Here is a 72089-nt window from a genome sequence, read left to right on the forward strand (position 1 = left end):
TCGAGAGACTCGTATGCTATGATTTTGGGTGTAATGAATTGAATCTTTAATCCAATTGCTTTTTAAAATGGAGAATTGTGGCTGGTGGTACCCCCATATTCCTGTAACCTGCACAAAGACTCACCTGCCAATTAGCTTCCCCTATATAGAAGTATAGCATATTAGGCTATGGTCCTATGGCTCTGTCTGAAAGAATTGGTCAAACATAGGTTGCTGCCAACAATTGGCTGCCAGATTTCGTCTCGCAACTATGGGGGATCACTGCGGCGTGACTGAATGTAGTGCAGTCCGCTCTTACAGCCATAACTATACGATGGATGGTATCCTATGCCGAAATATAGTTGGCTTTTCCTGATATATTTCCCCCCCCCCCCCCCTGATTGGTCATTCTTCTACTTCAATTTAGTTGAGCAAGTGTCTGTAATATACGTATTGCTTATCTTTTCTGTTAAAAATTGTGTGCTTTACTTTTTACTAGCTAGTATAAACATGCTATTTCCAGCAGAATCTTATGTTTCTGATAATATGAGCCTCTGATCTTACAACATAGAGTTTATAGGGGTGGCTTCTCATATTGCTCTGAGTTCTGACTATTGAGGTTTTAAATTTTGTCATCCAGGTTATAGAATGGCTTCTGAATGTGCTCATAATGCATTGCTTAAGAGGGTGATTGACAACAAACAAGATACAGGTACTGATAGTAGCTGTCCTCTTCTAAACTTGCTCTCACAATAGCATTTTGTAATTTCTCATGGATGTATGACCTCCTATACAATGCAGATAAATTCAGGTCAGACTTGATGAACATCGCAATGACTACACTTAGTTCCAAAATATTGTCCCAAGACAAGGAACACTTTGCCAATATGGCAGTGGATGCAGTTATGAGGCTGAAGGTGATAAATTAAAGCCTTATGGCTTCTAATGTACACATTGATGTTAATTATGAAATTTATGATGCTTCTGCTTAACTCAACCGTACTGCTGTGTTCATGCAGTATTTTTGCTTGGGTGTGATGACAGTAGAGTTTTTTTCTTTGATCCTGTATTTATGAGGTGTTCTTGACAATTTGCAGGGCAGCACAAACCTGGAGGCCATCCAGATCATCAAGAAACCTGGAGGATCCCTGAGAGATTCGTTTTTAGATGAAGGGTACGCATATTCTCCTAAGCTGTAAATTCACTAGTTGTAGATTTGCAGTAGTTTTGTTTCCTTTTCTTGTTTCTCTAGATACGTGTTAGATTTTCATTAGTTTATATGAATTGCAAACTGTTGTACTTTAATAGTTATTTTTATTTTTTTCAAGTTACTGAACTGACTTGCATGAATGAGACCTGCTATAGCACCTAGGAAGGGTCAGTAGCCTTCTTGTTTTCTTGATTAAAAAAAGAATGAGACCTGTGTTTTTGTAAATTTGTTACCAGTAAAAGTAAATAGAAAATGTTTTCAGTTGTTGAATATAACCTATATCAGTATTTTTTATAATTTTTATATCATTATTATTAATATTTTATTTTGAAATAGTTTTCATTTCCATGGCTTGTGATCTTATGTGAATTTTTTACTACTGCAGATTTATTTTGGACAAGAAGATTGGTGTTGGACAACCGAAGCGTATAGAAAATGCTAATATTTTAGTGGCAAACACAGCAATGGACACTGACAAAGTTAAGATCTATGGGGCGCGTGTACGTGTTGATTCAATGGCTAAGGTGGCTGAGATTGAGGGAGCAGAAAAGGACAAGATGAGGGAGAAAGTGAAGAAGATTATTGGTCATGGAATCAATTGTTTTGTTAATCGGCAGTTAATCTACAATTTTCCAGAGGAACTCTTTGCTGATGCTGGAGTGCTTGCCATCGAGCATGCTGATTTTGATGGTATTGAACGCCTTGCTCTGGTGACTGGTGGGGAGATTGCATCAACCTTTGATAATCCTGAATCTGTTAAACTTGGACATTGCAAGCTGATCGAGGAAATTATGATTGGGGAAGACAAGCTAATTCATTTCTCTGGAGTTGAGATGGGACAGGCGTGCACAATTGTACTGAGAGGTGCTAGGTATTTATATCTCCATTTGTATTCCTCTCATATAGCTTCATTTTTTTGATGCAATACTTTTCTTTTTTTGCTGTTTTTAATAGTTGTTACCATTCTGATTGTGGTAAATTCTAAGTTCAGAATTACCCAAAATGCGTTTGTCCATTTATATAACTTGTTGAATTACCCAAATCCATTCAGTTAACCCTACCATCTCTCATTAACTCTTCACATATCGAATTCCCTTAACCTCTAATCATCAAAACATCACCACCATAGATCATCCTCTCCAACCTATAAATACTTCATTATTACATCATCTACAACTCAGTACCACCTTTTTAATCTTATTCAATCTCCATCATTTTTTATCTTCTACCCGCAAGCTCTCAACTAATTTCATTCTTCATCAAAGCCACCTCCCTCACTGGCATATCTTCGCTGATCATCAAAGCCACCACCCATCTTTGCGGCAAAAAATTACTAACAAACACTGCCCCACATCAACCATCAGATGATCTCTCTTTTCTGTTTCTCGATTTTGTCTTTCTTTATCCTCTCCATCTCCTCTCTCATTTTCTCAAGCTTTCAGTGTGGGTGACTTGATTTGTTAGTGGTGGCAATGGTTACTTCTATAAACAACGGAGGGAGTGGTATCTTCCTTCATCTTCTCAACTATTTTTATTGAAATGAATTAAGATGTGATCTTATGCATGCTAGTCATTTACTTTAGAATTCCTTCCCTAATTTTCTTTTCCAGCTGGAATAAGTTTGGTTTACTGCTTGTTATATGAAAAGGGTGGTGTACTGATCTGCTAGACTTTTTATTGGAACATCGCTGTGGTGGTGTTGGATTAAGTTGCTATTGCCTTTTAAAAGAAGTGACTTCTGTCCAGTGTCTAGTAATCAGCCGAAGGAGCTTTGTTAGTAAAGGAAATGATAGTGCCCATAAACAAAGCCTTGAGATAATATTGTCATATGTAATTGGCTATGTGTGACTGTTTACTCCCTCCGTCCCAATATATAGTTCCTGTTGTGTTTTTTCACAGTCTTTAAGAAATAGGAGGAGAAAGTGAATGAAGCACATTAATAAAAGTGAAAAGTACAATTATAGTTAAAAGTTAGAGAGAGAAAATGGAAAAAAGTACAAGGCACGTGCAAATTTCAAGGGTAATGTATGAAGTATAATGAATAAAGTAAAAAAAACCGAGGGTATAATGGTCTTTACATACTATCCAAAAATAGAAACAGGAACAACATTTTGGGTCTCCAAAATAAGAAAAAAGGAACTATATAATGGGACGGAGGGATTATTACATATTGAGGATGTTCCTCTGATGTTAGCTATTGAAAATTTTATGCGCACTGCTGCTCAATTTATTCTGTTTTGAATGTTCCTTATTGGTTTGAGAGCTGAGTGGTTTTGTACAGATTAGATGACCAATATTCTTTTTTTTTGCCTTCACAAATCTATATAGAAATTGGTAGTCTATATTATCTGAATCTGAACTGAGGAAGTCAATATTTGCATTATTTCGACGCTTTGCTACTGAGATTGCCCTTGTTATGAGCCTTATTGAAGGCATTGGCATTGGCCTTACAATATTTGGAAATCCTTACATTTACTGTTAACTGGCTAATTCATCTTTACCTACATGTGTGCGTGAATTATTCTTTTGGTAGATTTATAAATTTGTTGACAGGCACTATCCATGACTACCTGTTTTATTGCCTGTGTATCTCTCGAGTTAAACATATGTTGCTATCTGTATGCAGTGAGCATGTGCTTGATGAGGCTGAAAGGTCTTTACACGATGCCCTGTGTGTGCTGTCGCAGACGGTGAATGATAGCAGAGTTTTGCTTGGGGGTGGTTGGCCTGAAATGGTCATGGCAAAAGAGATAGATGATCTGGCTAGAAAAACTCCTGGAAAGAAGTCTCATGCCATTGAAGCTTTCTCTCGGGCACTCCAGGCGATACCGACGATTATTGCTGACAATGCTGGATTAGACAGTGCAGAGTTGATTTCAAAGCTTCGTGCTGAGCACCACAAGGAAGACAGTACTGCAGGAATAGATGTGATCACTGGAGCTGTAAGTAGACTTCCATTTTTTATTCTATAACATGCTAATATGGGCTGTGTTGGCTGCTTTAACTATGGGTGTGACCTGAACTTATCTAAATTTATTAGACTTTATTAAACTTATTAAACTTATTAGACCTTATCGAACTTATTGGAATTTATTGGACCTTATTGAAACTTATTGGACCTTATTAGACCTTATTATTAGACTTGATTAGAACTTATTGGAACTTATTAGACCTTATTTAACTTATTGGAACTTATTAGATCTTATTAAACTTATTATACCTTATTAAACTTATTAGACCTTATTTAACTTATTGGACCTTGTTGTAACTTATTTGAATTGATCTGAACTTATTAGACCTGAAACTTATTTTTATAAGGTGATGAGAACAAGCCCTATATGCATTTCATTACTGATGCTAAAATGGCTATATTTCTCTAGTCTCTTGCTTCTTATCTATTGCAGTGTCGTCTACCTATATTATTTACAGGTAGATTGTTGTCAGTTAGGCAGTGCATGTTAGAACTTTGGACTTGAAATAGAGAAGTCATGCCCTATGTTCCTTGGCCATCTTTGGACTGCTAGCATACTAGGCTACAGTGAAGTTTGCCTATTTACTGGATAGATGGGGACATGATTCTCTATTATATTCACATGGATCAATGGTTAAATTGTTGATAAATCGGTCGTAACTACTTGTTGTGATTTTGAATTCTGTAATCCTCCTCCCCTTGTGTGATTTTGGGCTTTGCCTAGTTTTTCTCTTATAATCATGTAATTAATGTTTAAGGTATTGGATTCCTGCAGGTTGGAGATATGTCTGTTCTGGGAATCTCAGAGTCATTTAAGGTAAAGCAGGCTGTTTTATTATCTGCTATTGAAGCAGCTGAAGGACTCCTTAGGGTTGACGAGATCATCAGATGTGCCCCAAGGAGGAGAGAAGATAGAATGTAAAGCTGAGATTTGGTTTTGTATCATCGGACCTTAGATTTTGTACTAGTGTTTTATTTTTAACTTGATTTAGAAGGCAGTCTGGGATTTTGCTTTTCTTCCCTGTGCAATATGCTGTTCCGTGGCATATTATGAATTTCTTGCTGTGATGGTGTTGAATGTTCAAGCTGATATTTTGTACATTGAATATTGCAACATTAAAGTTTTGTGGAAGAACAGCAAGTGTGAATTGGTGTAAGAATAGGATAGTGCTGAATTTCTTTAACGTGATATATACCACTTTTTGTGACTTTTACTTGTGTTTTTTGTGATAGGCAAAGGCTTCTTGGTGGTAGTGGTGACTAAAGCTCATTTTTTGTTAGCTTTTGACGTCTTTTCAAAAGAAGTAATATCGTTGACTGCTGTAATACAAGTAATATCTTGTATTATTAAGAAACCAAACATTAGATTTACCAAAATAAAAAGTACTGTAAAATTGTGATTGTATATATTTCTTCAAATATCTTGTATTATTAAGAAACCAAATCCATTAATACACGATACCTCCACGATACTACATGAATCACCATATATTTTCATTACTTTTGAGTGCAAGGTTCAGGTTTTAAGATCATAATTGCTCAACTGATACAGGTTGAGAAATTGTCATACTAAAAAAAAAAAAAAAGTTTTAACGCACAAATTACTAAATACGAGTAGAAAATTCATATACTATAATGAACTATTTTAGCAATTTATGGCACCAACTCTTTGCATTAACTACTCAACATAGAAATTACAAGGAATTCTAGGACTCTAGCAATTAGACTCATCCATGACTAAGGGCATAACCGTCCTTTAATTGTTATCCCACTTGCCTAGGAAAACCAAAAAACCAAGGCCGGGAAAAAAGAAAAAAACAAAAAGTAAGGCTGGGGAAATGGATTGAAAAGGACTGGTCTTTCTTCTCCATTTCCTTTCTTAGTAAGAATTTTGCAAATTTGAGGTTTTTCTTCTCCATTTCCTCAAATGGATTAGAAAACATGTGTGGGTAATTGGCGCTAAAACAACATATTTGTTATGCTTGTTCTATCTTTTGCCTTCTTTTCCCTCCAACGTTTTCTCACCGGAACCGTAGTTGTATATCTTCGAAAATGAACCGGGCAATTCAAAACCACAACAAAATACCAATTTCATCATTTCAGCAAATACTATCGAAATTAACTGTTAATGGCGGCGTTGTTGGATATGAAAATCCCGATTCCGGACTGCGATGATGATCAATCCCCAATTTCGGATTGCGATGACGGTGAAACATTACAGGTAATTCAAATTTATCTTTTCAATTGTATTTGTTTGTGGGTGTGTATTCTTCAATTTGGATCTTCTGAATGCTATTAAAAATTGTCCAAAATTCTGTTCAATTAATGTTGTATGTATGGTATAAAGGAAATAGTGTATTTTTTAGGTCTACGAAAATTGTGTCAAGCGAAATTTGGATAATTGTGGATGACAAATTTAATTGGTGCAATTATTTTTTGTCTGTCAGCAATTAACAGTAATTTAATTGTCATAATTGTTGATTTTATTGAATTAGGATTAGATAATGGGAGAAAATCGACAAAGTTCATTGATTTTATTGAATTTGGATTCGAAAATGTCTTATGGCTAGCCACCATTTGAGGCAAAATCAATAGTTGGATTGAAATTATGAGATGAGATTGGTAAAAAGGTGTGACGAAGCAACTGGGTTTCTAGATACCATCAAATGCGTTTGTTGATACCATCAAATGGGGTTTCTTGATACCAGCAATGGGGTTGTTGATACCATCAAATGGGGTTTTTGGATACCAGCAAAAGGGGTTGTTGATACAATCAAATAGGGTTATGGATACCATCAACTGGTGTAACACCCTAGAAATTCCTTTCCGTTAAAATACCTATTTTGCCTCTTTCAAAATACGAAATAGGAAAAATCTAAGACATTAACGCCACCGTGAAAACGGCTAAAGCAAATATAAAAGACTCACACAGTGGAAGACTATCTTTAAAAACCATTTAAAACAAGTCTACTTTAAAAGTCAAACCAAACGAAAGTAAAAGTCAAACTAAGTCAAACAAAGTCAACCTCCAACTTGGAACCATTGTAGGTCCTTAAAACCCAATCAATATTTAAAACCTTTGCGTTAGTCTCATGATCATAATAAAACAAATAATATTCAAAGCAAATAAAACACATCACATTCTTATGAGAACTAAGCATGATTCTCTCTTCACTCATGCCCTTCATGAATATGCTTCATCACCTGAAAAACATCTCTCTACTTGTCCGCACTACTCGCCATTAGAAATGGGTCGTCGTAGGGCCAAGGTAAAGACAAGGTCAAACAAACATACACACACACAATCAGCAAAGCTGAGTACATAAGCGTAATAAAACACACTAACATGCTTTCATCCTAACAACACACAACTTATTGTGTTGCCCTTGTTTACAAGCACACAAAACATTCAACACCTAACTAGACCAATATCAATGTTCATTTAATTTTGATTACACATCGAACAAGTTTCCAACCAAATCCCTGCCTCAAATAAATTGAGGTAAACTACACCGGGAGCTAACCGAGTAGGCAAATGTTACATAAAGTGACTTGACGTCCTGCGCATAAGATAAATAAAAAGAAAAATACAGCGTCCTATACTCCCAGTAGAAGTCATGGTTAAATATAAAACCCCATAACTCCACCCATATGTTCACACTCAACGTATATACGTTCCAAGAGTTTTGGTGTGTAATCTCTTTCATTTTACGTTGTTTACATATTATTATACTTGGTGATGACTCTCAAACCATAGCACAAATCAAACATTATAAATCATTTAAGCAATCAAACATACCAACTTAATTCTTGAATAATTAGTGACCACATAAATTTAATAGTTGAACCCTTTTTAATCTACCTCAGTGTCAAAGACACCTTAAACACATAATGCGTCGCAAATCCTATCCCTCGGTGTTAGAAACACCTTAAGTGCACATGAGCACCGCATTATAATTCATCCCTGTGTACTAAGACACTTAATAGCACAATTCACATGCTTAAAGCATCAATAAAAAATTATATGAACCATAATACATACTTGTCTCTCAAAGAGAGTTTAAGCAAACCATTATCCAAATGAGAACGACCAACAAATGTTACCCCCCTAGTAATTATGCATCTATTAGCTTCAAAAACAAGCTTATCGCCAAGACTATTCAGGGAAGGCCCGGATACAAGATTCCTACTAATTTCTGGAGCATACAAAACATTCTTAAGAATAATTGCAGTCCCCGAACTAAACACAAGCTCAACTTGTCCTCTTCCAAGAACCTTGATGGTAGAATTGTTCCCCATGTAGAAGTCTTCTCCATCAACAACCTTTTGAAAGGTTTTAAACCAGTGTTTACTCTTGCACACATGCCTTGAAGCCCCCGAATCAATCCACCATGAGTCATCATCCTGCACCATAAAAATGTTAGGATCCGTTGCATTTAAATCCAAACCGGAATTAAATTCACCTCATGAATTAGATTACCTTTGGTGGGTGGGTCCTTGCTTTCATTAGCACGGCCCTCCTTGGCTTTCTCCATCCTTTTCTTGAAAGAAAAGCAATCCTTCTTGCGGTGACCAACCTTACCGCATTCCCAACAAGCAAATTTGTTATTGTTTGCTTGCTTTTTGGACTTTCCTTTGGAAGAATTACTATTCTTCCTCTTTCCACTAGTAGATACACTAGCTCTCCCTTCATCTACCATGTTCACGGTAGATGTGTTAGGATTTCCATCCTTAGCTCCTTCCATGGCACGAATCCCTTCTTCAATTTGAAGATGGGTGGCCAAACCGGACAATGTCATGTCCTCTTTCTTATGCTTTAAATCATGTTTAACATTTTTCCAACTAGGGGGTAATTTGCCAATAATGCTAGAAACAACAAACAACTCATTCATGGATATTCCATGTTGTTCCAAACTACCATAAATACGTTGCAATTCATGAAATTGGTCCATTAAGGACCGACCATCAACAATTTAAAATTATTAAAATTGCTAACTAAAAATTTCTTACTTGATGCATTTTCCGCCATGTACTTGCTTTCTAAGGACTTGCTAAGCTTCTTAGCCGACTCAATATTTTGATAGACATCAAATAAATCATCCTCCATACTATTCAAGATATGACCACGACAAATAAAATCATCGTTGTCCCATTTCGACCTCTCCCGAACGGATTCCAAGGTCTCATTCTCATGTTCATCCGGCCTTGGAGTACTTATCACATAGGCAACATTTAGAGATGTAAGAAGAAAATACATTTTCTTCTTCCACCTTCTGAATTCAACACCATCAAACTTCTTGAGTTTGACAAAATTTGTTGTTAATTCCTTCACACTAGACATACTTGATAAATTCTAAGGGTAAACCTCTTTAGATTGTTAGGATTACAGTGGTTTCAATCAAGAAAACACTTAAAACAATGTGTGGGAACAAATCCTAAAATGATTATAATATAATTGTAAATGTCAAATACAATTCAATGTATCACAATCAAGTATTAAATATATCTAAGAAATTACTGAAAATTACAAAGATTACTCTAGTGTGAAGATGATCAAACTTGCCTTTCCTCCAAGCCGTTAATTCCAAGCATGAACATGAGAAAACCGATGTCCCGTAAGACTAGTACCTTGATACACTGTCAAAGGCGTGTAAACACTTTCCTAAAGAGGTTTATTTCCCCCACACGGTACTTGGGTTAAACCGGAAATCCTCTTTGAGATACAATTGACAGCAAATTTCGTTCTTAGTACTAGAATCGAAATAAAGATGACAAATTCACAAATTTGGCTTAATTATTAGAGTTTTTCTCACAAAAGTTTGCAAGAAATTTGAGAGAAAATGTGGAAAATCTATTTGGAGAGATGAAGAATAAAATTCTCTATCTTTCTTTCACGAAAAATATGTCATTTAATAAAAGACTCAACCGTCAGGAAAAACCGCAAAACAGGGAGGTGCGGGCGCGCCTCCCAAAATCTGCGAGATTCCACAAAAAGGCAGTGAGGGGCGCGGTTTATGTGCGACTAGTAGCACGGGCGCTCCACCAAGATGCGCGGGCGCGCTACCAGCCGCGCGGGCGCGCCAACCACACCCTTCCAATTTGCTGATTTCCAGAGAGGTGCGCGGTTTAGGCGCGCTCTCTGTGCGGCCGCGCCTACATTGCGCAGGCGCTCTTCATGGTCGCGAGCGCGCAACCATCAGCACTCTAAATATCCAACATTTATAAAATAATATGCCCCAATATTCTTAAATCATAAAATAAAATATTTTCAAGATTATTAAATAATTAAAAATAAACTTTTTAAATAAAATAATTCTTTTTAAATTAATAAAAACCATAAATAATTCATTTTGAATTATTTAAATACTTTAAGAAATACTTATTTAAATTAAAATACGTATAAAAATACGGGGTATTACAATTGAGGTTGTTGATACCATCAACTTGGTCTGTTTGATATCATCAACTGTTAAGTCCTCTTGTTAAACTTAGTTTTGTGCTCGTGGCGTACTGGTTTTGCTTCTCCCTTCACACGAACTAGGTGGTACCTTCGAACTCTTGTGTCGGTTCTAACTTTCCTATAGTAAACGTTGAATTCAATTTCTTTAACTTCAGTGCAAACTTCCATCACATGCATTGCATCAGTGTACGAACCAATCCCGATGGTACTGATTTTTGATAGTATGCTATACACTGGCAAATCATTTAAATGGTACACTGGCTCTGGGTAGACAAGAGGTAATAGATGCTTAGGTAACAAGCCAAGTATACCTTCTTCCACCATTTTCAGAATTTCCCATTCCAAGTAGGATAAGAAACCCTTGTGCAATCCGGTTGTTTCGTCGAGGACTGGCAAGTGGACAGGAAGAATTTTGTTATCCGGGGTTAACATATACTTGGATGGGAATTTGCTATGCAGCCAGTAGGTTTTGAACAACGAGCTCTGCATTATTACATCCTGTATGTATAAAGCACGCCTCTCGTACGTCACCTTTTTCCTCGTAATAAGTCGTCCCATTCACATTTAACTCACTAACATGATTGTAAAGAGGCTCGAAATACATGGCATGTTGAGGGTGGTAACGGACATGTTCTTTAGAAGATAATTGTCGAGTTTGGATTTGATTGCGTATGTGGGAGGTTTTTTGCATGGTTGCTATGAATCAAGATGGTTTTAATGTTTTTATTGATTGTGCGAATTCAGAAGTGTATATGATACATATATAAAAGATGGGATGTAATTTAATTTGTCGTATCTCAAGGAAGACAAAATGAAACATAGTTGGTTGCTTTTACGTAATTAATTACATTTTTACTATTTAGATGTTAAAAGCATTTAATGATTACCATCTAAAAGTTACATAATTCTCTACGTCTGGTAACTCCTTTACTTCTGTTTGTCTAGTAAATTTTCGAATTCATTAGGGTTGCAAATATCAATATTTCTTCTGCCATGAAAAAACTAATACCATCATGTGTGTAGATACACACCATCGTGACAGTGTTGCATTATTGTTACATCTAAAGTATTTGCTTTTGGTTACATGCAATTACTATTTTCGTTGATCCAAACCTGATTCACATATTTTCTTTGGTTAAATGCATTTAATGCTTTTGGTAAAATTTCATATATATCGCTATACATTGTCCTCTTTTTAAGCTATTGTAAGAAAGAGACCTTGTAAAATGAAACTGCAATTAATTATACTATTCCACTGTTACCAACTTACTATCGGGCCTTATTTTAAGGAGGAACCTAAACCAATGTCACATTAATTTAATAACCATAATATGTTTGCATACATATGGATAGTTTTCCGACTATTTACACTTTGGCAGTGTAAAATAAAAACTTGTTGGATACGTGAAAAAACACATTAATTGATACCTTCTCACTGTAAACACCTTCACTTATACCTTCAAATGCATGCAGATGTACCATCTACATACATAGACATAGTGTATACGTAAAACACATGCATTTATTGCGTATATTTCGTTCATTAAACATTCCCGAATTATCAGTGTTTTCATTTATATGGAAGGCAACTCACTTGTTTAAACGAAACATATCTAAATGTTAGATTTATTTTCTACTTATGCGTAAAACAATTAAATACATGCCTTCTTGTTCAAACATACCTACTAAACAGCATGAATAAGCGTATTCATTTAATACAAGCAGACCAAAATTGTATGACTTGTTTAAGGTAAGTTTTGAATAAATGCAACATATGTGTAATTTTAGATATGACCTATTAACATAAATATATTTTCTATTTTCTATAAAAAATAAACATTAAAAGATAAAACATATAGGCAAGTAGGTTTTTCATAGCAAAAAACTTCGTCTAGCATTATTCATAAATTTCACATATTTTGCCAAAGGATCATGGTTCTCGAATATTAATATTAATATGTACATAATTTGTAAAGTATGGTTCTCGAATAATTTATACAAAGTTCTAAGCTACATAAAACTTAAATCCATGATACGGTTTATTACTAAGTAGTATACACGATGATGAGTATAATTATAACCAAGTATTTATCAAATAATATGTGACGTTAAGGACAAAATCAATGTAGTAGTATACACACATTGTACAGGATTGGTTTACTACATAATGTTTAATTTCCGAATGTAATATGATTACAGTTAATGATATTCAATCGTTATGAGGATAGTATACTATGTACTTTGGGATAATTTACCATCGGCTAATATATACGTTCCAAGATTGGTTATCTAAGCCAAATAGGGATAATATATCTTGCGTTTGTATACCTGGGATAGTATATTATCTGACAATATATACGATATTAGTAATAGTAAAATAGGGTATCTAAGCCATACACTGATACACACGATACTAGTAATACTAAAATAGGATAGTATACCATATGATAAATTTTTTAATATATGTAACGTTTACTATCTGCCTCAAATGTAAATACTATTGGATTGATGATCCGTCACTTAAGTAATCGATATTCAACCATGGCTAATTAGCTCTTTAACTTCATCAACTAATTGTAAAGTTTATGTTGGTGTTTTGGAATTTGATAAAAAGTCGGGAAGCATATGGTGTTGCATTGGTACAAGCATATAGTCTTTCATAGTAGATTGTATTCTTACAAAACTTAAATAAGTAAGAAATTACTTCAAAACCTTAATAATCATACGAATTTAGGAATAATACAACTTTAAGACACACCTGCTTCCATGGAAAAAGATAGATCAAACAAAATGACTGAAGTATTCGATTCATCATGATGAATCCACTACTAAAATTAAACAATCGAAAATAAAACAAGGAAACTTTTAAACCACAATACACGCCGTGCAAATTATCCAACGTAGAATGACACATGAAGCAGATGTTCTTCCTTTGTGAGGTTATTCCAGATTGGTCGTGCTTCTTCAATTAGCCAAAACGATACCATGCCACCACCGGTGCCTTCTGATCCATAGAAATTGTAGACATACCCATGGGGGATATGTTTAGTAGCAAACCGCAGGTCTCATCTGCGAAGCCTAGCTTCGGTCACAACTAATATAGTGGGCCTGAATTTGTTATAGATGTCGTTGAAGTGTTGTGCAAAAGATAGCCGATTTAGCCCATGAGCGTTCTAGCAAAGAGCTTTGCATCCCCTGTTAAACATTGCTAGGTCTTAATGCCCTAATGGCTTTGCATCTCCCTTGACTCGAACTAAGTGGTACCGACGTACTCTTTTCTCAATCGTATAGTAGTAGACGTAGAACTGAATTTCCTTGACAACATTGGTTACTTCCATGACGTGAATAACGTCGGTGAAGGACTCAATGCCTATTGTACTGAACTTGCATGGGATGGTATAGATTGGAAGATCATCAAGATGGTATATAGGCTCGATAGGTACCAAGTCCTTAGGACACATCCCAACTATACAATTTTCATATATGTTGTCCATTTCCCATTGTAAGTATGTTAAGAACCCGATGTGGATCCCTGTCGTGTCGTTCAGCAATGGGAAGTACGCCGATTGAATATTGCCATGTGGATCCATCATGACCTTTGCCTTGAATTTGTGGTACCACTAGATAACACTACATTCCCTATTCAAAATTATAACACTAAATAGCACAATCCAAAAAAAATCAAACTTAACTCTATTTTCGAGTTTATCTACCCAGTACTATCATGTTTTACATTGGTATACCATTCATTTTTACATTGATTTACATTGGTATACCATTCAAGTCGTACAATTCACATCTCTTGTGTATGTTTGATCAATTTATCTCATGAGCTTTATTTGCGTCCCTAAAAAGTTAAGCAAATTGTTGAGTATATCGACACAATACTGTGATGTTTTTTTTTGTTTTTTTTTTTTTTAATACCAAAATATTAGGGATTTTCCACATAGTTGCTTGTTATCCACACACAAAACTAAGTACACATAAATTACAAGATTCAAACTTAAATCCGTAAAATTTCACAAATTTCAGTAGTGGGAATGACAATGGCAAATAACATCAAGTTCAATGGTAACAACAACAAAACCCTACATACATTCGAACAGAGGACCAAACATAGATTATGAAAATCTCTAAAAATTTCGACAATTTATAAGGAATTTTGCATTATGTAGAAACAGAACATGAAGAAAGAACATAAACCCTAATTTTTGCCCCCTCCTTTTTAAAAATAAATTTGATATTAACCTAAGTCGCAAAATTAATTCGAATACATGGTTAAAAAATTATTAGTTCGACTTCAGACAAGGTTTTAACAACAGAGTACTTGATTTTTAGCAGAAATCTTAACGTAAACCCTAATTTTGCAAGGTTTTGATTAATTCTGAAAATTTTCAATCAACATATGTAATAGAAAGTAAAATGCGAGAAAATGTGTTACCTTTGGCCGCCGCACGTGGACGACAAATTTCACTGGAGAAACCAAAAATTGAGATGCTACACCTCGCCGCTTTTAGAGAGAGAACCGTTTTAGAGAGAGAAGACTAGAAAAAACTTTGTGAGGAGTGAGGAATAGAGAAAGCTTTTTGAGAAGATCAGAAATGAACTAGAGAAAACTTTTTGAAAAAATAATATTAATTAAATGAAAAGTCAGATGACTTTTGACTTGTCCTTTTCAAGCCCAGCTATACTTTTTGGTTTTCCCCCGGCCTTGGTTTTGGGTTTTCCTTTTCAATTCCCCCCCCCCCCCTTTTTTTTTTTGCAAGTGGGGTAACAGTTAAAGGATGGTTATGCCCTTATTAGAGTCATGGATGACTTTAATTGCTAGAGTCCTAGTATTCCTCAGAAATTATTACAAATGTAGCTTTACTTTTTGGTTTTCCCCCAGCCTTGGTTTTGGGTTTCCCTTTTCAATTCCCTTTTTTTTTTGTTTGCAAGTGGGGGTAATAGTTAAAGGACGGTTATGCCCTTATTAGAGTCATGGATGACTCTAATTGCTAGAGTCCTAGTATTCCTCAGAAATTATTACAAATGTAGAATGATAAGGTTTAAAATATACCGTCAGTCCTTCAGTGTTATTTGCACTGAGACTATCTAGGCGTATAGCTCCTTTTTATTTTTTTTTTATTTTTGGTAAATAGGAGGGCAAAGGGGTAAATTTGCAATGGAAAGGTAAGCTGACTTTTCAATGACCCCATTTTATTTTTGAAACAAATAGGATGACTAATTTGTAAATATTAACATGAGTATAAAGTACCAACAAATAGGTAAATAGTACCATTAGTTGTTGTAGTGGTATAAATATTTTTCTAACAGTACAAATAAGTAGTAATTGTACATCAAATACTATACCACTGTGAGATATAATAGTTTTACTAAGACAACCTATAATCTAATGGTATAATATATATATATATAACAATAATAATAATAATAATAATAATAATACACAAAAAATACCATTGTAAGTCTGTAACCATAAAAAATTCCTTTATAAATGTCAAGTAACTATTGTTTCCCGCTTTCAAGCTACAAGCCCATTACTTTTTTTCCCGCAGCGTAATGCTTTTTACCCAACTACACTGCTAGGTGTACATGGCCCTATCAATTACTTCAACTTAATAACAACTTTTGCCCTCCTATGCATTACAAGATAATAGGCGCTATGCGCTAATAGTTCTCCATTTACACTAAAAAAATAGTTAAAGAGACTCTTTCGATTAGACTGGGGTAAGGATTGAACATCATTGTAAACAACACAAGACAAAACGTTGATTATCACTTTTAATTGAGCGAGACGAATATTTGGCAGATGATATTTGAATATTTTGATTTTTTTTTCTTCTGGTATGTATTTGCTCCCTCCACCCCTCCTAGGTATAGAATTTGAGGGATAAGAGTTTTTGATTTTGATTTTTTTATCCTTGCCCTATCCAGCTATCCCCCTCGAATCCCATTCCTAAAAAAAACATATGAATTCAATATACCTTTCCATAATTCCTACCCCTCTTTTTTTTATCTCTATACATAAAAAAATGTAAAGTTTTCTTTTTTTCCTTTTACAACTGTTACTAAAAGATTGTCCTATCATAAATGTACACAAAAACAAAATCATATCTTTAAGTCCCATCGCTTTTCTCACTTTTTAGTTCCCCCCAATCATATACTTCGTATCACATTAAATGATGACTATAAGACCACTCTCAATGGTGAGCAAAAAAAATGCTCACCCACTCTCTCTCTACCCACTTTCTCTCTCAAGAAATAAGTTTTGCTCATGGGCAAATTTTTTCACATATTCTCTCCCAATGGTGAGCAAAAAAATTGCCCACCCACCACTCTCTCTCTTACTTTTTCAATACCCCACCATTACTTTCTCTCTCCTACACAACACTTCTTTATTTATTTATTTCATTTATATTTTAACAATGTTACTCCAAATAAATAAAAACTAGTTAAAATTTGTGTAACTTATTTTTTTTATTTTTGTCCTTTTTATCGTTAAAATTTGTCGTAAAATTAAGTACGTTATATAAAATTTTTTTTTAAAAAAGCTCAAAATTTCTTAAATGTTTTTATTTATTTTAAAAGCGGTACAATACTAGAAACCAATTACATTTGCAACGTCATGCGTAATTAAACTTAGAAATAAAATAAACACAACAAGTAAAAGTAGCTACGCCATAGTACTTGGCTTTATTTAAGTCGTGCTAATTTCTCCCTAATTACGTGGCCCGTAGTGTTGCCAAATATGTTCGACTAAATCACGTTTCAGAGATAGATGAATTTCTCTGTCACGGAGGGAAGCTTTTCGCTGTAGAAATGCGTTGAAATCAAAGTTGGTAGGTCGGCCTACGTTGAATTCAAACGGTGGCGTTGTAGATGTTGATTCTTGTTGATCTTCTTCGTAGAAGGCTCTTAGAACTTCGGCTCGAGTGTAGTTGTGGCGCTCATCTTCAACAATCATGTTGTGCATAATGATACATGTTTTCATTATGTCCCGCAGTATGTCCTCATCGTACGCCAGCGACGGTTTTCGTATTATTGCAAATCGAGCTTGCAACACACCGAAAGCTCTTTCAACGTCCTTTCGAGCGGCAGCCTGGTGGTCAGCGAACATTTTATCTTTGGCCAGTTGAGGGAATGTGATACCCTGAACAAAAGTTGCCCACTTCGGATAAATGCCGTCGGCTAAATAATAAGCCATGTTGTATTCATGGCCGTTAACCGTAAAATTTACCGGAGGAGCTCGACCATGCAGAACCTCATCGAACACTGGTGAACGGTACAACACATTAAGATCATTACAAGATCCGGGAATACCAAAGAAGGAATGCCATATCCATAAATCCTGATCCGCAACGGCTTCCAGTATTAGCGTTGCTTTCTTGTTCCTACCGGCGTACTGCGCTTTCCAAGCCGTTGGACAGTTCTTCCATTCCCAATGCATGCAATCAATGCCAGCACTACCTTGCTCCTCAACATCACGAACAACTTTTCTTTCCTCCTTTGACAAGGACCATCTCAGCTTTGGCCTCCACTTTGGATCTCTATTAAGCATTTCAACAGCGTGAGGAAAAGCGAAATTACGACCTTGGGCGAGATGGAAAAGCTTCGACGCACTTTTTATACGGTCAGCTTCGTTGTAACCACTCCCTCCCTCCGGAAGTCTACCTGCTTCATCATAGCAAGATATCCACTGTAGTGTGTCTGCTGCCAACCTTCTCCAGTGCGACGTCAGACTCTTCATAGGTCTTGGTGGAAGTATATGCGGCTTCTCCGCATGAGCAAGTTGATATGCTGCGTGTACATCGCGCCAAAGGGAAGTTGCTTTCTGGCTCGTGCCTTTAATAGCATTCTCACTGATCTCCAAGTACAACCCAATCAGAGTTTCATCTTCCGCAACTGACCAAATTCGAGTCGCTCGTGCAACAACCTGGTTGGATTTCAGTTCGGGAACTGGTGGAGGATATTGCGGCGTCTCTGGTACGCTGTCCTCTTCGCTCTCATTGAATTGTAACCAATAAATGCAACACTTTTGCAACTACAAATTTAGTAATGTATGGAGAAAATATCAACAACTTTCTTCAATTACATAATGCAATTAAACAACATGGTTTTATATTTTTTTTTTTTCAAAAAAACACACATATAATAATTTTAATACATAACTAAATTTATATATTAGAAAAAAAGCAAATATATCAAATAAATGCAACACTTTTTTTACTACAAATTTAGTAATGTATGGAGAAAATATCAACAAATTTCTTCAATTGGGTTTTTCAATTAAGTAAACATGGCATATAATATTTTTTTTTTCAAAAAAACACACATATACTAATTTTAATACATAACTTAATATTACAAAAAAAAAAAAAAAGTAACCAATAAATGCAACACTTTTTTTACTACAAATTTAGTAATGTATGGAGAACATATCAACAACTTTCTTCAATTACATAATGCAATTAAACAACATATATTTTTTTTTCAATTACATAATGCAATTACATAATATTTTTTTTTTTCAAAAAATCACATATATATTAATTTTATTACATAACTTTATTTAAATAATAAAAAAAAAAATTTACCTCAATATGGGTGTGTTGCAACAAAAATGCTCTTCAACAAATTTAAAATGCTTAAGAAAATAAAAAAGTGGAGGATTTTAAGTGATTTCGAAAATATATCAAAATATATCAAAATGCATGTCTATTTATAGAGAATTTAATTTTATGACCGTTGGTAATTTTTTTTTTTTTACTGAAAATATTTTTCAGAAAATGCAATGGGAAGATTATAACCGTTGTAAAACGGCTAATTTTGTCATTGGCCAACACCCTGAACATGCCACGTGTCGCGCTCCTACTCGCTGGCAGCCTGGCATGAACAGTACCCGTATTTTTTTTTTCCAGCTTTCCTCCAGCTTGTGGGCCCCACCGAGATCACTGTTCATCAGAAGAAATGCCCATGCTATGGACATTTTCATTTTTGCCCATGGGCTTTTTCTTGCATTTTTGGTTTAGCTCACCATTGTGGGTGATGAGCAAAATATTTGCTCACAAGAAATGCCCATGAGCATATATTTTGCTCATGGTTGTGAGTGCTCTAAGGAAAACTATCGGAAAACGAGTGATTTTCAATTTCAATTAAAAAAATACAGTCCCTCTTATTTACTACAGAGTAACAAATCATCTCACTCTAAATTTGTTGAATTTCTTTTGTAAGAGAAAACGGGCAGAAGTTACTTGTATTTGAAAAACAAGTTTTGTAAAAAAAAGAAAAAAAAAAAAACTTGTAAACCAAATGTCATTAATTAGTCCCCTTTTGCCTTTTTTTTTTTTTTTTTTTTTTGTTTTTTTTTTTTTTTTTGAAAGAAGTCCAATTTACTTCATTTCAATATAATCTACTTTATTCAAAAAAAAAAAAAAAAATCTACTCGTGGTTTCAAAAAAATATATATAATCTGCTCGTAATAAACTAATAACCATCAATAGTCAATATTGGCAGTAATTCACTAATTCTGCATCTTACACAAAAAAAAAAAAAAATAAAAAAAAAATGACATTCTAACACAATCCCTAAAATACAGCTTAATTCTCTCTCCTAATTAATCAAATCTTGAGTTCTTGATCTCCGCAAATGTTCTGTTTCTTAACCTGATAATTTCAGGTGAAAATAACGGCAATTTAGCAACAATTCGCACTTACCCATTGCGATTCGGATGAAAATTTAGCAATCCCAGGTACAATTTTCCTTTATTTTATTTGTATTTTTTTTAATTTATTTCATGATTTAAATTAAAGGTTTGCCCTATCAAATCAAAGAAATGTGCGATCAAATTTGTGGGTGTGTCAAATTTAGATGGTTTTTCTGCAAATTTATCTTCATTTCCCAGAAATGAGATTTTGGGGTTAACTTTTGATCAGTTAAATTTATAAATTTTAGTGATTAATTGACCGAATTTTTCAGATTGGGAAGGTCAAAGTTAATTTCAGATTTGGGGGTGGAAGAGCCACTGCGAGTGAGCCATGGCATCATCAGGTCAGCATTTTGCAGAACTTTGGCTTTCTCTCTCCTCTCTATTCATTGAATTTGTTAGGTTTTTTTTTGTATTAATTGGTATTAATTTTCAATTATGAACTTCTGAATTGGGGACTAATGTTTTCTTGCTTGGACAATGATAGTAAATTAATAATCTTATAACATGGGTTATTGGAAATTTGAGTACTTCTGCAATTTTGCAACCGCCATTGCCGTGATGGTTATTGTTGCTGGTGATGCTTCGGTTATGGGGGCAGGTTGCATGAGTATATAAATGTCAGTTTGTATTTGACATGGACTAAAATCACCTCATAAGCTTAGAAATTTGAAACGCGTAGTTGCATACATCAGTTGCTGGTGGTGGTAGATGGTTGATCCCTAGAAATTCGAGGTTCTGTTGACGAAAGGGATCTTGCCACAAAAAATCTAGGAGAGGGGAGGGGGTTTTTCCAGAATGAAAAGGGGGAAGTGATTCCTTTAGAAAGAATAAGGGAAGGAATTAGTTGCTGGAAAAAAGCCAGGGAGGGTGCAACAAGCTAAGTGAGAAAGAAAAAGGGAAAATACTTCCTCCTTTGTTTTGCTAGAAAACTTTCCCCAAACTTAAGATATATCTTTTCAATTATCATACGAGTTGGTGATTTTAGGCATCACGAAGACTGTCATGTTTTGCGTCATAGTGAGAGCACCGTTGCTACACATCAAGCTAGTGAGTATCATAATAAAACTAGATGAGTATCCTAAATTAGTTAAGACTGTCAGTGTCTTCATAATAATATTGCCCTCATTGAAATGTACACTCTTGTGTTAACAAGTGTTAAGTAAATTTTCCTCCCTCTATGTATTCTATGCTATTGCGCAGTAGTTGCCTGCTGGCCTTATCTGTTTTGTCCCTACAAGAACCTGTTGCTTTGCTTTTACATGCATTGAAATACATTATACTACGTATATTTTTATACCTTATATTTGCCTCATCGAGAAGCTGGAATTTGTTTTATTCATCTGTTTATTTGTGATTCTATGTTTGATGTGTGACATTTCTCTCACCTTTTGTTTTGGTAGGCGGTGGTTTGAGGAATACATCTGTAGTCGTCCTTACTTTGGAATCTGGTGAAGTATATATTGTTGTGAGCTTGTCCTTGAGGCGTGACACCCAAGTAATTTATGTTGATCCAACAACTGGAGTACTTTGTTATTTTGGAAAGCCTGGGGTTGATATCTTTAAGTCAGAACGCGAAGCTGTAGATTTTGTCACAAATGGTTCTAAATGGCTCTGCAAAAGTACCACATATGCCAGAGCAATTTTAGGTTATGCAGCCCTTGGAAATGTTGGCTTGCTTCTTGTTGCTACAAAGTTGGCTGCCAGCATTCCTGATTTACCTGGAGGAGGTTGTGTTTATACAGTGATGGAGGCTCAATGGATCAAAATTTCATTGCAAAATCCTCAAGTTATTGGGAAAGGAGAAGCAAAGAACATACAAGAATTGACGACTCTCGACATTGATGAAAAGCATTTCTTTTGTGAGACAAGGGACATGAGCCGGCCTTTCCCCAGTCAGATGCCCTTGGACCAGCATGATGATGAATTTGTTTGGAATGGATGGTTGTCCTCCCCTTTCAAGATCATAGGCCTTCCTCAACATTGTGTTGTACTTCTGCAGGTTTGAAATAATTTATTTTTGTCATCATCTCTGTTTTACTCTTCCTCTAAACTGTACAACGGTTTTGTTACAACGTGGCTAATGAGTGAACACTTTATGTTCTATGCGGCTATGGCTTATGTTGCTTATTGCATCTCTTAGGCTCTTAGTTCTAGTGGTCTTACATGTGTATCAGTGGTCCTTGGTGATAGATTGGGAAAATAATATCCTATGCCTAGATTAAGTGTTTTTTAAGTTAAGGATTTGTTCTCTTCAACTGATAAAAGGTGTTTTGATCGAAGAGAAGGATTTGAAGATTTGGTGTGGTTTAGTTTGGTTTTAACAGGAAAATAGTTATAAGTTCTTGAAACAAGGTAGAGAGAACATAGACTAAATTGCAATTAGGGAAAACCATTTTATACTAGTAGGAAATTCTGCTGTTGAACAAAATATGTCAATCTTCCCTTTTTGATACACTCCAACAAAACGCCTACTTACTAAAGTTGTTTCAATTGAGCTTTATTTTTTTAAGAAATAAGATTTTGGATTTCATGTTAACCTTACCTTTTCCTCAAAACTTTATTAATTTTGACTCGTGATATCTTGTAGCCATGCAATCCAAATTAAAGTGGTGGTATTTTTGGCGTGACTCTTAAACATCAAATGAAAACTCTGCCATTTTGTAATGTTTTTTTGGAGTTTCCTTTCTGTGATAACTTTCATGTCCATCTTGCTGTATCTTCTGTTGCATAATGGTGGCTGGCGACGTTAAGATTTTTTTTTCTTTAATCTCCATTACTTCCGTTCTTGTGTCAAAAATGGTCAAATGTATTTTACCAATTAATTACTTCCTCTGTTCTACAAATATTGCAACAAGGATGAAATTACGCATCCCAAAGCACATTTTATATGCTAAATATTTATAATTATATAAGAGGAAAAATTATAAAAAGTTGATATTGTGAAAGTATGTTACGAGACGAATCTAACAAGACCCCACATGACTATATTTTACTTTACGTATAAATCATAATATGTGGTCAAACAAGCGTGATAAATAGTGTAAAAGTCCAATTGTTGCAATATTACTAGAACGAAGGAAGTATGTAGGTACTGAATCCTGTTATGTTAAAAGTTTATTTTTTTCACCACATATATAACCACTCATTATGATATGTTTTGTTAAATGTTGTAGAAATTATACATTTTGAACTTAGATGTTTTTGAAAGGAAAATAGTATTTACACCGCATTGGAGGAATGTGCTCCAGTTATCAATAACAGTTCAACTGCGATTGTGTCTGCAAATTTTTTTTTATATGCTTGTTAGTAGAAATAAGTCAAAGTAATATTTTTCAAATTTTTGAAAAGTCTAAGTGGACATTCTTAACTAAAAAATGGAAATTGGGAGCTTTTTGAAACATCCTAAAATGGAATGGTATTCTATATAGCTGTCCCAAAAACAAGTTCCACTTTCTGTTTCAAGGTAATAAAATTACATGTTTTTCTCAAATACGCCCTTACAATGGAAAGCCTGTGGGGGGGGGGGGGAGAGAAAAATATGTAGTGTGCGAAACTTAATTTTAACTAAAAAACAGAAGTAGGGAGCTTTTTGGGACATTCTAAAATGGAAAGCAGGGAGTTACATATGGGAATGGATTGGAAGAGGCAGTTTGTGTATGCTGTTTCTTGATATGGTCTTTCTATGGATTTTCTCTCAACATTTTATAGGTTCTCTCTGTAATACTGTTTATGGTTCTCTTTGTTTATGCTCTTGGTGTTATCCTTTGCCTTCTTTTGTGGTTGACTTCTATATCTCTGTTTATTCATCTCTTGTACCCAAAATAATTTTACAATATGTATTCTGTTATTTCATTTTATTCTTTTGCTTCATGTGAACTCATAGGGATTTGCAGAATGTCGAAGCTTTGGGAGCTTAGGTCAGCAAGAAGGTATCATTGCTCTGATTGCTCGACGCAGCAGACTGCATCCTGGTACCCGATACTTAGCCAGGGGAATAAATTCTTGTTCTGGCACAGGTAGGATAATGACTATACACTTTTTAGTATCTTTTAATTGTGATACTTAACTGTGCAAAAACTCCTTCCTTACTCATGTCTGATATGAGTGAGAATGGAGGAAGTATAAAATTTTAATCATGCATCGCGTGCACAGAAACACTATAAGTGAACCCATGTGGTGGGTGGTCTTTGAGGAATGGAGGGAGGGAGTATTCCGTTTTATTTTTATTTTTCATGTGTTCAAAGTTTATAAGTTTAACAGCATTTTATTTTTTTTATATTTTTTTTATTATGTATTGGGAAGATATCATGTGTAATCATCTTGGATTTAATTTTAATTTTTATAAAAAAATTAATTTCTGAATTTTCATTTTTTTTACCTATATGTAAAAACCCAACATGATCTATTTTTTAGTGCAATGTCATAGAATGGTGTAAAGGAGTTGGAGGATTTTCAACAATGCGCCACTCCCTTGGTGTTTAAATGATGGGGATAGGGTGTCAGTGATTTATAATCAGAAATTTCTTTGTGGTCATCATTCCTTACCATTTGCTTTTGATTCTTTCTTTTTTGTATACTGAGTCATTAAGTTGTGTAGGAAATGAAGTTGAATGTGAACAGCTTGTTTGGGTACCCAAAAGGGCTGGCCAGAGTGTTCCTTTCAATACATACATCTGGCGAAGGGGCTCTATTCCTATCTGGTGGGGTGCTGATTTAAAGATGAGTGCTGCAGAAGCAGAAATAAAAGTTGCTGAACATGATCCTTACAAGGGAAGTGCAGAATACTACCAAAGATTGAGCAATCGATATGACACTCGAAACTTCAATTTTTCTGGTGGGAACCAGAAGAAAATTCCTTTTGTCCCAATAGGGTGCGTTAATTTACTTCGGAGTGCTGAGGGGAAATCTGAATCTATATTGGTTCATCATTTTGAGGAATCTTTAAATTTTATTAGATCATCAGGGAAGCTTCCTTCTACAAAAATTGTTTTAATGAATTATGACTGGCATGCAAGGGTTAAGTTGTATGGTGAGCAGCAAACAATTGAAGGGCTATGGAGACTCCTTAAAGGGCCTACGATAACCATTGGCATCACTGAAGGGGATTACTTACCTTCACGTCAGCGCATAGGCAATTGCAGAGGTGAAGTGATCTGCACTGATGAGATTGAGGGTGCATATGTCTTAAGATCTCGCCAAAATGGTGTGTTACGATTCAATTGTGCTGATTCTTTGGATCGGACAAATGCTGCTAGTTATTTTGGAGCCCTGCAAGTTTTTGTAGAGCAATGTAGAAGACTGGGTATATCTCTTGACAGTGATGTTGGCTATCAATCAGTGGATAACTATAGTGGATATACTGCCCCACTTCCGCCTGGCTGGGAAAAGCGCTCTGATGCAGTGACAGGCAAATCATATTTTATTGATCATAACACAAGGACGACTACATGGAGCCATCCTTGCCCAGATAAACCTTGGAAAAGATTTGATATGACATTTGAGGGGTTTAAGAGGTCAACCATATTATCACCAGTATCTCAACTTGCTGAGTTATTTTTGAATGCTGGGGATATACATGCTACACTTTACACTGGCTCTAAGGCTATGCACAGCCAGATACTCACCATATTCACTGAGCAAGGTGGCAAATTTAAACAGTTAGCTGCAGCACAAAACTTGAAAATCACTATAGAAAGAAGAATTAAAAATACTTTTGTAGATGGTTCTCGCCAGAAGCAGCTGGAGATGTTTCTTGGAATGAGGCTGTTTAAGCATCTTCCTTCAATCCCACTTTTTCCTTTGCATGTATGTCATTTTTTATGGAATTAGTTGCGCTTTTATTATTTGCTTGTGTATCAGATTGATGCATTTGCATGGTTTCATATGAAGAGACTTTATAACATATTTACGAACTCTGCTGTCTGTTGAATGTTTAACACTTTGCAATTGGCTTTATTTTTGTTTTTAGATTTTGCAGTGTTTCCAATTCTTGGAAAAATAATTTTATTTCAACAATCAAAGGTCTTCTAACCAGATCTGCAATTTATATAGTTTTAGGCCTTTTAGCCCTCATTTGTTATCACTTGTTGTGAAAAGAAAAGTGTGAATCAGATATATGGATCTTGTAGAAAAGGTAAGGTAACATATGTAGTGTCCTGGAACTATTAGTAGACTTTGTTGCTGAGAGGCAAGTAAATAAAGTGGCTCAAAATTTTGTACACTTCATTTTGTCACCAGTGTGTGCTGCTTAAATCATTATTCAAAATGGAAACAGACAGTTGACACTTCATTTAAAGCCATTTGAGTTTTCTGTAGAATGGTAAAGTCTGACACCTGACATATACCAGTGACCAACACTAGCAGCTGGGTAACATACTAACATGTGTAGCAGGTAATGAGTTGTCTAGGAATTTACATCATGATGTATTATTTGTTGGCATTGTTGATAGCGAAGTCTTTGAATAAAGGTTAATTTTCTGTGCTTCAATTTGTGATCATTTGAATGTAGATTATAGTTGTTTTCTGGGTCAGTCAATGACCATTCAGCATGATCTGGTTCAGATGAATGCCTTGAATGCGCATTACCCCACCGCTTGCATCTAGTTTATGTCTGGGTTGCCAAGACAACAGTTGTCCGATTCTTGTAGTATGTTTTCTTGTGCTATTGATTTTGTTCTTGAAGGGGTGACTTTTCTGTTGTCTGCACAGGCATATATCTGAAATGGTGGATGTTTCTTTGTTTGAATGTGATTTTGATGCACAAAACTGAAATGTGAAATGGTGGATGTTTCTTTGTCAGGTATTGTCTCGACCACCTGGCTTCTTTCTAAAGCCTGTTCCAAGCATTTTCCCAAATTCTGGTGATGGCTCTGGTCTTCTGAGTTTCAAGAGAAAAGATCTGGTCTGGGTATGTTGAGCTTCCTGCATTTAGGACATTGTTTTCTGATTTTTTGGATTAGAAGCTATCTTCCGATTTCGATATTTATATTTGAGCTGTATAATCTGTAGATTTTACTTTAACTTAACATTGATGTTACAGGTTTGCTCCCAGGCTGCAGATGTAGTTGAACTTTTCATTTACCTTACTGAGCCATGCCATGTTTGTCAGCTTCTTCTCACTGTCTCACATGGTGCAGATGATTTGACTTTTCCTTCAACAGTTGATGTGAGAACAGGCCGAGACCTGGATGGACTTAAACTGGTTTTGGAGGTTAGTATTATCTCATATGATAAGTATTCTAAACTATCTGTGCATGACAACTATTCTGTCTTGCACGAGAAACATGAATCCATAATGTAATTGCACTCTTCTGCAATTTTTTTTTTTTTTTTTTTTTTTTTTTTTTAACTGCCTTTTGGTGATAGATATATCTGCTGCCTTTTTCCTAGAATGGAATATAATAACTTAATATTTATTGTATGATGCAATGTGAGTAGTTATGTGTAAACCAGTGAATATAAGGAGATTACAAGTATAGTGTCATTTTGCTTCTTATCAATGTCATGTCTGTTTTCAAAAGAAAAGGAATGGAAAGTTTTCTGAATTTTCCGGATTAAGGGTACTGTATATGTGTATATGAAAGATGAAAAATTCTCCGAGAAGAAATCAGGTCACCAACGGTGGGTTGTTTCAACTTCTCACTTATCAGGAGTAAGCTGCATACTTCATATATCTTAGACCTTGTTTGGTTGACATTAGGAAAAAAAAAAAAAAAGGGAAGTACAATGTTTCTACGAAGTAGAAGAATGTGAAGTTGTTTGGCTGGCATAAACTTGGTGCATTTCCTAGGAACTACTTTCTACAAAATGGAGGTAGCTTCTTACCTAACTCCCCCTAGATAAGTCGAACGTTCCATGACCAATCAAACAAAATTTTGCACTTCCTAGTTCATGCGAAATGAAATTATATATGAAAAAATAGAAAGTTAAAAACTGCCAAGCAAATACTTCTTCCTATGTTCAACCAAAAGACCACTTACTTAGATCTTGCTATTGGCTCTGGCAACACTGTCTCTGACTTCTTGTTTTGTTTCTGATGGGTTATTCTGTAATGTCATGATATTTGGCCTTTTCAGAAGTGAATAGCAAATATATAAGATTTCCCAGCTGCTGTATTGTTTATTTGACATGCATGTCCCTTTGTTTTCTGATGTCTTATAGCAATGTTACGGTTACTAATCAAATATTTGAATTTAGCCTGTACTTCTGTTCATGGGAATAGTGTTAGTGATGTAAATAGTCATGAGATACAGTAGGTAAAAAAAGGCTGCTCTATATTTTATTTTCCAAGGTGAATATCCAAGTTTCTATTGCCTCTCAATTTTTATGTTGCAATGTTGCGCTTTATATTTCCAAGGTAACTGTACTTCTACTGTAGATATGTTGTAAAAATAAAGTCATTTCTCATAATCTTTTAAATTCTTCTCAGGGAGCTTCAATACCTCAATGTGGAAATGGGACAAATATTTTAATTCCCTTACCTGGACCTGTCAGTTCTGAAGATATGGCTGTGACTGGAGCTGGTGCACGCCTTAATGGTGCAGATGCTTCTACCTTGTCATTGTTGTATGATTTTGAGGAATTGGAGGGAGAATTAGACTTTCTCACTCGTGTGGTCTCTCTTACTTTCTATCCTGCTGCTTCTGGGAGAACTCCATTAACTCTCGGTGAGGTACAAGGCTGATCTGCTGGGAATTGTGTTGTAGCATCTGCTTCCATTACTCGATTGTGAAATGTCAAGATATAGTTATGATTTTCTTACATGTTTGTGATTAATTAAACTTCTTCTTTTAGACCTAAAGCCAAAAAGGAAAACCTCTGCTCAAAAGATTATACAGAAAAGAACTTTTGGTCATGCACAAATACTTGCTATCTGACTTGCTTCTCACGTTGAGATTATTCTGTGTTAGATGTGAGGGACATTGTAGAAGGATGAATCCTTAATCTGAGTACTAATCATATATGAATTATGGTATATTGATATGTCTAACTATGAAAATTTGGACAATGCTCCTCATAGATCTTGTAGAGAATGATGTGGAAATATGCAGCGCCCCTTTTTCCTGAACTTAGAAGACATTTCTCAGTTGAAAGTTTTGGCACCTTCCACTAAACATCATTTTTTTCCATTATAGGGCTTAGTTATCAAAGAAGACTTTTAGAGGACTTCACTTAGAAACACTCATCTTTGTATTTGCAAATGCCAAGCAAATCTCCTTGCAGTCTCAGTTAGACACGACTACCAAGGACTCCTGGTTTGCATTTGGTCTATAAATACTATCAAATTTCATTTTAGTATGGGATGAGTGAGTTAATGTTTGTAGTCATCTGGTTCTAGACTGCAATATATAAAATCAAATGTCACTGGATTGCTTTGGAGTGTGAATTAGTCAAATATATTCTCAATCAACTGTCCAAAGTCTTACTGGAATTTCCGGAGTAAGACTTAGGATTCCCAATACTTGATTAACGTTGAAGGCTTTGTGATAAATGGTGATGGTAGCCATGGTGCATGGTCAGTAGTTTTTAACATTTTGGAACTTATGTTGCTACTTTTGGAGATGTCGTAACAAAAGTGCTTTATTGTGGACTGCCATCAGCTGAGGGAGAAAACTATCATCTGTTCTTGTTTAGCGCTATAATTTGTGCAGTGTAGAATCTGAAAGTTCAGCTTTTCTTGTTCAATTTATGTAGGATCTTATCTTAAAAGGTTCGTTACCGTTGGGGATTGACTTTGATAAAATTTGCTTTGGGCTTCTGAGGTTTTCTGTTGTCTGGTAGTATGAAAGAAATTCAAAGTTTTTTCATATCAATTTCACTTGCAATTTTTATTAATGTGGTTTGAAGATCTTTTGCCTCTCTCCCCTTTCTTCCTCTCGCTATTTTTGGGTTGATATACTTCCCTTGACCCATTATTGTTTCCTGATTTTCTATTCAAAATTTTAAGTTTGCCATTTTACTGCATCTTGATTTATGTGCTGAGATGCAATTCCAGTTAGATTATAGCTAGGCTTAAACTTACTTGCATCTTTAATTTTGTTGTAACCTTGTCATTAGCCACTTTACTGCAGTGTATATTGTTCTATTTTTTTTTTTGGTATCATCTATGTATCTCTTTAATTTTGCCTTAATTTTATTGGATTTTAAAAAGGACTTACTACATTACTTGGCTGTGGCATGGTAATATCTTTGTAGGTAGAGGTTCTTGGAGTGTCTCTTCCTTGGAAAGAGATTTTCACTAATGAAGGTCATGGTGCAAGATTGCGTGAGCAGGCAAAAAAATTCCAGAAACAAACAAATACCCTCTTGCCTGGTCCTCATTCCAGTACTCTTGGTGGTGCCTCATTATCCAGAGAAATTGTTCAACCCAAAACTCTGCCAAATTCTTCATCCAGCGAGTGGTTTGACCTTTTGACTGGTGATGGAACTGATTTAAATCCATTCGCCAACTCTGTGAATGAGCATTGTGATGATCGGACTGGTTCTGAGTCCCCTCCTCTGGTTGAGAAACCATCTGATAATGGTGCTAAGCAGTATATTAACTGCTTTAAGTCTCTTGCTGGTCCACAAATGGTATGTGTTGATTATTCTATAAGTAGTTTAGTAATACAAACATGAAATGTGGTTGATGATTGATCTATGACTCTGCTTTTAATGGGTTCTGATCTAGAGTTTTAAATATTGCTGAAGGGCATAGCTAATACATCTCTAAAGGTGTCAATCCCATTTGTAATAATCTGAATTGATCATATAACTATAATTAGGACAGAGGTAGTTTATGTGTGTTTTTTCCATGATAGGGTAACAGTTTGGGATTGTTTTGTTGATCACTCTTATACTATTTATTTGGTCACTTAGTGATGCAGGGCCATTTCAGAGAAAATTAAATTCAAAGATTTGTGAATTACAAGTCCAAATCAAGTTCATTAATAATGCTACAGTAAGTAAAGTTAACCAGATTTCAGTGGTTGGATTCGTGGTCTAAATTGACCAAGTTTTAAATTCAGGGATCTAGACAATTGGCAGTTTTTAAGTGTTTAGCATTGATGTTCTCATAATTTTAACTATAAATAAACCACCAGCATTCAGCTAAAGGTATCATTAACCATTATGTAATTGGTTTGAAAGGGTAGTAATTTTCATTCATTTTTTTAATGTTTCTAGGGATGAACTCAAGCTTTTATTTACCTATTGCAGAGACAGAAGCAGAATTTCATGGAAGCTATGAAGCTGGAAATTGAACGTTTGCACTTAAATCTTTCTGCTGCTGAGCGAGATAGGGCTCTATTGGCAGTTGGCACAGATCCTGCTTCTATAAATCCTAATTTGTTGCTTGACGATGTATACATGGTAAAATTGTGCAGAGTTGCTAATAGTCTTGCAATGGTGGGACAAGCAGCTCTTGAAGACAAAATTACCAAATCAATTGGTCTTGAGAAAAGTGATGATGATGCCATTGATTTCTGGAATGTTTCTGGTTTTGGGGAGAGCTGTGTTGGTGGTGTTTGTGAGGTAAATGCTGAAAATGGGGAGGCAGTTCAAATATCTAATGTGAAATTATCAGCAGATTCCTCAAAGTCTTTTTTGTGTTCTCATTGTGGAAGACACGTTTGTAAAATATGCTGTGCTGGAAGGGGAGCATCTCTGCTTGCAAGCTATAGTACAAGGGGTTCTTTAAGCTGTAATGGTGGACAAGGCCGCATTGGCTCAGATGGGGCCATTTGTAAACAATGCTGCAGCGATGTTGTGCTGAATGCATTAGTACTGGACTATGTCAGGGCCTTGTTGAGCTCCCGGAGAACCACTCGTGTTGGTGCTGCTGCATTTACAGCTTTAGCCAACATCCTTGGATTTTCCTTGAATGATGGAACTGATGAAAAGTACAAATCTTCTGATGCTCTAGAATCTAGTAAAGTTTTGGGAAAGTTACTTAAGGGGGAAGAATCGTTAGCTGAATTCCCTTTAGCCAGCCTTTTGTATTCGGTAAGCTCTCTTTTCTATCTAGGTTTAACATGTTAGATTTAGGAGACTTTAAGGTCTTTAAGTAATTTGCATTAGATGATACTCTTTATGTGGTACACTTGAGTAATTGACAACTTAAATATTTACTCAGTTCATTTTTTGACATGTGATTATGTGAAACCCCCCCACCACCCCCCCCCCCCCAGCTCAAATGTGATTCAGTGTTTGTAGATTTTTTTTCATTAGACTATTTAGTGTAGTAAGTTGATTATACATTTGTTCTTACCTGTAGTTCTTTTTTCCTGTCTATGCTCGAGGACATTCTGTTCTCGTGATGTATTACTATTGTTACTTGTGCTGTTCTAATATTATTTTTAAGAGATAACTTAGTTGCATGGGTCAATTGAAGCGATTTATTCTAGAAGTGTGTAAATATGAATGCACTATATTTTATCTTTTTACCAAACCAAGGTGCCTCCACTTGTTTAAAGAACCTTGTGCAGAGAAGAAGAAGAAGAAAAAAATAAAAAATAAATAAAATCCAAATGTCTTTTTCAAGTTTGGAGTAATGATTTGATAAACAATTGAGAAGCTGAAAAACAGTATGTTAATTACTTTTTTCCTTTGCTTTTTCATGATCTTAGATTTATTTTCAAGAAATACTGTATTTTATGGAGATGAACTCTATTAAAGTGGCGTTAGGTATAATAGTTATCAATTGAGAAGCTGAAAAAGAGTATGAATTAATTACTTTTTTTTCTCCTATTTTGTGTGTGTGTTGTTTGGTACTTTCATTTTGAGTGTACATGAACTATTATAATTCTGTCTTTTTTTTTTCCCTTTGTATTGGAAGATTGAGACAGCTGTAGGAGCAGCTCCCTCCTTGTCATTATTCGCACCTCTGGATTCAGGGCCCCAACATTCATATTGGAGAGCTCCTCCAAACAACAATTGCATAGAGTTCGCCATTGTTCTTGGTTCTCTTTCTGATGTCAGTGGAGTAACTCTAGTGGTTAGCCCATGTGGCTACTCAGAAGCCGACGCTCCTACTGTAAGTGTTGGCTCTATAATTTACATGGTGCCTGGCCAGTGAAGTGTACTGGTTGAGTTATATACAATTTATGGTCTTTTGTTTGTTATTCTATATCACGCATATAGATAGTGAAATAAATAGCAATAGTCATGACTCAGGACATTATGGTTAGATGGAAAATAAATTCAGTACTTATGTTCTATTTTTAGGTTTCCAAATGGATATAAGCATATAAATTGAAAAGAAAAGTGGAGACAACTGGCCATAGTAAAGCAGAACGTTAGTGGAGACTATATTTGTTTAGAAATACAGCCAATCTGTCCATAAAAATAATCTCATACTTTATTATAGGTTTTTGTAAAAACTTGTCGCCTATTGTTTAAAATTTTATTGGTTTATGATTGGATTTCTAAAAGTGTCACTACATAAATTAATTGATGGGGGAGAGGATAGAGATGGCACAAGTATTATAAAGTTTCTTGTACAATGTCATATTCTTATTGTTGATTGGTTTGAAGCTTTGAGCAGTATGGGAACTATCGTTGAAGCTAGTGTAATTATTGATGACTACCCTTTTTGTATTAATTTTTCGACTAACAAGCTTCATCAGACCTGTCCCTGGATCATTCCTTTTGTTTTTTCTCAATTCACACCTGACACACGATCCCCAAACTCTCTTTCATCCTTGTGCTTGAATCATAAATATATTAAAGATTTTCCCAAAATGGAGTTGTAAACTCTAACCCTATCCTGCTAATGGTATCTTGTGAGTCCAGATTATCCTTTCAGCACTTGGTGGGATAAATAGACCTAGTTAAATTCCAATTTCCTAATGTGTAACTTAATAGCTTCAGCGTAGACAGGTATAGTCGGGGTGAAACTGCTAAGCTTCTCTTCTCACAAACCACCCCTGTATTAACATCACAAAGGGGTACGACTAACTTTGCCAATACTTCTATTAACTAGACCAGTTGCTAGTTCTTTCCTGTAAGAAGATGGTAAACCTTGTCTATTTTTCAGCCCCTCTTTCTTTTGCACTGACTACTGATTACATATTTATGCCCATTAGCTTATTGGGGTTGTGCATAACTAGAATTTTCATTTTTATTCTACTATAGGTGCAAATATGGGCCAGCAATAAAATAAGCAAGGAGGAAAGGTCATGTGTGGGAAAGTGGGAAGTGCAATCTTTCTTGCAATCTTCGCCAGAGTACTACGGACCTGAAAATTTGGATGCCGTTGGGACTGCTCCCCGGCACATCAACTTTTCCTTCAGGAATCCTGTTCGGTGTCGCATCATTTGGATCATGCTAAGCCTTCAACGAGCTGGTTCAGCTTCTGTGAATTTTGGGAGTGATTTCAATCTTTTGTCACTGGATGAGAATCCTTTTGTTCAACCAACTAGGCGTGCATCTTTCGGTAGCCTAGATGAAAGAGATCCGTGTCTTCATGCAAAAAGAATTCTTGTGCTTGGAACTTCATTGAAAAAGGACATGGAGCTCACAGCACCAGAAGGTTCAGAACAGTTAAAATTGCAAAATTGGCTGCAGAAGCCACCTCAGCTAAATAGATTTAAGGTTCATGTGATGCTTATATTTGCCTGGTGCTACTAAGACTCCGCATTATTCTGCTTGTATCATTTTCCACCTGTCAAATTTCATATGTACTGACACAGCAAGTTTGCCTTTGCATTTCAGGTTCCAATTGAGACTGAAAGGTTAATCGAGAATGATTTTGTCTTAGAGCAGTATCTATCACCTGCTTCGCCATTGGTAGCTGGTTTTCGTCTTGATGCGTTTAGTGCTATTAGACCTCGGACAACTCATTCACCAACATCTGATGTGAATGCTTGGGATCCCTCTGCAGTATTACTTGTAGAAGAAAGACATATCACACCTGCCGTGTTATTTATTCAAGTATCTGTACTCCAGGTAATCATGGTCACCAATTGTGAACACCAGCTTGTTTCTTGCTTCATATATAATATGTTGTGGAAGTATATTGTTTGTTTCACTTGTAGTTGCAAACTTTGACCGGATACTATAATACTCAGTATCCAGCTCTGTAGTTTACTCATCCGGTGAACAATTTTAAGCCTTATATGGAAGGAAATCATATAGAAGAAATCTGGATCAAGTTCACTAGCCAAATTAACTAACAGCATAGACTCTGCATTAACAAGAAATAAATTCTGCAATAAGCTTGAAGAGTTAGATCATGTACAGGGTAAAGCTTTCCACATGATAAAATAAGACTATGTATATGTGTGCCGGATGAGAATTCTCGTAAAAATGCTATTTTCCTTGGTTGCCAATTGTGACTGGTTGTCAGAGCTTCAATTTGGAATGACAAAAAACATGCTTCTTTCTTTTTCTTAGAAATAACTTTCTTTCATGTGAAACAAACTTAGTTTTGTAACTGCTAGATGGTGTGGGTCAGTATAGTCTGTTCAGCAGGTGAGCCGCTCCATATTTTTTTAAGGATGGCAAATTTATAGCACTTACATTCTCTGAGAAGCTCTATCAAGGACAACTCTTCATTTAGTTTTTCAAGGGGGAAAATTGTCTTTGTTTCCTTTTGTTTTCCCAGTCTGGGGCTTCTTCAGTAAGACAGTAAGGATGGGTTCTTTTTACATTAGGTCTGGACGTCTGGTGTGAGTTTGTGAGATGCCTTTCCTGATGTGTGTCTGTAATTGGGTTGTTTGTTTTATTTTTGGGTGTTGTGGTTTGATAGAGATGCCATATACTGAATCGTGCAATTTAATCAAATCCGAAATTTAGAGTTGAGTAATTTTGTTTGTTATTTTGCAGGATACTAACATGGTAACAGTTGCGGAATATCGATTGCCAGAAACCAGGCCTGGAACTCCAATGTATTTTGATTTGCCAAGACAATTGCAGACTCGTAGAATCACGTTTAGGCTTCTCGGGTATGTCGCTGCATATATTGATGACCCTGCAGAGCAAGATGATGCCGAGTACAGAAGTTCACCCTTGGCTGCAGGGCTTTCCCTGGCCAATAGAGTAAAGTTATACTATTATGCTGACCCATATGAACTTGGAAAATGGGCTGGCCTTTCTGCTGTCTAAATACAAGTCATCTATTCAACAAACCGCTTGTTTTCTCTCTTTTTTGTGCAATAGTGTGTATAGCACAATGATTATATTAGTTTCTTTGCAGCCATTTTTTTTCCTGCTTATATTCATTGCTGTAATGTTCTGTATCAATTTTGATTCATTGATTAAATATATCAGGTTTCGGGTAATAAAACTCGTGTTATTAAAATTGAAAAGCGTTTATTTTTATCCTTTTCTTGTTGGTGATTAGTTCAGTTCATAGCAGTAGTCATCCAAAATATGGTGTTACAACTACTTGTGTATAATGCCTACCCCGATACACTCAAGAATAAGAATAAGTTCTGCTAAAAATTGTTCGTTAAGTAAACAATTGAGGCTAAACAAAACTTTTAAACTCGATTAATGAGCAAGCATAGCTTGAACAACTTGGCATTTCGTCATGTCTAAAAACAAAACGTCAACATTTGACTCATTCTGGCTTATTCTCTACGTTCTTTTTGTTTGTCTCATTTAATTTTACGCATAGTTTTTTCAATGCGCACATTTGACTTTATCTTCAATTATTATACAGGTGTAATAAAAATATATATATATTAACTACACATCAACATACATCCAGCAAAACGTCACAAAAAAATGTGTTTTTTTATATGTATAAATATACTAATAATAATGCCTAAAAATTGAAGAAAAAAACAGTAAATTTACTATAATCCAAAAAAAAAAAGAAAAAAAAAAAACCGAAGAACAAATTAAGACACATAGATTCTAAAAAGGGTCCACGCAATATGAAAACCTTATCAAAAATCAACCAATAGATAACACTTTCTATGTACATAACATATCCATAAATTTCATTTATATTTTTAACATATGCTTTAAATTTCCTATGAACAAAAAAATACATGGACCGAAACACAACACAAAGGGAGAAAAATGTCATCATCCACTTGATTTGAGACCTGAAATTTCAAACCAAACAAAAATAAATAATTATATTCTAGTAGAGTTGGAAAAATGAGCCAAACATTAAGCACAGTTTCCAGCTTAATTACAAGATCATCAACAATTGCATTTTCTAAGCCTAACAAAGTTCATACACAATGTCTTAATGTTCGTATGATTTCTGTATCTCCTCCTCAAAATGTCTCAGTTGATGCACCATTATCTCTAACTCCTACCCCACGCAGGTATTTTTTTTTTTACTTATCGTAATCTTCGATTTATTTTAATTAATTTATATATGTGTGATACGGAGTATAATGTTATACGTGCTATACGTATAATTTTTTTTAAAAGCTTAATTGGGTTCATACTGAATTAAAGATGATGGCAAATCAAAATTTAGCTTAATGAATGTTATTGAACTGACATAATAATAATTATTGCATGTAGTATAGATAGATTATCACACATTAATTAATGCTGAACAAAGCTTAACTTTGTCATATATTGTAAATTTGTAGCTTATCATTTCAAGCCATATTTTGTATAATAATTATAAGTCAATAAATAGCTACATCTCTCGTCAAACTGTTTCAAATTCTCATAATTTACAATTGAAGCATTATTTCATTAAAAAAAAAAAAATAATCTAGGTAACATTGAATAACAAAATTTTAAAATGTTGTGTCTTATGATAATCCATCCGTAATGTGATGCTTTGACATTTACACTATTTAGACACTAACTTATCAAATGAATCACTGAATTAATATTTTTAAAAATGTTTTTATTTTACTACTTATTGAACAAACTGTTGATTTAATATTTTTGGAAATGCTTGTACATTACCACTTATCAAACGGACCGTTGAACTAGTACTTTTGGGTATCCAGAGATGCTATTATATTGGGAGTTGCTTTGGGGGTAGCTGTTGCAGCATTGGGGCTAAATATCAGTGACAAAGCATGGGCAGCAGCAAGAAGACCACCCCCAAAAACAGAAGATCAAGAGAAAAAGGACCCAAATGTAAGTGGGGTCCTAGCCAAAGTTCTAGCTAGTAAAAAGAGGAAGGAAGCCATGAAACAAGCCATGGCTAAGCAAAGAGAGAGGGGAAAGAAAGTTGAGGAACCACCCTCTAATTCATCCCCTCCTTCCCAAGAGTCCCCACCTTCTTAATTTTTGTATCTAAAGTGATTATATATGTGTAAACATACATAATTAATTATTTAACTATATACTCTAATTTCAATAATCTTTCATTTATTCTTTCTACAAGTTCATAGATATTTAAAGTTTAATTCATTCACGTGGAATATAGTTGTGTTAATTAGCATGAAGTCTTTATATTTTGAAGAGATCCTAAAGTATATCTGTCTTGAGTTGTATATGCTAATGCATTTAGCAATGTGATATATGATATACGTTGCGTTTTATCTAACATAGCATTTGTTTGTGAAATACTTGAGGTGTGGTATTTTACAAATTTATAAGTGAACTATTAAATGCATTTAGCCTTGCATCATCTTTTTAAAGAATCTTGCTAGGTAAGAAGATTGTGAAATACACTAGCTTTCGGGAAAGGTTGTTTTGAAATTTTTCTAAAAGCAAGTGTTGATGATTGGTGATTGATGAAGTTAGTTCAGTCATGTGGCTATGCTATTTACAAGGATTGTACTTGATTGCGTAAAACTTTCATATCTCAAGTTGTGAAGATGTCTCGTTGATTCATTCATCTAAAAGTAAACGTGACATAATTTCCTAATCATTTGTGCATACAAGTCAATGTTGGTTTTAATAACATGCATGCTAGCTTTTCTTATTGAAAAAATATTCTGGCAAAGAGATTTATGCACTATGATAAGGAAATAAATAAGGACATCCTAAATAGCTTGAGGAAATGTCAAGAGGGATAGGTTTTAAGCCCAATTGAAAATATAAAAGCATTACTTTCCTATCCCTAAGACATGTGTTGTAATGCTTGAATGAGAATGAGTTCTTTTGAACTTTAATGAACCAATAAACCATTTAGGTTGGTGTTATTTGAGACGCACTTGATTGATCCACCGTTTGAGGTTGAGTCTTTAAAATCTTAATGAATCCAAATGTTTGAGTGGACGCACTAAAACTTTAGAATCGCCATTGTTTATGATTGTGGTGAGGTTGAGCATTAAGCTCTTAATGAATCCATGGTCTTGTGGGGGTTAATAGCTACAATGTAGCATTTGTTGAGCTCTTATGAACATGTTTTAACCCCATCGACTAAGTACTATTAGAAGTGCTTGTGATTCACTTGTGTGATTGTAAAGACTAGCCATCTTCTATGGAAAAACTTGGGCGGTTTTCCTATAACTTCCACTAGACCTATGGTAAATGTACTTGGCTATAAATAAATGCATCTCTTCATAGAGTTCAAGTAAATTTTTGGAGAAAGGTATGTGATGTGAGGGTCATAATCAAATCTTGGAGTTTCAAGGTTAGTAGTATTCCACTATACTTAAGGTGAATGTACTTGGCTATAAATAAATGCATCTCTTCACAGAGTTCAAGTAAATTTTTGGAGAAAGGTATGTGATGTGAGGGTCATAATCAAATCTTGGAGTTTCAAGGTTAGTAGTATTCCACTAGACTTAAGGTGAATGTACTTGGCTATAAATAAATGCATCTCTTCACAGAGTTCAAGTAAATTTTTGGACAAAGGTATGTGATGTGAGGGTCAGAATTAAATCATGGAGTTTCAAGGTTAGTAGTCCACTCCTTCATCAAGAGCCTAAGGGTTTCAAGGTCTGCCCACCATCACGATTCGGACGATCTTCGTAACGGATTTCGTTTTATCGAACCGAGTTTTAGCATCTTGGTGCGGATCTTTGAAATACAACGCATTTTTGGACTGAATGGTCCGATTCGATCGATATACTCATGAATCGCCCGTAATAACGCGCGAATCAGGGCTTTTTCAGAAATATTGCGAGATTCTTAAGTAGTGTTCTGGCGAGCTTCCGAGTTCTCCATTAAAGTCGATTGTTTTGCAGCATAAAGATATTTTTATTGAAAAAATAACATGTGGTTGGGAGGGGATTGCATGACAACTGGAAAGGTTACCCTTTTATTTTTTCTTTGAAATTTGACCTGACCCCACCAGCTAATTACTAAGTAACATATCTTCTTCTTTTCTTTTTTATTTTTCCTACATGACCCCCACCCTTTTTCCCCTTTTCAATTACTACTAGTCTACCACACACAATAGGGGGTTTAATTTTTAAAATGTACTCCATTTACAATAGAAGTAGTATTTATAAGAATATAAAATTTCCAAATATTATGAGAAAAATCATAATGCTTTTATTCATAATAAACATAAAAAAAATTGTGTGAAAACCGCGACGCAATACGCAACTAACGCATCAATTCCGTTACCGAATAACGCAACCGTTTTTGCGATCGCGACCGAAACCGCATTTTCGAACCATGTTGTCCACCCTTGTACTTGTAATTCATTGCCTCATTTCACTAAGCACTAGATTTCAATCTACATATGTAATATCTTAGTGTTATGTACTAATCTCCTCTTAAGCCTAATATGTTGCTTCTTATTATTTTTGTTGTTCTCTTCCATCTCTTTAGTGGGGGATTGTTGTAGTAAAGAGAGGAAGATGTGATTTGTTAGAATAAAGAAATAACTGCCTTGGTTTTAGAGTTTAATCAGTTTACTCCACAAGTAGGTCGTGGCCTACCATGTTTGTCTACGGGTGGGTTGTGGATTAGAATTTTTCTTTCTAAATTCATTATCTTGGTATTCTTCTTCTTTATCTTGGTATTCTTCTTATTTATCTTGGATTCCCTTGTAGGCTTTTTCTTAAAGTGAATGATTATGGTGATTTAATCAATCTCATTATTCTTATTTAATCACCCTTTTGATGACTAGATTCATTCTTTTCATCTTATATTCTTGCTTATAAATAGCTTGTTCATTTTTTTTATTATTATAATACACGAGAGATTAAAAACTCATAAGCTAAACAAATTCTCTTCTTTATTGGACATTAGTTACTTGGCTCTAACCTTCCACCTAAAAAGGCCTTTGTGTGGAAGTTGTGTGTTAATCTTAGGGAACGTGCCGACAAATACAATTGTGCACCCCGGTTGCGCCGAAATTTCGTTTTCAAGTCAGTGGATTTAATTTGCTTCACGACACACCAATTTTATTCCATTGATTATAAGATCAAACTTTTGATCTTATTGTTCACTTCTTTTTCGTAGCCGAAACTAATACCGTGGCATCTCTATAGAGAAAACAGGTCCTCTAAACTTTAATGATTCCTTATAGAAAACCTCTTATTTTACAACAACTATTACTAGATAATTAGATTGTTGGGATTTGGAACATCTAGTGATCGCCTCTATGTGATGGCTCCAACCAAATTATGTTTGTCTGGCAAATCGACAAGACCAAGGATGTTGGTGAAGGCGTCAATCAAATTTTAAAGAGTGATACATAGTTTCATATATTTGTGGTCAAACTTGGGTATTGGCACACATGTCAATCAAATTGTTGCAAGTATATATTTATGAACATAAAGTTTAACTCTTATTTGAACTTATTTTTCAAGGTGAATAGAACATGGCCTTAGTTGGAGCTAAAACTTTCAACACAAGTTTTTATTGGTGTACATATCCTTTTTACACAATACTTATTGGTTCGGATGCCCTTTCTATTCTGCCTTATCAAGGAGTTTCACTCGTTGGTGGGAAAGAGGAATCACAACATCCCAGCTTTTGTCTCTTAACTCTCCCTCTAACTTTAAGCTTGGTTTGCATCTTCCAAAGTCAAACTCAGAAGTTGATCTCATAAGTATATAGGAATAAAAGGATCGATAAATTCAAATAAGGTGTAGTGAACGACACCTAAGGCCTTGTTTAGTTCAACTTATTTTTACTTATTTCAGAAAAAATAAGTTCAGATCAGATCACATCAGAAAAAACAAGTTCAGATCAGAACATCGTTTTATGTGCGGTTTTTTATTGCTAAATATTCTTAATTTCGTAATGAAAAAAATTGTGAAAATTACATATTAATAAACTACACATTATTACGAATCTAACAAGATCCCACTTGATATATTTTTTCCTTATAGATTATCGTACACTTAAGGTCAAAGTTTGGTCAAATTAGACAATCAGATCAGATCAGACCAGACCAGATCACATCAGTAAAAATAAGGTGAACCAAACAAGGCCTAAGTATATAGGAATGAAAAGATCGATAAATTCAAGAGCTCTTTCCCAAATTAAAGTCAAGAAGAACCGCAATTCCCAAATTGCAGCCAAATCTTTTTATTTTCCCATTCTACCGTCCACGTAAGCACTGGTTAAAAAACCGGTTTTTTTTTTTTTCCGGTCCAGGGTAAACCGCTACTTGAAGTAGCGGTTTCTTTGCAATAAACCGCCACTTCAAGTAGCGGTTTCTTAGTTTAAAACCGCTACTTGAAGTAGCGGTTTGTTTACAAAAAACCGCTATTTTATGTAGCGGTTTATTTTGGAAAACCGCTACTTCAAGTAGCGGTTTACTTTGAACGGGTATCCCTGGACGACTAATGCCTCTTGTCGACTCCACTCGTGTACATGGTCCGAATGCCGAATCTCCCAATTACGCTGTCCCCTTCGATCCTTCATGTGTAGAGCAACGTCCGTGTCTACATCCTGTGGGATCGGCTGGTCTAACCCGAACTGACGAAGGACTCGGTCTAGGAGGTGGAACTCAACGACGTCAAAGCATATCAGAGGTGCCCGTGAACGCCAAATGTGCATGTCTGAGCGACAAATCTCCGGAAGTCGATCCATCACCGCCTCAGTATATGGCTGCCAAATCATCTAATTCCCAAAACAAGTATGTCAACATGTATATGACTAACATAATGGAAGAAATACAATGCACAAAAAAAAAGAAACACCGATTGTACCTGGTCCTCGCGCTGATGGTCAAACGCATCTCTGTAGTATGGTAGTCCAGAAGCAGTATGCGCACATGATAGATGGACACGTAACCACCTATAAAGACATGTTAATAATAATTCTTGAAAGATAGAATTGTAAGAACATGAACTTGAAGCAAACATTGTACCTGCACGCCAAAGGGTCAACACCTCGCTGATGCTGAGTCCCCAAAATGTCATCCTCATCCTCAGCCTCAGGGTCCTCCTGTGGCGGATCTCGAGGCCTCCTAATGTATGGTCGGCCAATAGTAATATGCTCCCACGACCACAACTGTAGTAGGATGAGCGAGCCTCCAATCTGTCTTGAATCTCGCTGACATGCTCGACATAGCTGCCGATACAAAAAACCAAGAGTCGCACTCCCCCAGCTGTAGGTCGAAGCTGTCTCCCAGTCTCGAAGGAACGACAAGTAGTAGAGTGACACAGCATCGCCACTCTCCCCCATTGTTATATGTCTCATTTCCTAACCAAGACATCCATGAGTTATTCAAACGAGGATCAACTTGCGCCACTTCATTGAAGTCTGAAGTGGGGGCGCTTCCTTTAATTGCCTTATCACGAGCTTCAATTACCTCTTCATCATCATCTTCATCAGTGTCATTCATCTCTGCATCGCCAAATACATCAACATTGTTTGGGTCAAGAGAATCACGAATGCCTTGTGGTTGTGTGCTTGTCGAGGTTCCAACATTAGGCGATGAGGCCGGAGACCTAAACTGTGAGAGATGGTCATTGACATAATGTGGATCAACAAGCATTCTTGTGAATGACCCTATGCCCACACTTTGAACACCAGTGGAAAACGGTTGATCCACACTACCAAAAAAATCCATCCCCGGAAAGGAACCAGTGTTAGTTTGCACAACTGGCTCCTTTGGAACTTGTTCAATGAACAATTGCATTGCAACAGAAGAACTCTGAGTCACAGCAATCCACATAGCTCTAACAGCGTTGTCGTCATTTAACGGAATTGCAACATATGCCCCAGCCATAGGATAACGCATAAACACCTTCAACTCCACACCTCCAGGATCAACACTCAATTCTTCATATAGCTTGTTCAGAACTTGTGAATATGTCATCGCAGAATGTACAAACACAAATTTTTGATTCCCACCCCTATACGTTATATCGCTATCTTTGTGGACAATTTCTCCACCCCAATAGCAATATAGAGGGTAGTTCGGAACCTCCATGTTTCATTCTAGAAAAGACCATTATTAATCAAAGATATTAGATTGCAAAAATTCATTAACAGTGTGGCAATGTCCTAACATCAAGCAAGCAAACTACACAATTATAGCAACCTAAACTGAGCTATGAAGGTCTTAATACCTCTTGAAGCTCAACATGGGCATAAGTCATGACTACATGTACTTTGAGCTCATGTACTTTGTGTATAGAAGCTCTATTTTCACTTTCAAAATCAGCAATTATAGCAACCTAAACTGAGTAATGTGATCGAAACCATTAATAATTCTACAAGGGTTATATGTAAGGTAAGTAAATCAACAACAACAACCAAAACCAACCACAAACATACATACAATTCTGAAACTCAATAACAACAACAATAAACAAGAACACTAACAACAACAACACAACCAAAACCGAAACTCAATAACAACAACAATAAACAAGAACACTAACAACAACAACACAACCAAAACCAACAACAACAACACATACATACAATTCTGAAACTCAATAACAACAACAAACTCAATAAAAACAACAAACCCAATAACTGAATACAAAAAATAATTAGGGCACTTACCACAAACAAGAAGATCAGCACGTTTCTTCTGAAATTAGCGAAGCCGACCACTAAAGTCGAACCCTCGGCGTCAACAGCGGCGGCCTTCGTTGCTGAGGAATGCTCCGGCGGCGTCGGTGGATTCCTTGGTTGCGCCGGCTTCCGTTGAAGGAGGTGTGATTTTGGTGGACGGCGTGGATGGGATTTTGGTGAGAAGACGAAAATGAAAGAGGAAAGTGAAATCAGGAAATTATACCTGCTAGAAAACCGCTACTTGAAGTAGCGGTTTATTAAACAAAAACCGCTACTTGAAGTAGCGGTTTATTAAAAAGAAACCGCTACCTGAAGTAGCGGTTTATTAGTAAAAACCGCTACTTCAGGTAGCGGTTTTGCTGTAGACCGGATTTAAAATTTCTTCCTCCTGAACCGGTGACGTGGACGGTACTTTGAGAATTCTTAAAACTTTGGCTGCAATTTGGGAATTGCGGTTCTTCTTGACTTTAATTTGGGAAAGAGCTCTAAATTCAAATAAGTATGGTTAAAATTAGTAATATCAAGTAAATCAAACGCACTCAAAAATCAAAAACTCAAAAATTGTCAAATTCCAACACTACCCCTCTTTGATATATTCACTGCAAAGCATCATTTCAGGTGGTGGCTTGAATTGGAGAAGATGGTAAGCGTTTCAGCAAACGATCTTCAGTTCTTCTCTGGTATTCAACACCTTGCTGAAACTCGTCGTTTCAAGGTACTTACTTCATCATTATTCACTCTAATTATTTTGCTAATCTCTAAGCTAATTACTTATTTCACTGCGTTTTTTCACTGCCAATTTGCCCAGAACTTAATTAAATTGTACTTCGTTATACCCTTTGATTTGAATATGTGAATTTAAATTAATTTGGATTTCTGTATTATGCAAATTTGGTTCTTTTGATCATCCTATTTTTATAATTATGTGGGTAATTTAAATTTTATCTCTGATAATTAAATATAGATTATTGGGTTGATTTTGATAATATGCACATTTTCTTTTAAGGGTAATTTACATTTTGTTTCTACAATTAAGATATGGGAAATTTTGATTAATATATATGGATATATTGAGAATTCTGCTGAAATACAAGTGAATTTTTTGCATCAATATGTAGAAGTTTTGAGCACTATTAGTTTGTTAATTGATGAGATGATTAATTTAAATCAAGGAGTTAAAATGTAGTGTAAGAATTGCATACTAGTGCATCCATTGGTTCCTATGAACTATTAGCTTGGAACTTCTTTGTACATTTCATGTTGAACACCATCCTACACAATTCTATTATTTTTATACCCGATTATACGAAGTCATTTCCAGTTGCAAGCCAATCATTAATGGAGAAGTTCTTGTTAGGTGAAGAAAATAACTCCTTTTCCCACTACTTTTCGAAAAATGTTTGTGGATCTTACACCACTCTTTTACAATGTCACAACATGACAATCATTTGCAATAGAGGATGTAGAATAGAACCAGTTTAGGCTTGTTAGAATCGAGGTATTAATGATTTCGATTATGGAACTGAATTGAAAGTGATGGAAATTGCTGAAACTGACCGATTCATGTAACATTACGTTTTCTTAAGTGTCTTTGAAGTCTGAGTGCATGGATAGCTGACAGAAACTATTAAAGTTGAAAAAAATTGATTTTGTTGATGTGCTTGCAGGCGTGGTTTCTAGATCAATTTGGAGTTCTTCATGATGGAAAAAAGCCATACCCAGGTGCTATATCAACATGTATGTTATGAGTGGTTACTTTTTTAAGTATTTGGTAAGCAAGTTTATTGATCTGTGCGCTCAATTTTAGTGAAGTTGGTATGGATTGAAGCTTAAAATTACTTGTTTGGAAACAGTGGAAAAGCTAGCCAAAACTGGGGCTAAGATGGTGGTTATAAGTAACTCGTCAAGACGAGCATCTGTGACAACTGAGAAATTGAGAAATTTGGGATTTGATCCTAACCTTTTTTTAGGTTCCATCACCAGTGGAGAATTGACGCATCAATACCTTGAAAGGTTGAGTATTTTAATTGTTTTGGTAGATCCTTTATCTTACTGCTCTAATCATACACCAGTAGAACAAATAAAAGATTGATGTCCCTTAAGAATTTGCAAGTAGAAGATGATGGGCTCATTGACTTATGCCATTCATTACACTTTTTCATCCATTAGCATCAAAGAGTGTTTTCATTATGCACTGTACCTTGCAGTCTAGTCTGTAGAACTTCTTTGAAGCTATCATATAGATGCATCCTCAAAAACTACTTAACCAGCTCATTGTAACATAGAAAACATGCACATGAAAGTTCATGTAGTTACAAGATTTACTTATGGGTTTTTTGTAATTAAATTTTGAGGCATAAAATGTTATTATTGTACATGTGTAGCATGGAGACACATGGATAATATGGTGTCTTGGGCATGGAAACTATCACTATTGCTCTGTCAACTTTACCAAAATCATCCTACGTAAAATAAATGAGAAGAGTTTTATGCTGTGACACTGATTTTTGTAAATATATACCATCTGGATAAAGAAAATTGTTTGTGCTCCTTTACGCCTGGTGTTGTGCAGCTTGTGCTTCTTATGTAGGTGCGTGCTTTGAATTGATATAGCTGGACAGGGTTTAATAACAGAAATTAAAGTAAGAAGATGAATTAGATTGATATTCTGGAAAATAAACAAGAGACTGGTACACAAACTTTCCAGAGGCTTATTCTCTCCCAAAGTGTAAAGTAAACACTCAATAATATTCATCCCACTTTCTCTCTCACTGATCTGTATATAGCATCTCTAAGTCTAACTGACTCCCTTCCTCTACAAGCTTATTGTAACAACTAAGTAAGCGTTGCCTACACTGCACCTCCCCATTAGGCCTGTTCATTGCAGTGTCTTCAACAGCTAAGAAGAAAGATTTTATTCTTACATGAATAAGGTAAAAGAGGCGAAATAGATCAAACAATAGGTTACATTCATCGATATTCTTCACAAATAGAAGATATCTTAGCCTTATCCTGTGGAATACCATGGGGTTTGGATAGGACTACCAATACCAGAGGATCTACTTCTATTAATATAGATCAAACTTATCCTATTAACATAGAGGATTACCTTACATTTTATATTAATTGCATGCGCTTCTTCTATTTCTTGGCTAAGGTGTTTTCTAATCATGTTTCCATTTTGGTGTTTCCTTTTTTACTGGTGATCAGGATTACATTGATTTTGCTAATGGCTGCTTTATTGTTGTACTTTCAATCATTATGATCATCCTCTGAAGTGTAAACTCTTGTTTGAAATATCCCTTCTTTGTCACTGTGGACAGACGAGATGATCCTTGGTTTGCAGCGCTTGGAAAGTCATGCATCCACTTGACCTGGAGTGACCGGGGTGCCATATCTCTTGATGTATGTTGCATATTTGATCTTCTATTCCTGTTTCCCCCACCCACCCTTAAAATTAAAAGACCAGCTCTTAATTTCATACAATTAGAGAGAATTTGGAGTGGAGCATTTAGTCTTTTCTTTCTGTTCACCGAAATCTATTTTCCTTTTCCTATCTTCTTGCTGAAATGTTTCTTTTAGGATGAATTGATTTTTATTTCCAACTATAGCTGAGAAAGAATAGAGTGTCAAATTCCTTATGTCAATTTTCTATCTTGGCATCACCTCAGCTTCCTACTTATTGAATGGATAGGTATTTATTCGTATTTATGCAGAATTGTAGTATCTTTTTTCTACTCAGCTAGGTAAAAAATCAAAGATGGTTACCTAAAATTCTGATCACTTTCCTGTCTGCAACTTTTTCAGGGTCTAGACCTGAAAGTTGTGGATAATGTTGAAGAGGCTGAATTCATTTTGGTCCATGGCACTGAAGCACTGGGGCTTTCTTCTGGATCTGCTGTTCCAAAGCAACTGGAAGAACTTGAAAAAATATTGGAACAATGTGCTTTAAGAAAAATCCCTATGGTGGTGGCCAATCCAGACTATGTAACTGTTGAGGCCAGAGCACTTCGAGTTATGCCTGGTAGGTTGTTATTTCAAATGTAACAAATTTGCACTGTGAACTGCTTTATGCAACAATTTCTAGCTAAAAAAACCAATGTTTTGACCTGAGTGTAATGTGTTAAACTGTTAGCATTCCCAATACAATATCTGATTTGTTAGCTGTCTGCTTGCTCCTTTCCTAAATTCTTATGTATTGATTCCCTGTTATGATTTCATTTATAGGAACGCTTGCAGCAAAATATGAGCAACTTGGCGGAGAAGTCAAGTGGATGGGAAAGCCTGGAAAGGTAAAATCATGCCATTCTATCCTCTTGGTCATCTTGGTAGATTGAATATTGTCGTTTTTAAGAGGCTAACTATAATGTGTCATTCATCTACTAGTACTAGTATCCTCTGAAATGAGGTAATCATCTATGTCACCCAGTTGATGTCTTGAGATGTTTGCACTGAATTCTGATGTAATTGTCCTGTAATTCTGTATATGGGGATTGGTGTTTGTTCTTGTGTCCCTCCTATTTAGATTTCACAACTTTAAGATTAGGTAGTTTAAATTAATGATGAATGTTGATGGTGTGGCGGGTTCAGGGAGAGCAGAACATAAATACTGTATGAGACACGATAGGGACAAAACATCCCTATTGATGATACAAAGTACAAACCTTGTCAATTACAATGCTTATTTTTTCCTATGGACAAATAAAATTGGGATGTTTGTCACAGTTGATCACCCTTGTTCATTGCCTTCAAAACTAAAATCTGAGGTTGAACATACTTGGACAGATTATCTATGAATCAGCCATGGCCATGGCAGGTGTGGATGCACCAGAATGCATTGCTGTAGGAGACTCACTGCACCATGACATAATGGGTGCAAATGTCGCTGGAATGCAGTCTGTGTTCATCACAGGAGGCATCCATGCAGATGAACTTGGACTTCACCATTTTGGTGAAGTAGCTGAAGCTTCAAAAGTACAAGAGCTGGCATCCAAATGTGGCACTTATCCCACCTATGTTGTACCTGCTTTCTCCTGGTGAGAGTATAACTTAGAAGAGTACATTTCTCTCTTAGTGAATTACTCGATCCAAGAAGTTATACTTGATCATGAAAAATACCACCTGAATGTATCTCTTGGCTTGTTTGAAAAGGCAATGTCAATTGTAAAGTCAGCCATAATTCTTTCGTTATTTCTTAATGGTGGGTTTTGGGGGAAATGTATGATGTTTTTAAATATTGCTTTTGTAACAATAACATTTACACAAAGCGTTTAAAATTTTTATTTTTTCTGGCCAACTTTGTAGACTTGTCGATAACATCAGAACAAAATGTTGGTTGCAAGATTTACTTCATAGGTTGCTGAAGTATGTTTCAAATTGGACCAACAAATTCAAGTTTGAGTACTAAAATGTTAATTGCTAAGATATTGCCATATTTTATGTTAATTCTTTCAAAATTAATGCAATACGGAGTAACTCTAAACATTATCCACGGTCCAAACACTAGTTTTCTTTTTAAAACTCATCTTTATATGGCTCTTATTAGAGCTGGAATTTGGGTTGTGCCGTGCCGCCGTGGGCCGTGCTAATTCGAGCCGGAGGAAGGGCCGGGCCGTGCTGTGTCGTGCCTTCAAATTACACACCTAGCCCGCGCCACGGCACAGTCCATGTGCCTAGCAGGCCGGGTCGTGCCGTGCCACGAGTCAGCCCGTTATTTTTATTATTAATTTATTCTATTTCTTTTTATTATATTAATTATTATTATTTATAGTTTTTATTATTATTATTATTATGGGTTGTGCCACGGGCCAAAAGTCCGTGCCGCCCACGAGCTCATGCCGAATTTTTTATTTTTTTTCACGGCACGGCCTACGGCCACTCCTCGATCCTCGTGCCATGTCGTGCCAATAGCAGGCTCGTGCCGGCCCAGCCCGGCCCATGCCAAGCTCTAGCTCTTATCTAGCTATTCCAATCCCTATTTAATTATCCAGACTTTTGTAACTTGAATAAAGTTTAAAATTTGCTTATCTCAAATTTTGGCTCTCAGCATCTCATAGATGCAACTTAAAGAAGCAGAGGCAAGAAACCTGGTGATGTATTGCTCCATTCTATATTAAAGCTGCACATTAAACTTGAGAGGGGGTGTGGGTAGATGACAAAGTAGAAAGCAATAAAGTATTTAATTTTATTCTTAGGCATGAAATTCAAAATTCTGACAATCCTCTGCATAAAACCACCTTAAGTGCAATCTCGAGTTACATATTACAGTCTACAAAAATAGAAACGGACTGTAGGAGGGACGATTACAGTTTACACTGAGGAGCAAACAGATGAATGACCTATGCCGTCCCCAAGGAGTCAAGGACCTTTCTAGGAGGTTTCTTCTCAGTAACACAGAACAAATACTCAATATTCACAGTAAAAATCACTGGGTGACAACATTCCATGGCAACGTAGACAAAAAGAAGGCTCACATCCCACATTTGTACAGAAACTAAGTGAGATCAAGATCTTAAACTCTTCAGGCACTACCAGCAGGGACAGCATCTGAAGCAGAAACGTGAGAATTCTCCGCCGAGACTTTTCGATTAGGTTTATTCTTGTATGCTAGCATCTTATTTAGTGCACTAACATAAGCTCGGACACTTGAGACAACAATATCCATTTCAGATCCACTCCCACTGCAGTCAAGAGTACAAAAATAATAATGATTAGAAAAAAGTGCATTTGAAGTCACCAATAATGAATGAACAAATTACAACTTCATACCTGAATGTTCGGCGAATTTGCTCCCCAGTAGTAGCTTGCGTAGTTGTGAAACCATTATCCCCACGTATTAATACTCTGGTGGTAGCTATTGCGTCTATACCTTCTGTCACACCTGTCAGTGAGTACTCAAGTAGAGTCACAGGTACCTGTTTATGAAGAGAGCTCTATTGTTAAACTGCAAGGCACCCCTAAGGAAACCTTCTAATTCCAACATTTTGTTAATTAACCATCTTTTCAAGCTTTCTCTAAGATTGAAAATAATATTGATAAACCAGGTATTGATGATACGCCTTTTCTTTCTTAAAAAATATTGAACAATCAACATGTTCAGTTGACAAATTAGCTAGCTTTGATACCATATATAAAGGAAACAGAAGAGACTTCAAAAAAATAATATGAATCCTCAGTGAGCTAGGTAAAATTCTACTGTTGTACATTAGCGAATGATATTCTCTGCTACAAACCTTGACTATTGAATCAACAGCCTTATATGCAGAATCAACTGGTCCAGTTCCAACTGAACAAGCAACATGTTCCGTCCCATCAGCATCAATGAGCTTAACAGTTGCTGTAGAAAGTCCAAGAGTTCCACATGTAACCTACCCAAAACCCAAGGAATATCCAAATTAAGGAGCTCTTCAAGAATCACAGAATCAAAAAGGAAATATAGCAAAACAAAGAGCCATATATTTGCTCAACAAATTACCTGGAGATCCCCAAGTGACCATACTGATTCCGGCTGGAAAAGTTCATCGATTACCAAGGCTTCAATGTCCTCATCCAAGACATGCTGGTGAATTAGTGTAAAAAAGACAATAAACATAGGATGGTTAAGGAAAAATATGAGATCATATATGTGATGGATATTCAATCCAACATCAGAATAGCATCACGACTACAAGTAGCAAATACTCTTAGTTATACATGATTGTCAAACAGACTTAAATTTGCAACCTAAGCATCTAGGAAATTTCAATAAATTGTCCACCAACAGGCAACAGCTTGTAGCAACGTGTCAAAGACCCAGGATCAGGTAGCATCATAAAATTTATTAAAAAGAAACATTCCTATTTACCTTTTTCTTCTCGGCGACTGATTTAAAGCGCCAAAAGACATCATCAAGTTCCTTGCCTTCAAAACAGTATCCCATCTGGAAGAAATAGGAAACCCATCACACTTAAAGGCATAAGTAAACTGAAGTTCAGTTGACAAAGTGGCTAAATAACCACTTACCTGCTCAAGCCTTTTTTGCAATGCATGACGTCCACTGCCACAATCATATAAATCAATCAATAATCTCTTATTACTGTAAAAATAGTAATGGAAAATGGGAAAAAAAAATTGCACAAGAAATCAAGTTAAGCATAAAGCATACAACTCCACACGCCTTTGTTCCTTCATTAAGATTCATAATCAATCAATCAATCAAAGCCTTAATCCCATAAGTGGGTCGGCTACATGAACCAAAAGTGATTATTCCATATAGTCATCCACAAAAATCTTCCTCCTCCATCCTTACAATCAAATGCCTCATTCTCATGCAAATCCACATACTTCATATCCTTCCTAACTCCTTCCAACCATGTCATTTTCGGTCTCCCTCTCTCTCGTTTAACCCCTCCATGGTCCCACTCTTCCACTCTTCGTACTAGTGCACCCTAGGGTCTCCGTCTTACATAGCAACAGCTTACAATCGAACAAATCAGATAATTCTATGCTCCTTATATAGCCTTAATTCCACCAGTCTCTAAGTAATCTTTGAGATGTATCTTTATAAAGAGTATCAATTGCATCACAGACTCAAAGGAGTTGTTGTCCTTAGGGCCAACATAAGCGTTGATAAACTTCCTAGTATTCATTTTGTTAACTTGAACAGGCCTATGACTTCTGTCAAATATGAAATGATATAATCGAGAGAACAGATGAATACAATACACAGGTAAGAGGATAATATGCACACTCTAAAGATGAATACAATACTCAGATAGGATGAATAATTGTAGGAATGTAATACTACTGCTAAATGGAATTTGACCATCAAAAGAAAATAGCCACATAATACTACATACCTAAGCTTTCCAAGAACAAGACCAGATTCATCAGCTCGCTGAAGCCCTATATCCTCTGGAGACATAATTTCATAAGTGCCTTTGTGTTTTAGCATTCCATGCTATAATACCATAAACAGACCTCAATTAATATACAGTATAAATTAATTCACCATGTATCCAACTGAACAAAGATAAAGTCCAAAGGACATGAAATTTTGATGCTAAGATATTATGGGTTTATGGCTACTCTTTAAATTACGAAGGAGGGTTAAGAAAAGAACATCTCAAGTACTCAACAAGTGAGGGTTAAATAAAAAAAAACTAAAGTATAGAGAAAGTAAAGAATATAAAGATGAATGGGGCAAGTGTTGTATGCATAAGAGCTGTTGAATTAACTACAGGATTTTAATCAAGGGAACATCACGGCAATATTTGGAAATGAGCTCAACTAAATAGAAGGCGAATTATTCAACTATTAACTTCAGTATTTCAATTAGTAGCACATTGCTGCTGAAATAGCTTCAGAACTTGGATTAGTGGCAAATTACTGCTGAATCATCTTTAGTATTTCAACTAGTGGCACATTACTGCATATAGAGGAGTACATGAGTAGTTTAATAAATTCCATAGCTTTAGCCCCATAGCTTTAGCAGGAACCAAAAATTATTGTAGAAGATGTAGACAAGTAAACAACCTATGTTAAGCTAAACAATGGATATAAATGAAGATTTGTAACAGGAAAATTGGGCATCATTAGACAACATTCTTTATACGAAGTAATAAAAGTGCAGCTTCCATAGGAGTGTTATGAGTTGCTAACCAAACGAACCGTAACGAACCTGATGAATTCCACTTTCATGCTTAAAAGCATTAGCTCCAACTATAGCCTTGTGAGGCTGTACAAGCAGTCCTGAATACTCAGCCACCTAAAGAATAAAAAATGGGAGAATTAAAATTATATGCAAGCTGCATTCATTAGTGAAGAAAAGTTATTATGGAGTGAAGTTGAGACAGTACCAACTTGCTGGCCTTCACAATGTGTTCTGTCTGAATCCCGGTGTAAAGACCGCCCAATGATTCCCCACGACATTTAATGGTCATGACAACCTACTTTTGAAAATGATGAATGACAACAAATGAACATAATCAAATTAAATACATGGTTTAAACCTTAATCCCAAGTCACAATTATCTAAATCAATAAGAAGAAAGTTTAATTTTCATTCAATAAAGGCACACCTCTTCTAGTGAAGCATTTCCAGCTCTTTCACCAATTCCGTTTATTGTTACCTCCAATTGCCTTGCACCTGCACACGCTCCCTGAATTTCAATACAATGTGAGGTCTTTTTTTTTCCTATTTTTCTTATAGTAATGCAATTACATATTTAAAAATTTAAAAACATACAGCTACTGTATTAGCACTAGAAAGCCCAAGATCATTCTGACAATGTGTAGAGATGATCACATTCTCGATCCCAGGTGTATTAGCCTTTATATCAGCAATCAATTGCCCAAACTCACTAGGGACTGTATAACCCACGGTATCAGGAATATTTAGAGTGGTTGCTCCAGCCTTAATAACTTCTCCTAAAATCTGATAAAGAAACTCTCTATCTGATCTGTGAAGAAACAAAGCCAAAGAATAAACCAATTACAAAACAGAAATTTATGCGAGACAAAAGTCCATACTTTCTTCTATATAGAAGAAATGAAAAGAGTGCAACATATGACTAGCACATTAGGCCATTAGGGTTTTGATCAACGTCAATACTGACTTTGAGGTGCTTGACAACTTGCTCAATGCCTCTAACCTCTCAATTTTGTCTTCGATATCATGTCCTAAAGACCTTAACAAACAAGACTAGGGCTAATTTTGCACGAGCTAAGTCACCAATGTAATCATAATGCCAATCAGAAACCATAATACAATATTGTAGCACTGCAATGTGACTCATTCTATTTTAGTGATTCAATGACAACCTGCAAGGGTTTATGGATCAGTAATAACCATTTCTAATACAAAATCCCAACAAACATACTATTGCATTCACAGCTTTCATCTAGAATTCTAAAAACATAAAGCTTCAATATTAATTTTATAGCTAATATACCAAATTTCACATTCCAATTAACATTCAACAAAAACCAATGCTAAACAATCATACCTGCCAGCATCCTCAGGGCTAAATTCAACATCCTCACACCCTAAACTCCTAGCATAACTAACCATATTCCTAGCAATTTCAACCACTTCTTCCCTAGTCTTGTTCAATTTATGCTCCATATGTATCTCACTCGTTGCTATAAATGTATGAATCCTCGGCCGCTTCGCATGCTTCACTGCAGCCCAAGCAGCATCGATATCAGCCTTATTACACCGCGAAAGCCCGCAAATGACAGGCACATACCCCTGTTCATCAACAGCATTGCCCACTTCAAGGGCAATTGTTTTCACGGCCTCCAAGTCCGCATTGGAGGCCGCTGGAAACCCCGCCTCGATTATATCAACACCGAGGCGGGCGAGCTGGCGAGCAATCTCCAATTTTTGTTTTGGAGTCATTGACGCTCCCGGAGATTGCTCGCCATCTCGAAGGGTAGTATCGAAGATTCTGACGTAATTTGGGTCGGAGATTTTGCCCGGTATGTAATCGGGTCGGGTACAAGGTGGGATTGCGGAGCATCGAGTGATGGAGGCGAAACGAGTGGCGGGTTTGTTGGTGGATTTGGAGGAAAGAGAGAGGAGAGAGACCAGTGGTTTTGGGGAGGAGAGAAAAAGGAGGGTTGTAAATGGGGTTTTGGGGAAAAGGGGTTTTGAGATTGTGGTGGAAGAGAGAGAAAGATTTGAGGTTGTTAAAGTCGCCATTGATGAAGGTATTGAAGGTTTTTGCAGAGGTTTTAATGGAAGAAGATGAGCAAGGCGCCTGAAATAAGAACAATGAAGAAACGATATTTGATTTTTCACTGGCAATGTGACTTGTTAGGTCTTACGTGGCTGGTTGACTAGTCAAGGATGAAAAGATTTGGGGTTTAGATTTTGAGCTCAATGAGGGAAGTGTGGAATCACCGATGCTTTCATGGATCATAAAATTATGGTATGGAGACGGAATATGTTATTTCATTTCTCGTTAAAACTCATCTCATAATTCTGTAAAAATAAAAAAAACTCACGTTATAAAAAGACGATTAAGTCACTTGTAAGAGTTAGAGCGTATATCTATATCAGACAATTCAACCTTAATGTAATTTTCAGGGCGTTTTTAATCCATGTTTTTGATATTTTAACTCAATTATTTTGATAAATATAAGGAACAATGTGTTAAGTATTTATCTCTTCAAACAAATTAAAGAAGCTAAGAAAAATGGGTGATGTTAAGTATGTCTTGAATCAGTTAGCCCCCTTCAAATGACTATAACAAGAAACTCTTTGGGGTTTAACCTAGCTACTATAATGTAATTTGTATACTCAAGATCTATAAAACTTTCCATTGGCATGTTGTGGACATAGCTAACTGCGCCTAACTCATCATTAGTGAACCACGTAAATTATATATTCTTGTTTATTGATTTCTTTAATTCTAATTACATTTTGTTATAAAGGATGAGATGTTTAATATTGCATATCCAGTACTATGTGATAATATTATAAATTATACCGAACCTAATCTTATTCCTACATAGGCTACATTAATACTTAATCTAACTTTAGACTTTGCATTATTCGCCATATTTTATACATATATACCATTTGATAACCCTCCCCACTTAACTCATAAGTCACAATAGTAAATCGATAAACAAAAGGGTTCTTTGATAATGATGTGTTACCAACTTTTACATTATATTTTTATAGTCTAAGCATCTTTGTCAAAACACCAAATGCCTAATTGATTATTCATAAACTATCGATTATTATTGCAACTGAATCGATGAGCCTAATTGGATACTTTTCGCATAAAATTTGTTTTACTTTGTATTGTAAAGAAGGATCTTGACCTTTAGAAAAGGTAAATTGTCTTACCATGTGAGCGAAGTCTTACTTGTTGTGATTATGAACTTACAATCATAATGTTATATTCATATAGCATACTACTTTTTATAATGAGTAAAATTATTTTCAAATGTGTTTTTGTATGGGGTATACTCCGGTCTCCGGCGAGGTTCCGGCGCCGGCAACTGTGTGACGGCGCTTTATACGGCGGCGGTGGTGATTAAGGAGGGTAAAGAAAAGGTGGGTTTGGAAGAGGAGAGAGAAAGGAGTGCAGTGGTTTTGGGGAAAAGAGGTGATTTGTTAAGGAATTTGGTTTGAAGGGTTGAGAATTTTTGAGGTGTGTAAGTAGCCATTGATGAAATTTAAAGGGTTTTTTTTTTTTTTTGTTTTTTTCAAAATTAGCAAATAATTTGGGGATGAATTTATAAGTAAAATGATTGGTGGCTAGATATTAGATAGTTGTCAAGTATATTTGCCATTTTTTTTATATATGTAAGAAAAAATTGATGATGAATGATAAAAGATATTGATATGATGTAATTTGTATGACGTGTGAATGAGTTGAAGGGAGATGAATTGACAATGTGGTTAATTATTTTTATTAATGTTAAGCATATCCTTTAAGATGCTAAAGTTAGTTTATAGGAGAAAACGACAATAAGAGGGGGTTAGTATATGAAAAAAATGGAGAAAGTAATTCATATTGATGTAAATATAATTTTCACCAAACTATACATTATTTTCTAACTTGTCATTATACGGAGTACAAATGATGAGATATGAGGAGTACAAAAATGGCTTAACAACCTAATTATTAAAGACTAGTAGACTACTCATTTCAAAAAAAAAAAAAAAAAAAAAAAAAAAAAAAAAACCTCCCTCTGTTTTGTAATAATCGCAACACTTTTCTTTTTAATCTGATCCATTCCATAATTATTGTAATACTTTCTTATTTGGTAAGGACTCACTATTACTACGGAGTATATTATTTCTCTCTCTTACCAACCCCACTTACATTTATTTTTTTTAATTATTTTTCTCTCCTAATAACAATTACTTCGTATATATAATATATATACGTACTCACTAACTACGGATTGGAGTATAATTTATTTTATAAAATTCCTTTTTTGGACCCTACCTTATAATTTTCCTAAATCTTTATCCCTTCCTTACTATTGCAATTATTACGAAACAGATGGAATACTCATTTTATTGTGTGTTTGAGGTAGAGGTGTCAAAACCACACCCGACCCCCCGATCCGAAACCAAGCCGAAAAATATCCGATTCAGATTTGGACTCGCGTGGACATTAATTTAGCATGACTCAACTTTAAAAATTGATCCGACTCGACCCGACCTCCTTAGACCCGATCCGATCATCCGAATTAACACCTCTAGTTTGAGGTGTGTTATATTCACCAGATTTTTAGTTACGTAGTATATAAACTTATTTAAATTTACCTGAACTTATTTCAATTTATTAAATCTTATTAAAACTTATTTTAGTCGTAATTTAATTTGAGTAACGCTTATCAAAACTTTTTTTCCTAAACTTATCTTATCAAAACTTATTTTTCATGTAATAAGTGAAAATAAAATCAACAAAACCTGGCTTAAGTGGTCTTAACAAAACCTACTCTGAGTGGTCTTTTATTACCCCTTAATATATTACTCCCAATCCAAGCATTAGGGGTGTCCGTTCGGTTTTTGCTTTGGATTTAGTCCAAATCCGATCCAATCCGAAATATAATTCGGTTTTCAATTTTCCAATCCGATCCGATCCGAATTTCTCCCGCAATCCAATCCGATCCAATCCAAATTAAAATACGGTTATTTGGATCCGATCCGAAAATCAGAATTATAATATATTTTTTTTTAGCGCCTAATACGATTATAAAAATTAAGCTTTAATATAAATACAAGTCTTCAAAATCATGATTAAAATAAATAGTTCAACATCAAGTCATTAATTAATTAATAGAAAGTCTCCCTAATTAATTTTATATAGTAGTAAGTATTTGAGCTAAACTTTAAAAAAAACAAAGAAATCCACATTTATACAAGCTTAATTTTACAATTTGGTTTTCGGTTTGAATTGGATCCAATTAGGGTCAATCCGATCCAATCCGAAAATCTGGATTTTCAAAAAATCTCAATCCGATCTGATCCGATTTAAAATTCAAATTCGATCCGAATTGATAATTCGGTTTGAATTGGATTGAATTTCGGTTTTAATCCAAATTAAGAACACCCCTACCAAGCATTCCCTAAGTGGTCTTTTAGTATTTTATGAGAGTGAAAATCACAAATAATTAATTTATTAAGTAGTGACTACTGACTAGTTAGTACCACAGTAGAAATATACATACATATGCCATTTTGACATGATGTTGATACTGTTATGAATTTATGTGTAATCTTACAAAGAAATTACCCTACCATGTGATCAATATGCGAATAGAGGTGGACAGGTGGTAAATGAATTACTCATCCGTATTTGATTCATGTTCTCCTATAGGGTCAAGTAAGTAATAACTTTCAGGTTGAGCAAAGAATTTTGACATTAAGCACTAATTTTTTCAAGTTAGGTCAATTTCTAGCCTATTAAAACTTAAAATATTTTATACACATTTAGGGTGTACCGTACATCCAACTAATCTAAAATTAATTTTTGCTCTTCAATTGATGATTAAATTAAAAAAAAATCATCAAAATAAGAGCAAAATGCTCATAGATGTACCGTGCACTCGGGTATATATAACAATTTCTCATTAAAACTAGTTTATTGGTGGAAACAAAGCAATATATATAACTATATTTAATTTCAATCAATTTTTATACATGATGAATTAGTTTTGGTCATCTAATTTCAAGTATTGTTCAATTCAATAATTCTAGTTAATATAGGGTTAGAAAAATATCACATCATCCAATTTCTAATCCGAGTCAAATTATTATGGTCGAGTTAATTTTGGCCGGGTAAAGTTTTTTTCTTATACAATAACATAACTATACGTGGACACATATCAATGAAACTTTAATTGACGGAAATAAAGTTTTTTTTTCTTATCGAAGTAATGGTTACATGGTAAAATTTGACATTGTTTACAAACTCCACTTTGACATAGTTCGTGATTTATATGTAAGAATATATATACTGTAATCAAATAAATTTTACTCCATATTAGAGTAATTGATTATGAAGTATGCATATTTTTAATATATCAACTTTTTTTTGCTTACAAATAAATACTATAAATATAAATAGTACCTCAGTTTAAAAAGTGGAGTCTATTGTTTATTCAAAACAAAAATAAAGGCGTTGTTCTTTTGAGTTGTTCTACTTTGCTCTGCTCTACTTAAAAATAATAATTAATAATTAATAATAATAATAACTAATAATTAATAATAACAATTAATATTTAATAATAATAACTAATATTTAAAGATAATTAAAATTAACATTTAATAATAATATTTAATAATAATAATAATAATAAATAAATGAATAAATAATATATAATAATAATATTTAATAATAATAATAATAAATAAATGAATAAATAATATATAATAATAATAATGCGGTAATAATAATAGTGATAAAAATAATAATAATAATAATAACAATAATATAATAATAATAATAATAATAATAATAATAACAATATTAAATATAATAAAATTAATAATTAATATTTAATAATAATAATAATAATAATGTTAAAATCTGCTCTGCTGAAATCTGCTCTCCTCTGTTGACCCCTGCTCTGCTCTGCCCAGAAGCTCAAAAGAAGAGGGCCTAAATAATGTTTGTGCCAATAGAAATTTTAAAGAAAGTAGTGGATATTAAATACTTAGGTATAATTTCTTTCAAAAAATAATTACTTAGGTATAATAAATAACTAGATTAGGTCTTCACTATTGTTTATAATTCAACACAAAATTTTTAAAAAACAAAAATAAAATATTTTGTATAATGCATGTGGACAAAATATATAACCATAGTAAAATTTTTTATTTTTTTATTTTTAAGTATATAATAAATGAAACATGAAATATAATGACAACATAGTAATTAGACAAATAAGTTTAAAATTTTAATGATAAATTGATATCGTTTTCCTTTTTATTAACTAAATAATTAAGTATTTTGAAATTGTATATTAAACGTTATGGGATTGTAACATAAATAATTACTACAATGTATTTGATACAATTTAGGATAGTGGAAAACATATCTAATTTGTCATGCTTTTGATATACATAAATAACTAAAAGTTAAAAATAAATCAAATAAGATTGATATTGTAAAAAATAAAAAATAAAAAAAAATATGCTATTAGGAAGCCGTTTCCTAATAAGAAATTAAAACATTTTGAAATTTCTAAATAAAGAATTTATGGATAACAAAAGAAGGCTTAGGGAATAATAGTAATAGTAATAATCAAGTATGAATCAATTATTTCTAAAATGCATAATTTTTTATCTATTTATTTTTTTACAAAATTACTGTATATATAATATATTGAAGATTTGAAGGAATAAAATTTTGCATAAGGATTAGGAAATAATATATACTCCATATATATACAAAGTAATAGACGTTAGAATAGTATTTTATGGAAAATATGTGAATCACAAATATATATTTTGTTTAAGTAAGTGAATGATTTGGTGAATATTTTTGGTATATTTTACAATAAGTAGTTGATGTCACCGTGGAAAAAAACTTAGAGGAAAAAACAGTACCAAATTGTGACACGTGTTATTTCAAGAGTCGATTTCTTTCTAGTGTCTGTTTTAATATTACGTTATAAATTGAATAGTATAGATATAGAATAGGGAAATTAACATTGGTACACCCCAGGTTTTGGCTTTTATCAATGATACACCTTCTTAAGTTTTAATTATCAGTGGTACACCTATACTTTCAACTAATTAACTACAGTAAGCATACATTCTGTTAATTAAACGTTAGTAGTAGGTTACTGACTTGCAATTTTGGCCAATTTTAACTCCCTCCTTAATTTCCCTCCTATATTTAAAGTAATCCACTGTAATCCTCCGTATTTTTAAATAATTTATAAATGAAATTTTATTTTATTTATAATATATATTTGTACTTTTTCTGGAATTTAATTTTAAAAGTTTCAAATTATTAATTTGGATAAAAAATTATTTTAGCAAAAATTATTTTATTAACCTTAATTCTATAATTTATGCCCATACAAACAAAGCCTAGTCCATTGTTATTTATTTAATTGGCTCATTATTTTCATGAGGCCCAATTCTACCCTACAATTCTCAAAAAGGTTAGTATTATTTTCTTTTCGCTTTTATTTTTCTTTCCTTCCTTTTTCTTTTCTTTTTTTCTTTTCTTTTTCCTTTTCCTCCTTCCTACGTGAGAAAACTGCCGCCGAGACCTGCCGCCGCCGGCGCCGCCGCCCCTGATCGCCGGCGCACCACCCAGACGGCCCACGGTGGCTTTTTCCCCTTATTTCTCCTTCTTGTTTTTGTTATTTTGCTTAATGTTTATTAAATTATTTTTAGTTTGTTTTTATTGTTTGAAATTAATTTAATTAGTATGAAAAACTATATTTTGATGATTTAAAGTTATAATTTCAAATTATAATTGTGTTATAAATTTTCAGATTTTGTAATTATAAAACCTAGGGTTTTAATTTACTTAAATTGGGATTTTACGGTTCTTATGAACAATTAAATTGGGGCTTTTGTTCCTAATGTATTTCTGATGGGCGTTAGAATGGTCGCACATTCCACACTCATTCAAACAGATTTATAAGCAAACATCCCACAAACCAAGCACAACGATAAGTAAAAGTTCGGTCCACAAGGAACGAGATATAATCGCTAAATATCTTAATACACAAGTCGTATCACCTAATCAAAAGTAATTCCTAAGTCCTCTAGCTAAAGTAGATAGGGAAGTATGGTCGAATTCACAGGAAAACAATGTTCTTTTACTCCTAATCAATTATTATAATCTAAATTATCGAGTAACCAATTTGTATTGTGTGAATTATACTAATATTAAACTAAGCAAATTAAATAAGGGAATAATCAATAATAAAAGGTCTAGGGTATAGGTTCACCAGTAAATAATATTCCAGGGTAAAACATAACAATCAATCATCAATGCATAAATTAATCAGATTATAAAGGGCTTTCGCTACGTATTATAATCACAAAATCAATCTATCGGTATTAAATCGCATCTCTCGAATCTTGACCTAACCATTTATAGATTAACATGCCTATTGAAACTAAGCCTAAACATCAATTCTCATCTCTCGAATCTCGAATCAATATTGCATAAGTCATACAATTAAACCTGGCCAAATCTAATTGCATATCATTAAATCAATCAATAGGAAATCAATCAAGCATTAACAATCAATAATAATAATTCACCCCTTCATATTATTCATGGATCCCCACAACCCTAGAAATAAAACTACTCACTCATAATCAAATCTAAGCTAAACAAAATAATTAAACAAAACATAATTAACCAAAGCAATTAAATTACTGAAAATAAAAAGGAAATAAATCGTTACCAAATTATATGGAAAGGATGAATTGCATAAATCAAAGAATGTAGAGAGAACAAGAGTATCAATAACAAAGCTTAAACAAAATCTGGAAATTAATCTAATGAGAAAACGTAATCGTCAGTCTAAAAACGTCATACAATTTTAGCAACCGAAAGTATTTATACTCAACTCCTAATACTAATTAAAGAAAAAGCTAAAACAAATTAAAAATCCTAATGTAAACACGCGCCCGGCCGGGTGTGCCTTTTTCCTCTCTAATGCTTTGCTGTCGCCCGATCGGGCGCGCGTCCGGGAAAAGCTTGCCCTTTACTATCTCCCTTGCCCGATCGGGCGCGCCTTTGGGCGAAGCCCTTCCCGATCGGGCGAGCTCCCGGGCAAAGGATTATTTCAACTCTTTTGGGCTAGTTTTCTTGGCCCAATAAGATTTCATCCTTGGTCTAATGCCTGAGCTCTTCTTTTCTTCACCGAGCCCTTAATCACCGGGTTGATTTCTCTAACGCGGCCCTGGGCTCTGGAATATGATCATAGTAATGCGTTTTGCTCCAATGCTCGCGGTGGCTCAAATAAGTACGGGGAAAATGCTCCAAATCTGCAATTTCCTGTAAAATAATGTCACAACTACGAGAACACTAGAAAACGTATATTAGTAATAAAAGTGGCTCTAAAGAGCCAAAAATACTCCTAACTATGACCAAGGGACGGGGATAAAATACTACATAAAATGAACATATCAACCTCCCTGCTCCTTGTTTGGTCGAACTTTTGAGGTTCGACCCCTCTTGCAAAATCGCTGAAAACTGGTTTGAAACTGCCTCCTTTGCACCTTGGAAGTTCGGTCAAACTTTTGAAAAGTTTGATCTGACTACACCTTGGTTCGACCGAACCTTTCAGAGGTTCGACCGAACCTTTCAGAGGTTCGGCCACACCTCCTCTTGCACTTCCTATTCTTGCTTCCTCTCCTTCCCTTTTGCCCATCTTGCCTTTGTCCATGCCTCCAAGCTTGGCCAAGGGGCCTCCCACTGTACTTAAGACTACCATGGAACCTACAAAAGATAGCAAAAATCACGGGAGCATGGGGATGATAAAATAATGCATAAAGATTATCAAAACAAGTGCAAATAAGCATACTTTTAATCAACACATAAAGAAGCCATAAGAGGAAAAATGAGGTAGAAAAACCTAAGAAAATAGGAGGAAAGAGACCTAAACACTACCCCTAAGAGTGACATAAATGTCACTCATCATTCTAATGATTAATTAAGCATAAAAACATGTCTTTAAGGAAGTTTTAATGAGTTTTAAATGAAGTTATATAGCTGGAAATTTGTTTGGGTATTAATTTATAATTGCTTGTTGTTTTCTAGGAAGTGATTATTCCCTAGGAGAATTTTAATTGAGTAAAAGTGGCATACAGGATTGTCTATACGAGGTATGTACATGTCTACTTCGTTGTAAGTAGTATCATGTTTAGGTACCAAAAGGAAAGAACTTAGTTTCATGTTTAGAGAACACTTGAATGGAAATTGCTTGGTTGAACATCGAATTAATTCATGTGCTTATGTTTATGAGATATGTTTTGGGGAATTGATTATGTTTGTATGGAATTATGGATGCAAGCATGTTGAATAATATTGGATTAATTGTTTGTATGGAATGTTGATACAAGCATATTTTTATTAGATTGGTTTGTTAACCACATTTGGAATATTGAAGGTTGGAATTGAATGGTTTAAGTGGAATGAAATTATTAATTATTCCATGAGATTATTATTATTTTATTTATTACTCAAGTATGACTTGTTAGTATGTTGAGTAAAGGTGGATTAAGCCGAAATGTCTAGGTGGGTTGACTTTATTCAACAAATTTTGGATATCCTAGAAGAGTAATGGAATTAAAAGGTCAATTTGTGATATGGTCATTGTTGTCCTAAATAGATTAAAAGTGAATTGTATGTATGATTATTATGTATGGTTTACTTGAACGAGTCTACTATTAATTAAAATTGTAATCACGTAAAGTGAAACATGGATGAGCAATAAAACTCTGAAAAGCGTGCACTTCTAGAGTATTGACAATTATGGGTTAGCGTACACGGTGGTAGCCCGTGGCTTTTCGAGGCTTGTTTGATCAACATGTCCTCTTTTCTTTTGGTATTTACATTTTTATTTTATAATGAAAGTTAGATGGGATCTTAGACTAACTTTGTGAGAATGGAGTCGCGCCCATTCTTGTATCACGCTATATTTTATTTTAAATGGTCATTTGGGACCAAAATGATTTGATGGGTTGGACAACCTCATCTATTGCTTACTCCAAATTAAATTAAATATAAAGAGTCAAGTGTTTGGAATTGGTTAGTAAGTATGTTGAGCCAATTGAAATGTTTAAGTGTGGAGTCTTGATTAATGAATTTATGTTGTACGTTTATTTATTTTAATTAATTGAGCATGCTAGGTTTGGTGCGTCGTAGCCTGTATGTACTCAGCTTTGCTGATTGTGTGCTTTTGTGTGTTTTCTTTTGATCATGGCCTTCGCCTTTCAATGACCCTGTGATGATCCAATTATTACACTTGTATTATTGGGGAGCAGTATTGCATAGGTTAGCTTGATCATGTGAAGTTCATGGATTTGGCAAACGCATTGTCAAGGGATTAGTGTGATTGAGAGTATTCGTTCTTTATGTTGAACTTATTTATATTTTGTTATTTTATTTATGATTTGGGTGTTGAATATTGATTTGGTTTTAAATAAGGGTCTTAATGGTTCCAGTTTGTAAGCTTTGACTTATTATTTTTCTTTATTATTTCATTTCAAAGACTTAAGTTTGGTTTTTCTGCTGCGATACTTTAATAAAGCCTTAACGTTTTAACATGTGGCGGTAACATGCCAATGGTTCTCCTCTATTTTATTTAAAGTAAGCGGTTTGGAAAAGGGAGAATTATTGGGGTGTTACACCCACCCACCTCTGTCATTACATATACAAAGCTCTCTCATTTGCTCTGATTTATGCAGCTTCTTCTTCATTTGGCTTTTTTTTCACCATATAGCCCTCAGTTTTTTGTTTATTCACTATATACCCCTGAAATTTTCAAATTCACCATATACCACTAATGACAACATGATGAGTGGAATTTGGTTAATTATGCATCGAAACCACCTTAGATCTCTCCCCTATCCCCGAAACCAATCCTCTCCTTTCTCCAATCGCCGAAACCACTCCAAATCTCCATAACCATATCCATATGATTGATTTTGAGGATGAGAAAAGGAAATTTAGGGTGGTTTTGGGGGTGGGAAAAAGGAATATGGGTGATTTCGGGGGTAAGGGGAATGTATTTGGGGTAGCTTCGGGTCATAATTAACCCTAATGATTGACAAAATTAACAATCATCAGTCATCAGGGGTATATGGTGTATTTTTGTGAAAACTCGAAGGTATATGATGAATTTAAAAAAGTACAGGGGTATATGGTGAATAAACAATAATCTCAGGGGTATATGGTGAAAAAACCGTTTTTTTTTTTATTATTATTTCTTCTCTTCTTATACTGTATTATGATTTACATTGATGTCGTAAAAGATACCAAATTTAGGCGGGGGTTTTGGTAGTTAGATAAATTATTATACAACTACATTTTGAATTTGGTTTCCTATAGTTCTACGTTTTGGAGTAGATGTTGGAATGGGAGAACTTATTTGGAGCACAGATATAGATTATAGCTTTGGTTTGGGTGGCGAATATCCACATTATGTTTGTGGGTGGACCTGAATATCTAATGAACTATCTCGACCTCTCGGGTTATGGGAGATGATGAATAGATGAAAGATTGTTACGGGTGCAGTGGTGCACTTATATGCTATGGGATATTGCTATCTTATTTTCAGAATCTTGGAACATCTATCTAAGATAGAATGAGGTTTTGAATGTAGCTATATGCTTGACTTGTCGTACTGAATGTTTGACTGAATTATCCACCCACACATTTACACACAGAAAATATAAAGGCCAGAATATTTTATTTCATATTTAATGTGAAATAGATATATTGATCGCTTATATTGATATGTCTAAGGGTAAAGCAGAATAGAGTTAATATAAAAAATAAATAAATAAATAAAAGGCTAAATGAAGAAGTTGCATAAATTAGAGCAAATGAGGGGGCTTCTTATATATAATGACAAAGGTGGGTGGGTTACTTTAAATATTGGAGGGAAATTAAGGAGGGAAAAAAAAGGAGGAAATTAAAATTGGTCAAAATTGCAAGCCATTAACCTATTACTAACTTTTAATTAACGAAATGTTTACTGTAGTTAATTAGTTGAAAGTACAGGTGTACCGCTGATACTTAAAACTTAAGCAGGTGTATCATTGATAAAAGCCCAAACCAGGGGTGTACCAATGATAATTTCGCTATATATAATAATAATAATAATAATAATAATAATAATAATAATGATGATAATTTCTCCTTATCTCCGTGTCAGGTTGGCTTATGGAAGTCCCAGCAGGGGGATCACGCTTCTGCCTGGTTGCGGGTGGTCCCAATATCGGGATTGGGTCAGTCTATGAATGGTAAAGCTTACCGTTCTGTTCTTTGCTACCGATTGGGTGTTCCTTTGTTCTCGGTTTCGGCACCGTGTTCCGCTTGCTCAAGGTTTTTGATGGGGATATATTTGGAAATCATGCAGTGTCTTGTGCTGGGATGGTGGTTATTAAACACCGGCATAATGTTGTTCGCGACACCCTTGTTGATATTTGTTTTCGGTCCGGGATTTCTGCAAGAAAGGAGGTTAACGTTGGGTTGACTGGAGGGAACGACGGAGCTCTTCGACCAACAGATGTGTTGCTTTATTCTTGGGATAGAGGCCTTGATGTGTGTGTTGACTTGACGGGGTCTTCTCCTTTAACACAATCAGGGTTGTCTAACTTTGTTCCTGGTCTGTTGTGTCGACTGTTGCTCAATGGAAACGGGACAAGTATAGGGCGCGTTGTAGGGCTATTGGCTATGGTTTTCTTCCGTTCTCCTTTTCTTCATTAGGAGAATTAGAGAAGGATGTTGTTGCGTTGCTGAAGCAAGCTGTTGCGTTGCTGAAGCAAGTTCAGGCGTTCGCAAGGACTCAGGATATAGGTGCTCGTGCAGCTGCTCACATTTTCAGCAGGATCGGGTTTGCTATAGTTAGAGGAGTGGGGGCCCAGATTGTGTTTCGCCTCCCCACTAGTTTCTTGTAAATTGATTGACTTTGTAGGTTTTTGTTAATAATAATAATAATAATAATAATAATAAAGATATGGAAAATATGTGAATCACAAATATATATATTTTTATTAGGAAAGTGAATCACAATCAAATGATTTGATGAATATATATAAAGTATATTTACAATAAAAAGTTAAAAAATAAAAATTGAAAATTAAAAAAATAAAAAAATAATAAAAGAGAAAACAGTTTTGAAGGGAAAATACAGCATCAGGAAGTGACACGTGTCATTCATGGTGTCTGTTTTAATAAATTGATGATTGATAGTGCATAGCATTTCCTAAAAACAAAAAAAAAAAAAAAAAAAAAAAAAGTGCATAGCAATTATTTTAGGAAAGGAAGTACTGTAATTCTTTTGGCAAAATGGGTCCATAGCAATACTCGCTGCATGTGGATCGTGCGGTCGTGCCTCATTAGTCATTACTTTATCAGCCTGGGCCCTGGGGCGTGTAATGCGTGTTCAATTAACACAATTATATATTGATGAAAATATGAGTCCTCTATTTTTATTTATTTTTATAATCATGTTTAAGATGTTTAGTTAAAAAGGTTGGGGAGTTAATAGAGGTTTAATTAGTCCAAATCACTAATATAAGTGTTTAATTACAGAGAATGAGAGGTTTGATTCCAAAATGCTTGATGTATGAGGATTTTGAAAGAATGGATTGTAAATATAGTTGTATAAATATTAAAGAGTATCTCCTAATTGATTATTTTACACAATCAAGCAACATTCAACTAAGAGATAATTAATCTAACTTTTTTTTTTGGATGCAAATGAACTACAAAGGTGGTACAACTTAGCCTTACAAATATGTAGAAAGGGGATTCAAATCTATGACTTATCGTATACAAGCCCTCATTCTTTATCATTAGATCAAGACCTCATAGATATTAATACAACCTGCTAACAAGTCATACTTCGCAATTGCCCAATAACGTTGTAGTCTTCAATTGACCAATTATTAATACAACTTATTTCTCCATATTATCTAATCATCCAATCCATTCAAATACTTGTATGTAAGGAATAACTTATATTTCTTCAAAAAAAAAAAAAGGATTAACTTATACGAAATTAGAGTATTATTGGATGGTGCACTCCTCCAATTTTTTTTTTGTTTTTTTTTCTTTTTTAACTTACTTTGTGATTTAACTTTGATCACGTGCTCTCTTTTACAATAATTTGTAATACATATACAAAAACATAGTGATGTACTTTTTATAATTTTTTTTGAAGTTTATCTCAATGTATACACTTTTAGAATATCAACATAATAATAGATAATGATCGAAGTTGTGAATTGAGATACGTAAAAGTCAAATTGTATAAACTAAAAAATTAAATACATTACAGTACAATAAAAGAAATTTTGAGATTCTCATTGTAATTTGAAACCAAATAAGTACTATCTCCATCAAAATTAGTTATAACTAGATTAAATCCCGAACAATGCACGGTTGTTAAATATTATAATGACAATAAATTTATATATAAAAAAAATTGATATAAAATATTATGAATAGACTCGGTATTAAAAAGTATGATTTATATGTGAAAGAACATAATTAAATATGTAATAATAGTTATAATGGGCAATTTGATATTTAAGGAAGTTCATCTTAGATTTTGTATTAAGTAAAAGTCATAATTTAGATACAATCTTATTTTTAGGAAAAATTCATGGGAATAATCCCATCGGGCCATTCGTATTTAATAAGCCCACCTTTGGATTATTTTTTAATAATCCGACCTTTGGGTGCCTTTAATTTTTATTGGTCCCCACAGGTCATGTAACCTGTTATAACAGGTTACATGACACGTGGCGGCCTGTGATTGGTCAAAAATTTTTTTTAAAAAATTAAATTTATTTAAAGAAAAAAAAACCAAAATTAAATTAACCACCCAGCACCGCATGTCCACCACCCAGCACCACCACGAGCACCATGAAACCACGAACCAGCACCACCATCGAGCACCATGAAACCACGAACCAGCACCACCACACCTCCACCTCCGGAAGTAAGGAACCCCACCCCACCAGCCACCGACCGCATTAACCACCGAGCCGAGCCGCACCACACCACAACCAATCACCAACCTGCACACCATCCACAAACAACAACTTCAAACTAGTGCACCAGCTTGCCACCATCTCACGCACCTTACCCCTGCCAAACAGCGCAACGCCAGTCTGCAGCAACAACAACAACTAGCCACACCACTTCCACCGCAACATCACCAGCCACAACTCCCGCAACATCATCACCAGCCGCACCATTAGCTTCGCCCACCAACAACACCATAAACTACATCA

At 34.9% G+C, this 72089-nt stretch overlaps 6 protein-coding genes across 7 annotated transcripts in view; 4 read left to right on the plus strand and 2 right to left on the minus strand.

Annotated features, from left to right (window-relative positions):
• Positions 1–5374, plus strand: part of LOC110718237 (T-complex protein 1 subunit beta-like) — a 9902-nt gene extending 4528 nt beyond the window's left edge. The window contains exons 7-12 of the mRNA XM_021897062.1: positions 620–691; positions 781–896; positions 1077–1153; positions 1575–2060; positions 3816–4131; positions 4936–5374. Of these exons, the coding sequence (XP_021752754.1) occupies positions 620–691; positions 781–896; positions 1077–1153; positions 1575–2060; positions 3816–4131; positions 4936–5082 (1214 nt within the window). The 3' untranslated portion in view covers positions 5083–5374. The remainder of the gene's footprint in view (positions 1–619; positions 692–780; positions 897–1076; positions 1154–1574; positions 2061–3815; positions 4132–4935) is intronic.
• A 14614-nt stretch (positions 5375–19988) lies between these two features.
• LOC110717423 (probable phosphoinositide phosphatase SAC9) lies at positions 19989–36522 on the plus strand. Its single transcript, XM_021896118.1, has 14 exons — positions 19989–20371; positions 20599–20670; positions 21730–22328; positions 24213–24345; positions 24927–26134; positions 27129–27236; positions 27369–27539; positions 28758–29000; positions 30524–30901; positions 31526–32311; positions 33144–33341; positions 34442–34900; positions 35021–35254; positions 36134–36522. The coding sequence occupies exons 2-14, from the start codon at positions 20658–20660 to the stop codon at positions 36410–36412; spliced, it is 4809 nt and encodes a 1602-aa protein (XP_021751810.1). The 5' UTR covers positions 19989–20371; positions 20599–20657; the 3' UTR covers positions 36413–36522.
• A 747-nt stretch (positions 36523–37269) lies between these two features.
• On the plus strand, positions 37270–38617 carry LOC110717424. Its single transcript, XM_021896119.1, has 2 exons — positions 37270–37590; positions 38239–38617. Exons 1-2 carry the CDS (start codon positions 37418–37420, stop codon positions 38519–38521), a joined length of 456 nt encoding a protein of 151 aa, XP_021751811.1. The 5' UTR covers positions 37270–37417; the 3' UTR covers positions 38522–38617.
• A 4313-nt stretch (positions 38618–42930) lies between these two features.
• On the minus strand, positions 42931–45504 carry LOC110717515. The gene is made up of 4 exons (XM_021896235.1): positions 45113–45504; positions 43464–44539; positions 43303–43390; positions 42931–43213 (listed from the first exon to the last, which is right to left on the minus strand). Exon 2 carries the CDS (start codon positions 44529–44531, stop codon positions 43563–43565), a length of 969 nt encoding a protein of 322 aa, XP_021751927.1. The 5' UTR covers positions 44532–44539; positions 45113–45504; the 3' UTR covers positions 42931–43213; positions 43303–43390; positions 43464–43562.
• Positions 45505–45684: 180 nt separating this feature from the next.
• Positions 45685–50420, plus strand: LOC110717516. Of its 2 annotated transcripts, XM_021896236.1 has the most exons (7): positions 45685–45839; positions 46792–46861; positions 46978–47137; positions 48448–48529; positions 48932–49148; positions 49352–49416; positions 49910–50420. In XM_021896236.1, the coding sequence occupies exons 1-7, from the start codon at positions 45765–45767 to the stop codon at positions 50162–50164; spliced, it is 924 nt and encodes a 307-aa protein (XP_021751928.1). In that variant the 5' UTR covers positions 45685–45764; the 3' UTR covers positions 50165–50420. The 2 variants fall into 2 exon arrangements, with proteins under 2 accessions (XP_021751928.1, XP_021751929.1); XM_021896237.1 differs by lacking the exon at positions 45685–45839 and having other exon boundaries at positions 46804–46895.
• Positions 50421–51278: 858 nt separating this feature from the next.
• Positions 51279–57002, minus strand: LOC110717418 (2-isopropylmalate synthase A-like). Its single transcript, XM_021896110.1, has 12 exons — positions 56110–57002; positions 55350–55563; positions 55183–55263; positions 54961–55050; positions 54783–54869; positions 53962–54062; positions 53126–53159; positions 52968–53042; positions 52599–52682; positions 52357–52491; positions 51893–52038; positions 51279–51804 (listed from the first exon to the last, which is right to left on the minus strand). Exons 1-12 carry the CDS (start codon positions 56805–56807, stop codon positions 51645–51647), a joined length of 1905 nt encoding a protein of 634 aa, XP_021751802.1. The 5' UTR covers positions 56808–57002; the 3' UTR covers positions 51279–51644.
• Between the last annotated feature and the right edge of the window lie 15087 nt (positions 57003–72089).

This window comes from Chenopodium quinoa, unplaced genomic scaffold (assembly GCF_001683475.1).
Source record: "Chenopodium quinoa cultivar QQ74 unplaced genomic scaffold, ASM168347v1, whole genome shotgun sequence".
NCBI classification, from domain to species: Eukaryota; Viridiplantae; Streptophyta; class Magnoliopsida; order Caryophyllales; family Amaranthaceae; genus Chenopodium; species Chenopodium quinoa.

Bases quoted from the DNA above. Each gene is read 5' to 3' on its own strand.
- LOC110717423 (XM_021896118.1), top strand. The intron at 24,346-24,926 runs GTAGGATAATGA...TAAGTTGTGTAG, and splicing joins AAATTCTTGTTCTGGCACAG to GAAATGAAGTTGAATGTGAA. The intron at 35,255-36,133 runs GTAATCATGGTC...GTTATTTTGCAG, and splicing joins TTCAAGTATCTGTACTCCAG to GATACTAACATGGTAACAGT.
- LOC110717424 (XM_021896119.1), top strand. From the start codon at position 37,418: ATGAGCCAAACATTAAGCACAGTTTCCAGCTTAATTACAAGATCATCA. The intron at 37,591-38,238 runs GTATTTTTTTTT...TTGGGTATCCAG, and splicing joins CTAACTCCTACCCCACGCAG to AGATGCTATTATATTGGGAG.
- LOC110717515 (XM_021896235.1), bottom strand. From the start codon at position 44,531: ATGGAGGTTCCGAACTACCCTCTATATTGCTATTGGGGTGGAGAAATT.
- LOC110717516 (XM_021896236.1), top strand. From the start codon at position 45,765: ATGGTAAGCGTTTCAGCAAACGATCTTCAGTTCTTCTCTGGTATTCAA. The intron at 47,138-48,447 runs GTTGAGTATTTT...CACTGTGGACAG, and splicing joins ACGCATCAATACCTTGAAAG to ACGAGATGATCCTTGGTTTG. The intron at 49,149-49,351 runs GTAGGTTGTTAT...TTTCATTTATAG, and splicing joins AGCACTTCGAGTTATGCCTG to GAACGCTTGCAGCAAAATAT.
- LOC110717418 (XM_021896110.1), bottom strand. From the start codon at position 56,807: ATGGCGACTTTAACAACCTCAAATCTTTCTCTCTCTTCCACCACAATC. The intron at 54,063-54,782 runs GTTCGTTACGGT...ATGGTATTATAG, and splicing joins ATGAAAGTGGAATTCATCAG to CATGGAATGCTAAAACACAA. The intron at 53,043-53,125 runs GTAAGTGGTTAT...TATTTCTTCCAG, and splicing joins TGCAAAAAAGGCTTGAGCAG to ATGGGATACTGTTTTGAAGG.